Source organism: Helianthus annuus, chromosome 8, assembly GCF_002127325.2.
Source record: "Helianthus annuus cultivar XRQ/B chromosome 8, HanXRQr2.0-SUNRISE, whole genome shotgun sequence".
Taxonomy (NCBI): Eukaryota; Viridiplantae; Streptophyta; class Magnoliopsida; order Asterales; family Asteraceae; genus Helianthus; species Helianthus annuus.
Window position 1 is genome coordinate 100,334,273 of NC_035440.2, and position 72,089 is coordinate 100,406,361.

At 38.8% G+C, this 72,089-nt stretch overlaps 4 protein-coding genes across 6 annotated transcripts; 3 read left to right on the forward strand and 1 right to left on the reverse strand.

Moving 5' to 3' along the window:
* The first annotated feature begins 18,116 nt into the window (after positions 1-18,116).
* On the forward strand, positions 18,117-25,327 carry LOC110873525 (zinc finger CCCH domain-containing protein 55). Of its 2 annotated transcripts, XM_035975824.1 has the most exons (5): positions 18,122-18,273; positions 20,544-20,880; positions 22,807-23,118; positions 23,896-24,943; positions 25,060-25,327. In XM_035975824.1, exons 3-5 carry the CDS (start codon positions 22,862-22,864, stop codon positions 25,087-25,089), a joined length of 1,335 nt encoding a protein of 444 aa, XP_035831717.1. In that variant the 5' UTR covers positions 18,122-18,273; positions 20,544-20,880; positions 22,807-22,861; the 3' UTR covers positions 25,090-25,327. The 2 variants fall into 2 exon arrangements, with proteins under 2 accessions (XP_021978156.1, XP_035831717.1); XM_022122464.2 differs by lacking the exon at positions 20,544-20,880 and having other exon boundaries at positions 18,117-18,273.
* Positions 25,328-26,250: 923 nt separating this feature from the next.
* On the reverse strand, positions 26,251-32,754 carry LOC110873524 (probable phosphoribosylformylglycinamidine synthase, chloroplastic/mitochondrial). 2 transcript variants are annotated; one of them, XM_022122463.2, is made up of 5 exons: positions 32,611-32,754; positions 32,288-32,350; positions 29,412-32,192; positions 26,498-27,915; positions 26,251-26,463 (listed from the first exon to the last, which is right to left on the reverse strand). In XM_022122463.2, the coding sequence occupies exons 2-4, from the start codon at positions 32,327-32,329 to the stop codon at positions 26,536-26,538; spliced, it is 4,203 nt and encodes a 1,400-aa protein (XP_021978155.1). In that variant the 5' UTR covers positions 32,330-32,350; positions 32,611-32,754; the 3' UTR covers positions 26,251-26,463; positions 26,498-26,535. The 2 variants fall into 2 exon arrangements, with proteins under 2 accessions (XP_021978155.1, XP_021978154.1); XM_022122462.2 differs by having other exon boundaries at positions 26,251-27,915.
* Positions 32,755-57,951: 25,197 nt separating this feature from the next.
* Positions 57,952-64,419, forward strand: LOC110873523. Its single transcript, XM_022122461.2, has 5 exons — positions 57,952-58,308; positions 61,744-61,808; positions 61,923-62,098; positions 62,997-63,105; positions 63,966-64,419. The coding sequence occupies exons 1-5, from the start codon at positions 58,050-58,052 to the stop codon at positions 64,272-64,274; spliced, it is 918 nt and encodes a 305-aa protein (XP_021978153.1). The 5' UTR covers positions 57,952-58,049; the 3' UTR covers positions 64,275-64,419.
* Positions 64,420-65,522: 1,103 nt separating this feature from the next.
* On the forward strand, positions 65,523-71,213 carry LOC110871389 (serine carboxypeptidase-like 42). Its single transcript, XM_022120177.2, has 10 exons — positions 65,523-65,924; positions 66,891-66,998; positions 67,136-67,228; positions 67,399-67,491; positions 67,706-67,791; positions 68,941-69,219; positions 69,321-69,457; positions 69,603-69,695; positions 70,257-70,374; positions 70,983-71,213. The coding sequence occupies exons 1-10, from the start codon at positions 65,681-65,683 to the stop codon at positions 71,163-71,165; spliced, it is 1,434 nt and encodes a 477-aa protein (XP_021975869.1). The 5' UTR covers positions 65,523-65,680; the 3' UTR covers positions 71,166-71,213.
* Positions 71,214-72,089: the final 876 nt, after the last annotated feature.

The following is a 72,089-nucleotide window of genomic DNA, read 5'->3' on the forward strand; positions in this document are numbered from 1 at the left end:
ACAAGCACTGAGGATCTTGGTATGATATCGGATTCAGGAATATTCATCTTCTTAAGGACATGAAGCTGGATGATGTTCACAGAGCTTCCTCCATCTATAAGGATCCTGCGAACAAAATGGTAAGAAATAAAAAAAGTAATAACAAGACCTTCATGATGAGGATCCTGAATGTCAACACGATCATCCTCATCAAAAGTTATGACTTTATCTTTGGTAACACTGGATGTTCGAATGGGTCTGTCCCCATTATCCATCTTGGTTTCCTTGGCATGTCTTTTGGCTGCTGAAAAGGAAGTACCACAAATGTCTGATCCTCCGGATATGAAGTTTATAACTTGTGCATCTGCTGGAGGAGCTGGAGCTTTTTCTGGGATCCTTTCAGGATCCTGGGTTCTTGATTTCTTTCGTCCCAAAAGTTCCTTTAAGTGCCCCTTGCTTAACAAGTAACCAATTTCTTTTCTAAGGGCAATACACTCTTCAGTGAGATGCCCAAAATCCTCGTGATAAGCACACCATTTTGATTTGTCTTTTGTAGCAGCTGGTTTATCACTTTTTCTTGTCCATCTAGCTTTCTCACCTAAATTCTGCATTGCAAGAATCAGTTCATTGTTATCAACAGAAAAACAGTATTCAGAGAGTGGAGGATAATCCTCATCATCCTCTTCCTGTTCCACTGCATGCACATTCTGGTTATCAGACTTGTTGTAGGATTTGAACTTGCTGTTCTTGAAAGAGGATCCTTGCTATTCCTGTTTTGAGGATCCTGCTAGTCTTTCCCGGATCCTTTTGTCATCCTCTAACCCGATGAACCTAAGGGCCCTGGTTCTTACTTCATCGAGATTCCTGCATGGGGTCATAACAAGATCATCATAGAATAATGAATCCCTAAGCAAACCCATTTTAAAGGCTTCTACAGCCGTAGCTATATCCAAGTTAGGGATATCTAAGGATTCCTTACTAAACTTAGTGATATAATCTCTAAGTGATTCATTTTGACCTTGTGTTATCCTATACAAATCACTAGTTAATCGTTCAAACTTTCTACTACAAGAAAATTGGTTATTAAACAAGTTAACTAGATTAGCAAATGAAGTAATAGAGTAGGGAGGAAGACTTAGCAGCCATTTAAGAGTTGATCCTGTGAGGGTGGATCCAAATCCCTTGCATAGACATGCTTCCTTTAACCTTTCTGGGATGGGGTTAATCTCCATCCTTTCTCTGTATTGAGCTATGTGTTCTTCAGGATCCGTGGAGCCATCATATAATTTCATGGTTGGTATCTGGAACCACTTGGGTATCTCAGCATCACAAATAGGTGGTGCAAAACCAGATATCTTATGGCTCCCATCTGCAATTTCAGGAATAGGCTTAACTACCCCTGGAACGCTGGATATCATATCCTTAAGCTTTTGTAACTCTCTAGCCATAGCTTGATTGATACATGTATCCTGCATAAGGCCATGGTTAGTGGTATAAGAATTATTGAAAGTGTTACCTCCCAGTGGATTCAAGCTTGGAATCCCGGATGTGAATCCATATTGTCGAGGTTCTGGTATGATTGAAGGACCAGAAGAAGCAATGGTTTGCATTGGGATGAAGTCTCCTTGATGGACATCAGAACTTCCCGGTTGCAAACTTCTTAAGTATCCTAGATCCTGGCGAGCATTGGATCCTTGATGCACTGTAAATGGGGGTCTTGGAGGATAAACCATGGATCCAAAAACCTGAGAGGATCCTTGAGGCTGAAAGGAGGATCCTTGAACCTAAGAGGATCCTTGAACTTGAGAGGATCCTTGAACCTGAGAGGATCCTTGAACCTGAGAGGATCCTTGAACCTGAGAGGATCCTTGAACCTGATAGGATCCTTGAACCTGTTGCGTCCCCATGTATCCTCCTGAGCTGACGAAGGATCCTTGGTGCTGAGAGAAGGATCCTGCTGGTTGAAAATAGGATCCCAAGGCCTGAGACGTTGCTGAGGATCCGTAGTGCATTCCTCTTGTTCCACCCAAGTATTGGACATCTGAAGCTACAGAATGCTGAGAGGTTTTGACCGGAGTGTCGAAACTCAAAGATCTGGGCATCAATGGGGAATGATCCTCTGCCGATCTCTTCTGTTTCTTGATATCCCCAATTTCTCTGAGAATCCTTTCGTTGGTCTTATCCTGCTGCTGTATGTGATCCTTCATCTGCAAAATTAAAGTAAAAAGATCACTAGTAGTAGGAGTATAAGATGCAGAAGAAGTTGGAGGTTTTGAAAAAATAGAAGTCGGTTTCTTTTCATCATTTTTATGGGATCCAGAAGGTGGTGGAGGCAAAGGTGGAACGCCCTGGGATGAATTGACCGCAGACATTGCACTTAAAGTGTTCTTTGCTGAAGAAGCCATCTTCTTGGTTGTAACCGACCGAAATGATCACAAAAACAAGAATTCCTTAGGAATGAAGCACCAATTGCCCCACGGTGGGCGCCAAACTGTTTTGGTCAAAAATCAAGTAATGATAATGCAACCAAACTTTCTGTTGTGAGGTGTGATGCTTGAATCAATGAACAATATTAAGGATCACTCTGAAATGTAATGAACAAGTGACACAGAGATTTATACGAGGAAAAAGCCCTTGATCAACGAATGATCTCCGGCATAAAAAACCTCGGGTGATGGAAACTACCGATCACCAACTCAGATTAAACAAGAAATGTATTACAACTTTGGATGATAACGAGCTAATTACAAGGATCACTATAGTGTAATGTGCACAAAAAATGTGTAATCGCCAAGTGAATTGTAAAGAGCTAGTGAGAGCAGTTACGAGTGTGTGTGTTAAGCAAAAAATAGCCAAGTGTTTCTATTTAGCTCGCTATCCCCTTTAAAAATAGAAAATATCTAAGCTAACAAACATTCCGCATTTGGTGCAAGTCCTCCACGAACTCCATAACGTCCACTTCAGTCATGCACGTGCGGAATAAACATGGAATATGCTCCAGGAATATTGCCAAGACCAAGTCCAAGCTCGTACTCCTGCAAAACAACATCATATTCAAAGCAGACAATCGTTAGTATAAGGATCCTTATGATGATCCATGATCCTGATCCTACAATATTTCTGAGGATCACTAACTCAGACAGAAGTGAGGATCACTAAACCCAACAGCAATTGAGGATCACTGATCATTGGAAAATCCTCCCCTAACCGTAACTTTTAAACGATGAACTCAGTTACATTATGTTGTACTATTTTTAAACTGTAAAAGTTTTAGTAAACCCATATTTTATATGTATGTGTATTTCTAAGTACACATTTAATTATCGTTATTAGTACAAAAACCCTTTTATAACAGTAAGGGTATTACACTTGGACTGCTGTAGCAATGTCAAGATTTGGGATCTCCATAGATTCTCGACCAAATTTACTAACGTAATCTCTTAAAGACTCGTCTTGACCCTGCGTAACCCTCTAAAGGTCGCTTGTTAGTCTTTCAAAAGTTCTACTATGAGAAAACTGACAATTAAATAAATTAACCAAATGAGCAAAGGAAGTTATAGAATAAGGAGGAATGTTAAGCAACCATTTCAGGGCGGAAAGCCTTTACACAAACAAGCCCCTTTAAGATCTGTAGGAATAGGGTTAATTTCCATTCGTTCCCTATACTACGCCACATGTTCCTCAGGGTATGTAGTTCTGTCATATAGCTTCATATTGGGAGTCTGAAATCTTTTCGGGATCTCCGTGGTACAAATCGGGGGAGTGAACCTAGAGATCCTATGACTCTCAGGAGATACTTCCGGTATTGGTTGTATTACTCCTGGTACACTTGAGATCATGTCCCTTAATCTCTTTAATTCTCTCGTCATCCTACAATTAACTCATGTGACCTGCATGATATCATTAGTAGAATTATTTATGACTATCAGGGTTACCGACATTAAGATTCTGAGACAAGGATCCTGAGGTAACTCCTGAATCCCTGTTCATTGTCGTCCTTGTAGGAGTAGGTTCAATTGTAATTTAACCTAACTACATCGGCAAAAAGTCTCTTTGGTGAACTCCTAAGGATCCTGGTGTATTGAAATTCAAGATCCTGACCTACAGAGGTGTTGTTACTTCCACTGGCTTCCTGGAGTTCTTCAATTCTCTGAGTTCCTTAAATAGCAGTTGTTTAGTTTCATGTTGTTGTTTCATTTGGCTCTGTACCGAAGCAAACATTGACAAGATCTCATCATTTGAGTCCAAAACTAGCCCCGCAGCGGATTTTCCAAATCCTGAATAAGCACTTGCTGCGGCAGTAGTATTCTTCCTTTGGTTTCCAGCAGGTGGAGGTGGAAGAGGGTTAATAGTTCCCATACCTGCAGTAGAGACAGCATAAGTGGTTGAGGTTAACTTAGTTTGAGAAGCCATTTTCGAGAACAATTTGGAAAGAAGTTGATTTAGAAGGAATTTCAAAAGAGACCTTATAATGAAAAGCACCGATAGCCCCACGGTGGGCGCCAAACTGTTTTGGTCAAAAATTATTTGAGTGAGATTAACAACCAAATTTAGTGGTGAGGTGAGATGAGGTGCTAGTGAAAACGATAAGTATAATGCTCAAGATCCTGAATTTACAATCAGGATCCTAATGTGAAAATGTGATATACGAAGTAAATATTGTAGATATAAATGAATGCAATTAACACAAAGGATTTGTTATGGGGAAAAAGCCCTTGATCCTCTTCGTAAAGCTGATCTCCGGCACAACTAAAACCCTGGGAGTTGGAAACTACACAGCTCCGATAGTATTAATATAGAAAGAATTACAAAGGTGGGGCTTGATGGATCAAAACTAAGTGTTACAACTTGATATCATGTCCAGTGTAAAATGTTGCAGTGAGTGTTTTTTTTTTTTTTGTCCCAAACTTGATCCAATCGAGCCTATTTATAACACAAGTACAAAAAAGTTCCTAACTAGAGCTTTGAGATATCCGGGATTCTGAAAGAATGGGTCATCGACTGTTGCAAGTCTTCAACCTCGTTTTCACACGTTTTATTGAACCACTTTAGCTATAATTTAGGCCCAAGCTATCTCCTAGCCGTTTGTAACTGGAATATTCCTGCAAAATATTCTCTCAAGACAGAAAAAATTTGTTAGTAACAAATATATTCATGATCCCTGGTCTTATCAGGATCCTGACATGTTTTAAGCATACCAAGATATCATCGCTGTCTCACAAATAGTCAGGATCCTGGCTATTAGAAATTCTATCCCAAACAGTAACAATAATAGAGGATAAAGTTGAGGTTAATTTGTGTTGAGAAGCCATATTTTTAAAATAACCTCGAAAGAAACTGGCTTAACAGAAATTTGAATAGAAATTTTGCGATGAATAGCACCACTTGCCTCACGGTGGGTGCCAAATTGTTTTTGTTAAAAACTGACAAGAACAATATAGTAACCAAATTTAGAAGGTGAGGTAATGTCACACCCCCAAAATACCACATGCGGAAACCCCGCTAGGCGTGTGACGTACCAGGATCCAGCCACCAATCACATTAAACTATCAACAAGATATTATAATAAATTCCCATTTATTAAATTAAAACATTCTCAAACATAACTCATAGTTTAACGTGTTCAGCGGAAGCATAAAGTAAACCATTGTTTAATGTTGCAAAACCAAATGTATGAAAATCAATAAACTTGTCTCATGTTTCCAAAAGGCTCGACCCATGACCACTCCAGTAGTTCCAGACAGCAAGTTCCTTGTCCAAAGAATCTAACGACCTGCGAGCATGCAACAAGTGTATCAGCACAACGCTGGCGAGTTCACAGTTTTTACAAAACGTTTAGTTACCTAGTGATTAATCCAGTTCAATAATAATGTTGATAATAACTCGATACCGTACAAGATGGCGTCAGTTTGTTTGCCCGTCCCCAATGCCCCAATCAAAGCATTGGTCGTGATTAAGGTTATTAGTTCACGCCCGTCCTCTCAGGTACGGTGTGAGGTTGCCAAGCCTAATAGTGCTATCAACTAATACCCTGTTACCTCTCAGGTAACTATTCGGTAGAAGATGGGACTTAAGGTGATAGGAATGAGTGTATTATCCAACATCCCAATTTTTACCCAGAAAAGACTTATTCCCCTCAGGAATACCCATTTGATTGCCCCACCCACCGGGACGCATGCTCAAGAGAAGTGAACTCACCTTGGGTTTGCTCGATAAGACTAGCTACTTGTTTACCAGTTGATCAATTACATCCTAACATAGTTTACCTATAACAATCAGTTTCTTAATCTCGTCATACACATCATTCCATATAAGACTCATGTAACGCACACATATCATCATACTATTGTAACAGTCAATCATACCAAGCAATCAGTAGTATACATCAAAATATCACAAGTCTTAACAGTGTGCGAGTCTATGGCCCAATACAAGTAGAGCCCAATCAGTGGAATGTTCACATAAGGTGTGCGATTGTGTTGGACTTGTGCGACTCATATGTGGGCCGGTGTGCGACTACCTCTTTTTTGGCCTGTCATAGGGCGGCCCGATAGATTACCCAACCCAACCAGTTATTGTGTGTCTGGACCACGAAATGTGCGATCACTGTGCGACATGCTTATTTTGTGCGATTGGTGTGCGGCCCCACATGTAATAATAACCCACATACACGCAAAGCCCAATGTACTTGTGCGCTTGCATAAGAGGTGTGTGTTCATCAATTGTTCGTCCCATGTGCTCGGTGTGTGCGACCCAGCCCAAACACCCGTCCTAAGTGCATGCCAGCCCTAAGGACTGTGCGACTGGCCCAAGGGTGTGCGATTACTTGTTTACATGGTGTCAGTTACATGGTAACGTGATTTATGGCAATTTCCATAACCACCATCCCATTTACTCGATCAGTCAACCTTCCATAGATCAAGTTAATCATCAATTGCCATAATCATTCTAATCATCATTCAGTTTAACCTAAACACATAATCATCATCAAGTAATCTTGCAATCATGAACTAATTCTTGTTGCAAATCATTGCTTAATCGCACACAGTCAAGGATCATCATGATAAACCATATATCCTACAATCATATGACCATCTCCATGTATGAACACATTACACTATGTAAGACCCAATTTATAATACTAGATTAATGACATAAAAACTTTGCATTTAATGCCAAATATTGAGAGTTTACAAAGAAACTTCAAGATTTGAAAACCATAACTAGTCATAACATTCACGTATTAATCCTACTAACAATATTCAAGACAAAAACTACAAGTATTTTACATAGTCTTAAAACAAAAGATTCTAGTGCGGAAACGTTGATTGGTGTGTTCGGTTCGATTGCTTGATCTTCATCCTACTACTTGAATTACCTGAGACTGAAAATTTTTAAATAAACATTAGTATTATGATCCTTGAAACTTACGTGTTCGAAACCAGGTCCGAAAACATATTCAAGAAATCAAAATTTAAAAATTAATAAAAATCACATCAAACTGGGCTCCACCGTAACTTACGGTAGCACCGTAAGTTACGGTGGCTTCTGGACAATTGAGGCCTACCGTAACTCAGTAGAAACCCATCGTAGCAATTTACTGGCCACCGTAAATTACGATACCACTGTAATTTACGGTGTCCGCTGTACTAGTTTTCTTGTTTTATTTGCAGTTTTGCCGATTCTTTTCCTGCGTCGAAACAGCTTATTTTCACATAAAGTTGTTAAGTGACTAAGCTAATTACCCATACCCATATTTTACTTATGATAACACTTGACTATTCTCACGAGGGAATGTCTACGGAATAGTCTACAAGCTTGTTTCCAGGGCTTCATGTTTACCCGTTTATGCTACTTGTCATGCATTCAACTTCTAAACTTTAACTCCTATATTAGGAGTAAAGTTTCTCAACTTGTTTAGCGTGACCGCCACGCGACTTACGCATTATTTATAACCATGTATTAAGAAATGGTGTCTAGCTTCATGTTTACTACAAGACTTGTTTTGACCCGTTTAGGTGCTGAATTAAGCACCATTCAGGGCATGCAAGAAACCATGTTTATCACTTGTTTTGACCCGTTAAACTTGTTTAAGATACTAGTCATATTCGTGACATATTGGTAATCTTGATTATCATGTTCAAAATGTCTACATAAAACTAACAATTAGGCATAATGTAACGAAATGATAAATTCCGTACCTTTAGAGCACGCCTTTCCCCCGTGAATTCCCTCCGGCTTGTCCGCTTGACGATCCGGACTCTTTGCCTAGAAATTTCAGTTTACAACTTGTTTAGAACTCTTTTCATGACCATAATCACATCATTATGAACCATGATCAAATCTGCGTTTTCATCCAAATTTTAACATTTAAATCCTCACTTAGGCATTTCAACAAACACCTAATAGGTCAGATTTTTATACAAACTAAACCAAGTTCATATCTTGTAATTATCATCGAATTTTACCTCAATTAATCAACTTTGCACATATCTTAACATCAACATTTTAGAAATCACTTCCAAATTTCAGATTGTGCTAGAATAAGAGTTATAATTTTAGCATTTATCAAGTTTCTTGGAGTTCACTAATCACCTACAATGGTGATTATGAAACCCTACAAGTATTATACAAGGTTATGTCAAGAAATCATCTAGAGTTTGTTCCTAAACCTCATAACCCTTCTAATTTCACCCATGCATCAATAATCAAGTTGAATTTTTCGTTTTTCACATTTAACCTAGAATTCAAGATGTAGCAAAATACCAAATTTTTACATACCTGTTGATCCCTATGACGAGGTGATCACTAATTTGTGTTTGGAATTCGATTTAGGACTGAATTGAACCTCCAATTGCTCAATTTCTAGTGAACTAGGGTTCTTGAAGAGGGCTCCTAGTTTCTCCTGTGTTCTGGTCGACCCCAATCATAGGTGTATGTTTGGTGTTTACTACTATTCTAGTAAATCAAGTTTCAGTTTTGCCTAGTTTGGTCCCTCAACTTTAATTTATCCTTAAGTTTAAGTGTTTTAACCCTTTTGTGAGTTATCTCAAGACTTGTAATTAACTAGGTTAAAATTCCTAGTTGGTTAATTCTTGTTTATTTATACTTTATAATTTTAATATAAAGGTTTATATTTCCGGGGTGTTACAAGTCCACCCCCCTTAAAAGGGTTTCGTCCCCGAAACCAAATTACGTACCAAATAAAGTAGGGTAAAGCCGCTGCATCTCCTCTTCGGATTCCCATGTGGTATCTGCACCCTTCTTGTGTTCCCATTTGACCTTTACTTGATTGACCTTTTTATTCCTTAAAGTTTTTACCTTACGATCCAAAATCGCAATGGGCCTTACCACGTAGTTTAATTTGTCATCCACCTCGATATCATCATAGTGGATATAAGTTGTCTCATCCGCTAGACATTTTCGAAGATGTGACACGTGAAATGTGCTGTGAATTCCGCTTAGTTCTTCCGGTAGTTCAAAGCGATAAGCTACCTTTCCTACCCGTTCGATAACCGTAAACGGTCCGATAAATCTTGGGCTCAATTTCCATTTCTTTCTAAACCGGATAACCCCTTTCCATGGGGACACTTTGAGCATGACTTTGTCGCCAACCTGGAATTCGATTGGTCTTCTCCTTTTGTCGGCATACGATTTTTGTCTATCTTGAGCTGCTTTCAGGTGAGCCCGAACCGCATCAATCTTTTCATTGGTGGCTCATACTATATCTTGATGGGCAAGTTCACGTGGGCCCACTTCTCCCCAACATACTGGGGTTCGGCATTTTCTTCCATATAACATTTCGTACGGGGCCATTCTAATACTCGCGTGATAGCTGTTGTTATATGAAAATTCAACTAAGGGTAGATGGACATCCCAACTGCCTCCAAAGTCGATTATACATGCCCGCAGCATGTCTTCCAACGGTTGTATTGTTCTTTCACTCTGCCCATCCGTCTGGGGATGGTACGCAGTGCTGATGAACAATTTGGTCCCCATTTGTTCTTGGAAATCTCGCCAAAAATTTGAAGTGAATCGAGTATCCCTATCGGACACGATGGATACCGGTACCCCATGGCGTGCTATTATCTCATTAGTGTAAACTTCTGACATCTTTTCTGACGTATAAGTCTCACGAATTGGAATAAAATGAGGACTCTTGGTTAGTCTGTCAACAACTACCCATATAGCATCAAAACTGCGGTTCGTCCTTGGTAGTTTGGTTAATAGGTCCATCGTAACATGTTCCCATTTCCAAACCGGGATTTCTAACGGTTGGAGTTTACCGTATGGCTTTTGGTGCTCCGCCTTGACTTGTAGACACGTCAAACACTTTTCCACGTATTTCACGGCGTCTCTTTTCATTCCGGGCCACCAGTAGTTTTGTTTTAAGTCGTTATACATCTTGGTCGCTCCCGGATGAATGGAATAACGGGACTTGTGAGCTTCATCAAGTAGGAGCTTTTTAACTCCACATGTGTTAGGGACCCAAATTCTATTGAAACGTGTCTTCAAGCCGTGAATGCCTACCTTGAGATCTTTAACTTGGCCGACAATCCTTTCCTTTCTCCAGTTTTCCGTCTTTACTGCTTCATCTTGTGCTTCTCGGATTCGTTCTAGTAAGCCCGAGGTCACAATGAGCTGCAATGATCGTACCCGTATCGAGGTATAATCTGCTTTTCGGCTCAACGCATCAGCCACTACATTGGCCTTCCCGGGGTGGTAATGTATTTCACAGTCGAAATCCTTGACCGTTTCCAGCCACCGCCTTTGTCTCATGTTTAATTCCTTCTGATCGAAGAAATACTTTAAACTTTTATGGTCAGTAAAAATCGTAAATTTTACCCCATACAAGTAATGCCTCCATATCTTTAAGGCAAACACCACCGCTGCCAATTCCAAGTCGTGAACCGGGTATTTCTTTTCATGGATCTTCAATTGCCTCGAGGCGTAGGTGATGACCTTTCCTCGTTGCATTAAAACACACCCGAGTCCCGAATGCGACGCATCTGTGTAAACTACCATGTCGTCGACTCCTTCCGGTATTGTTAACACCGGAGCGTGAGTTAACTTTTCCTTGAGCGTTTGGAAGGCTTCGTCCTGTTCGATGCCCCACACGAACTTTTCCTCCTTGCGAGTCAATTTGGTCAATGGCAAGGCAATTTTGGAGAAATCCTGTATGAATCTCTGATAATATCCCGCAAGCCCTATAAAGCTTTGGATTTCTGAGGGATTTCTTGGAGGGTTCCATTTTGACACAGCTTCTACCTTTGACGGATCCACTAGTACTCCATCAGCACTAATGATGTGCCCAAGAAACTGCACCTCTCGTAGCCAGAAGGCGCACTTTGAGAATTTTGCATACAACTTTTCTCGTCTGAGTGTCTCTAATACTTCTCGCAAATGACACACGTGCTCAGCTTCATTCTTCGAGTATACTAAAATGTCATCGATAAATACAATTACCGACTTATCTAGCATAGGTTTGCAAACCCGGTTCATGAGGTCCATGAAAGCCGCGGGTGCATTGGTCAACCCAAAGGGCATTACAAGGAACTCATAATGCCCGTATCGTGTACGAAAGGCCGTCTTCAGTACGTCCTCCTCCTTGACTTTCAATTGGTGATATCCAGATCTGAGGTCAATCTTAGAGAACCAACTTGCTCCTTGTGTTGATCGAACAAATCATCGATTCTTGGAAGTGGGTATCGATTCTTCACCGTGAGTTTGTTTAACTCTCGGTAATCGATACACATGCGCATACTGTCGTCCTTCTTTTTCACGAATAGAACTGGTGCGCCCCACGGGGACACACTCGGTCGGATAAACCCCTTATCGAGCAATTCCTGGAGTTGAGACATCAATTCTTGTAACTCTGATGGCGCAAGTCGATACGGCGCCCTGGCCACGGGTTTTGCGCCCGGAATCAATTCGATTCCGAACTCTACCTCCCGTTCTGGTGGTATCCCCGGTAGTTCTTCCGGGAACACATCTTCATAATCACGTACCACCGGCACATCTCCAATCTTGAGAGGTTCTTTTTCCGATTCGCTTGCGTATACCATATAAGCCTTGCATCCATGTTTCATAAGTTTATGGGCTTCTAGCATTGAACATAACACCAGGTTACCTCCTTTTTCACCGTATACCGTAATTTGCTTTCCGCTAGGAGACGTCAGTTTTATTTCCTTTCGGGAACAAACCACCTTCGCGTGGTATCGGGATAACCAATCCATCCTTACTATGACTTGGAATTCTCCCATTGACATCGGAATCAAGTCTATAGTGTATTCTTCGTCATCAATGCTCATTTTACAGTTTTCACATACATCACAAACAATAAAGCTCTTGTTATTACCTATCTCTACTTCCAAAGGCATAGGTAATTTTGTTAGAACAAATGAAGGATGCCGAATAAATCCATATGAAATAAAGGATTTATTCTCACCCGTATCAAATAACACACGTGCGGGAATCGAATTTATAGTAAATATACCTGAGACCACATCAGGTTCAACTTTTGCTTCAGCGGCAGTCAATTGGAAAGATCTGGCTTTTGCTTTCGGGGCTTCACCTTTCGAGTCTTGCCCATCTTTCTTTCCCTCCAGTTCCGGGCATTCCGATCTTTTGTGACCCGTTCGGTAACAGTTGTAACAAACAGTCACTTTCTCCGGACATGATATAGCCATGTGTCCCGTTTTTCGACATATGGGACAAGGCTTATCTTTGAAATGACATTCGCCTTTATGACTCTTCCCACATATTTTGCAACTTGGTGTACTACCCTTTGTATCCGATTTCTTCGTTGTTTCATTCGTTCGTGCTTTCTTGGTAGGGCTTGGATTTACATCTTGTGCCCTCCGTTCACCCCGTTCGATGCTCTTTTTCAGTCCGATCTCCCTTTCCCGAGCAGCATTAATGATCTCGGTAAGGGTCTCGTATTTTGAAGGGGTTATGAACTCTCTATACTCCGCACTCAACATGTTGTGGTAGTAGTAAACCTTTTGTTCTTCATTTGTTACCAAATCATCACAGAACTTCATCTTGTCCATAAACATCCCTGTGATCTTGTCTATGGATTCACCCTTGTGTCTGAGTTGCATGAACTCTTCCTTGATTCTATTAATGACTGTTTTGGGACTATGGTGTTTAAGAAACGGCGTCTTAAACTCCTCCCATGTCATGGCCTTAGCCGTTTCACTTCCGATCTCCTTCTTTTTGTTATCCTACCAGTCTTTCGCTTGACCTCTTAATTGACCCGTACCATAGGCTACGTAGTCATTTTCATCACAATGAGTTCTCTCAAATACCCCTTTGATATCACTTAGCCATCGTTGGCACACTATTGGATCAACCTCTCCATTATATATGGGTGGTTTACATGCCATGAATTCCTTGTACGAACAAGGCTTTCGTCCTCCGGGTTTTTCCTTTGCTAGATTTGAGTTATCTTCTAGTTTCTTGATTCTTACGTCTACTATTGATAAAACTGTGTTTTGAATTTTATCAATAAAGCCCGACAAACTGTTTTCGATTGCCTTTCCAACCTCTTCGGCAATCGCTTCCCTCATTTGTTCGGTGACTCTTGGCACCGTATCATCATTATCTCCATCCGCCATCTTTGTTACTGAAATGTTTACATAGATTGTTAAACATTCCATTTATAACACATGTTTTACTTGTTTTGATTTAATCAAGTTCATGACTTGATTCAATCGTTCTTGTTTCATGCTTTTCTTGTGTTTGAGTGTGTTTACACACTCTTTTCCATGCATATTTGTTCATGATTTATTTCTATTTTCTCAAAATTTACTTAAACAATTAACTCTTACCGGATGCTTGATCAAGCTTGAACCGAACACTATTGACAACCTGGAGCTCTGATTACCAACTTGTAAGACCCAGTTTATAATACTAGATTAATGACATAAAAACTTTGCATTTAAAGCCAAATATTGAGAGTTTACAAAGAAAATTCAAGATTTGAAAACCATAACTAGTAATAACATTCACGTATTAATCCTACTAACAATATTCAAGACAAAAACTACAAGTATTTACATAGTCTTAAAACAAAAGATTCTAGTGCGGAAGCGTTGATTGGTGTGTTCGGTTCGATTTCTTGATCTTCATCCTACTACTTGAATTACCTGAGACTGAAAATTTTTAAATAAACATTAGTATTATGATCCTTGAAACATACGTGTTCGAAACCAGGTCCGAAAACGTATTCAAGAAATCAAAATTTAAAAATTAATTAAAATCACATCAAACTGGGCTCCACCGTAACTTACGGTAGCACCGTAAGTTACGGTGGCTTCTGGACAATTGAGGCCTACCGTAACTCAGTAGAAACCCATCGTAGCAATTTACTGGCCACCGTAAATTACGATACCACTGTAATTTACGGTGTCCGCTACTAGTTTTCTTGTTTTATTTGCAGTTTTGCCGATTCTTTTCCTGCGTCGAAACAGCTTATTTTCACATAAAGTTGTTAAGTGACTAAGCTAATTACCCATACCCATATTTTACTTATGATAACACTTGACTATTCTCACGAGGGAATGTCTACGGAATAGTCTACAAGCTTGTTTCCAGGGCTTCATGTTTACCCGTTTATGCTACTTGTCATGCATTCAACTTCTAAACTTTAACTCCTATATTAGGAGTAAAGTTTCTCAACTTGTTTAGCGTGACCACCACGCGGCTTACGCATTATTTATAACCATGTATTAAGAAATGGTGTCTAGCTTCATGTTTACTACAAGACTTGTTTTGACCCGTTTGGGTGCTGAATTAAGCACCATTCAGGGCATGCAAGAAACCATGTTTATCACTTGTTTTGACCCGTTACACTTGTTTAAGATACTAGTCATATTCGTGACATATTGGTAATCTTGATTATCATGTTCAAAATGTCTACATAAAACTAACAATTAGGCATAATGTAACGAAACGATAAATTCCGTACCTTTGGAGCACGCCTTTCCCCCGTGAATTCCCTCCGGCTTGTCCGCTTGACGATCCGGACTCTTTGCCTAGAAATTTCAGTTTACAACTTGTTTAGAACTCTTTTCATGACCATAATCACATCATTATGAACCATGATCAAATCTGCGTTTTCATCCAAATTTTAACATTTAAATCCTCACTTAGGCATTTCAACAAACACCTAATAGGTCAGATTTTTATACAAACTAAACCAAGTTCATATCTTGTAATTATCATCGAATTTCACCTCAGTTAATCAACTTTGCACATATCTTAACATCAACATTTCAGAAATCACTTCCTAATTTCAGATTGTGCTAGAACAAGAGTTATAATTTTAGCATTTATCAAGTTTCTTGGAGTTCACTAATCACCTACAATGGTGATTATGAAACCCTACAAGTATTATACAAGGTTATGTCAAGAAATCATCTAGAGTTTGTTCCTAAACCTCATAACCCTTCTAATTTCACCCATGCATCAATAATCAAGTTGAATTTTTCGTTTTTCACATTTAACCTAGAATTCAAGATGTAGCAAAATACCAAATTTTTACATACCTGTTGATCCCTATGACGAGGTGATCACTAATTTGTATTTGGAATTCGATTTAGGACTGAATTGAACCTCCAATTGCTCAATTTCTAGTGAACTAGGGTTCTTGAAGAGGGCTCCTAGTTTCTCCTGTGTTCTGGTCGACCCCAAGCATAGGTGTATGTTTGGTGTTTACTACTATTCTAGTAAATCAAGTTTCAGTTTTGCCTAGTTTGGTCCCTCAACTTTAATTTATCCTTAAGTTTAAGTGTTTTAACCCTTTTGTGAGTTATCTCAAGACTTGTAATTAACTAGGTTAAAATTCCTAGTTGGTTAATTCTTGTTTATTTATACTTTATAATTTTAATATAAATTTCCGGGGTGTTACACACTATCATCGTGAATCATTACTTCATGCAAATCCTAAATCTATACAAATCAGTGTTAGAATCACAATGATCATCATGGTATTAATCATGTAGCATTCATCATGCATTTATTATCAAACAATCAAACACACTAATACTATAAGGAGACTAACTGAATCAAGCTGTGAACCAAGGATTGTGTGTGATGATAAAGCTTCGAAGGAGGAAGAGGAGACAACCGTCGGCCTTCACTTCGAAGAGAGGGGGAGGGCTGTCGTCGGTTCAAGTGAGGGAGAAGAGAGGATTAGAGTTTGATGGTATTTTGTGTTTTGCTAAATTATGAGGGTTACACATCTACCTTGATGTGTTATGCGAAAACAAGAGGAGTTGGGCTCAATTCAATTGGGCTTCGTTTTGGGCTACGGACCTAATCATGGGGTTTGGGCCGAGAACCAGTCCACTCGATCAAAGGGTATGTGTCGTAGGTGGAGTGTGCGGCCAAGGGTTTGTGCGGTCGGGTTACAAAACTAAATAACTTTCTATCATAACACTTACACATAGTCAATCACACAATTAAATACGTCCATTCAATCATAAACAACCACAATAATTATTCACATAGTGTACACATAAGTTACATCAAAGCACGACGAAAGGTTCTAAAATACGAGTTGTCACATCATCCCTAACTTGAAAGAAATTTTGTCCCGAAATTTGATAAGCAAACTCAGAGGAGTGAAGTGATAAATCAAGATGACTGTGGATTTTCCTCAGGTGCCACAGGTAAGGTGCTCTTGAAAATGGTAAGTTTAGTATTCAGAATCTTGGGCTGAATGTCAGGATCCTTGGTTTAGAAAACGGGTTTGGAGGTAATTAAGCTTGATAAAACAGTTGAAATGTAATGAGTAAAGTGTGAATGCAGTAGGTAAATACGAGCATAGGCGATATGTTATAGAGAAAAAGCCCTTGATCTCTTTGAAAGATGATCTCCAGCACAACAAAACCCCAGGAGCTGAAAACTACGTACCTCCGATATATTAAACACTTGAAACTTTACAATTGTGAGCTTTCATCGATCGAGAACTATATTTTACAAAGATGATTATAAGTATTGCGAGTGTGTATTGTGCGTAAAATTTCATCCTAACTCGACCGGATCAAGTTATTTGTAGTACAAAGGTAAAAACAAATCCTTACTAGAAGTCCAAGATTTCCGGGATCCTGTGAAGACTGAGCAAGTGAACGTTGTAGCCCTTCCACCCTTATTCAACACATTTTGTCCAACTTCTCATACGACATATCCGGAGCCCTTCAGCTTGTAACCGTTGTGAGGGAATATTCATGCGAATAATTACTGAGGGGGACAAGTAACTCGTTAATAATACCGAGACTCAGGATCCTTTGTCATGTCAGGATACGGTCGTATGCTAAAGACAACAGGATCCTGAGTATGAAAAATCCACCCCTAACAAGTTCTTTCGTTAAGGGTATTTTGTATGTTAGAACTCATATGTATAATAACTTAACCCTGCAAGTATATGTATTCATCCTTAATTATGTAGATGGTAAGTACGATATTTTAAGACAGTGATCGAAATAAATCAGTTCTAAGTTAAACGAATAAAGCTGAGACTTACTTAAACTTGAAGTCGACTCCATTCATTAACATCAAAAAAAATGCAAAAATGTTAATTCCAGTAATTATAACATTTTAGCTTAATGTCTTTAAACTTGATCAACCAAATCCATATGTAATAAAAGGTAACTTGTTCGTGTTCGAATTTCGTGAGACCAAAATTCCTTTCTCGCTTTTCTTACTTCTCTCATACGTATTTTATTTCTTAATTTAAAAAATAAGTAAAAAGACGACAATAAAACATATATCTTATAGCAAAATATTTAGTGTCATCCATTTATATTACGACTTTATTAGTTAAAATATATACTTATATTTATAATTTCAATCATATCATATTTTAAAATATCACTTTATGATTTATAAATTCTCATTACAAACTATTTAATATTTCCTATATGATTTCTAAACTACCATAAGATTTCTAAACTAGTTGGAATTGGAAATGACATAAAAATACATACTTGTTTCCATTTCTAAACTAGTTGCAAATGTACAAACTTACTTCCAAGAAATGCAACATTTCACAATCACAAGGACTAATTTGCAAACTATCATTTCACACCAGGGGTCTCAATAATTGCAATGTTTCCATTTCCAACCCCAAATTCCATATTATCTCCAAATCACCAGTTGACTCGTACAATTGAATAACCTAAAATCTGAAGATCCACTCATTCTCCTTCGAATTGCAGCTACCTGCTCTACAATGGCGTAATAAACCGACAATCACATCGAATTCTACTGTTTTTTCTTCGGTTACAGGTATTGTTTATCCTCTCGCACTGTTCAATTAGGGTTTATAGATTCAGTTGTGAGATATGCGACTTGTTAGGTTTGAGTTAGCGGAATTGTTCTGCTGTTGCGTTTATTGTTGAGGAGATCTTGTGATTTTGTGTTCGTAAACTGAAGTGACTAGTGGTTGTTTTGTGTGTGTGTGTGTGTGTTGATTCAAATTAGGGAATGATTGATGCTAATTCAGTTTGCAGTGTAGTGAAAGAGTGTTAGGTTCGTAAGGAATACAGTTTACAGTTTAGTGTGTGTATATATACATGTGTGTGTGTAATTACGCATATACATATGTGTGTATGTATATATATGTAGGGCTATAAACGAATCGAATGAACACGAATGAGGCCTTGTTCGTGTTTGTTTATTAAGGAATGAGTTTGTTCATGAACTGTTCACGAACGCTTACCGAACGAGATTTCTTGTTTGTGTTGGTTCGTTAAGGAAATGAACGTGAACGTGTTCATGAACACTTACCAAAAATGCAAATGAACGCAAACAAATGTTCATTAACATAAATGGACACAAACAACATTTATCAACACAAATGAATACACATGAAATATTCATTTTAGAATAAAATCATAAAGATTACGAAGAATCTAAAAAAATAAGCACTTAACGTAATTATCCAAACACAGTTGACATAATTATCAAAAACATGATTAACACAAAATTAAGAAACTAATTTGTCGAGTTTTAACACAAACTGAAATTGTAATGGTCAAATGAGTGATGCCAGGGGACACATATAGTATAACTAGGGTTTCAAAATTTTAAAACGAAAAACAATAAAACAAAAATACAATATATAAAACCTTTAAATGAAGGGGGGGGGGGGGGGGGGGGTAATGCACGGTACCCCTGACCGCGGAGGGGATAACCCCTCCCAGGCCGCCACCCGACAAGCCTGAGCCTGGCAGTAAATACCCTTGCCGAGCCGACCCTTTGAGGGTACTTTGTTCGCCCCAAGGTTCGAACCCGGTACCTCTTGGTAAGAGGTGGGTGTCGGTGGCCAACTGGGCTACCCCAGCTGGTTAAAACCTTTAAATGAATGAACACAAATGAATATAAATGAACACATTACCGAACGTTCACGAACATAAACGAACGACTTTAACTTAACGAACGAAATTTCTTGTTCATGTTCGTTAATTTATCAAACGAACGAACATAAACGAACTTTCCGCCAAACGGTTCACGAACTGTTCGCTGAACATTCGGTCCGTTTACAACCCTATATATACGCGTGTGTAATTGTGCATATACATATGTGTGTATGTATATATATATGTGCGTGTGTAATTGTGCATATACATATGTGTGTATTTATATATATATATATATGTGTGTGTGTGTGTGTGTGTGTGTGTGTGTAAATGTGTGTGTAAATGTGTGTATGCATATGTGTGTATGTATATATATGTCTATGTGTGTGTTATCTTTTGTCTATTCAGTTCTTTTTTTTAGCTTGCTTTATGTCACATTAGGCAAATATCAGGGTAAACATGGTAGTATTGTGAAAAGCTATATGGCTTAAGAGACTTGCAATAGAAGGATTAGAAGCCACTGAAGTTGTTCTGTTATAAACAAGTAGGCTGTGTAGACACCTCAAGAAACTTTTGGAAAACTGATTGATAGATTTTGGTGTGTTCCCCTGAGGTAGCTGATTTAAGATTTTTTAGGTATATGGATCTTACATAATTCATTTCAGATTTCTTAGGTATATGACTATTAACAAAGAATTTTGCTTAACCGTTAAGGTCAATGGACATCCACATGCCAGTAATGTGCAAACTAATAGTTTGCTTAAGTAGTGAAGACTGCAACTTGGAGTATTAGACCAAATATGTAATTGGTTAGTTTTGTAATATGTCTCTTTATCTCCTGTATAAAGAGACTACCTATTTGACACTAGGCGGGGTGTCAAATATTCTTTATAGACGCCATAGTTTGTGGTTCTAACCTGATTTGTAACTTTAAATTTTGGTACAAGTGATTTCTTTTTGGTGTTAATTTATCATATCTTGTTGTGCGCTCGATCAGAACATATAATATATGCTCGAGATTGATAGTGATTAACTCTAGAATAATGCAACAAAGAGTATATCCAAACAATTACTCTTACTTGAATCCTTACATATTGTTCATTTTAGCTTTATGTGCAAATCTAGACACCTTGTATATCACTACCATGTGATATGTTGTTGATTCTTTTGTTTTTTTGGTGATCTTTACATGTGTAGATGGCTGTGTTTTTTCTCGCCCACGTGATATTATCTTCAAAAGTCATATCTTCGTCTTGTGGTCCCACATATTCAAATTGTGGAAATCCACATCGGTCTTATTATAGCCAACCTTTCTTGATCATGCGCAACACATAGGCAATGCCTTTCCCTCGCTACCATTCATGGCACTTTTGTCCAACTATATAATAAAGAAAACCACACTTCAACATTTTCGAGCTATTGATTTTAGGCACATGAGAGTTTTGGAAGGATCTTCTACATGACATTGGTTCAATTGTTGATTGTGTTGGAACTGTCTTCAAATTGTTTGCAACAATCTTTTACAACATACATGGTTGTAACCCTTCCCCATGTCATGTCTTATATTGTGAAAAAAAAATTGAAGCTAATGATGAGCTATTGTGAATAATACGAGTTTAATGGTGAGCACATTGTGAAAAGGCATGAGGCTAATGATGTACACATTGTGAAAAAATATGACGACAATGATGAGTTTCATATAAGCTATGAAGTGTCATATTTTGAAATCACCGTATCCAAAACTCAAAGCTTTGCAATTTGAAGGAGTATTTTCTCACATTACATTACGTAAAACACACGACATAAGTTTGCTTCAATTGATCGACATTAGGTTGATATACCTTGTTAATTGTTGAGAAGTAACAACTCCCACCACATCACCGACATGTGAATGTTGCTTTATTGAAGAGAAGAATGTATATGCCTTGGAATTGTTTTGGTTTTATGGGTAGGGCTCATTCATGGCAGTGTGCATTGATATAGAGATTAGAGAACATTAGTTGGCATCAACACCGTGTTATCAATGTGAAAGTTGTCAAAATAGTTCATTAGAAAGAAAGACTTGCATTGAACATTCAATGGTTGGAGATATGAAGAACCCTCATAAGGTCTCAAATTGGAAAATCTAGTCATTGAAGTCAAAGGTTGAGGTTGATAGATGCAACAAGTCTAGAAGGACGTTATTCTGTTAAGTCGTTAACTTCAAAATCTCAAGGCATAGTCACCTTTCCTAGGTCAAAATCTTGAGTGATTACATAATGTCCTTGCTCTCTGCTTGAATGTAGAATACCAATCCGTTAGCTTTAGATAAGGAATGGTTTGAACTATTCCATTGCATAAAGAGGGCTTAAGTCCACAAAGAATGAGGGTATGAGCAGAGCTATGCAGTTAATGCCGTAAAAATCTTTTGCAACTTGCAATTCAGTATACACTCCTACCATTAACCTTTTGCAACTTGCAAAACACTAACAATTGTAGCAAGTAGGAACTGGTTAAGACTTAAAACACTAACAATTAACAATTAAGACTTAAAACACTAATAGCAACAATAAGAAGAAAGACTAATGGTAGAACTAAGAAGAGAGGTACTAATATCAGGAAAATTTGTGATATATCGGTCAATATCGCCGATAATATCAGTATAGATATTTGACACCAATATTCTACATGGGGCCGATAACCGATATATCACCAATATTAACTGCAGAGGGTATGAGACCATACATAGATCTAGTATATTGAAGTATCAAGTTGTTGGATCTGGAGCTTATATTCACTTGAAACCAATACTTAACCATATCGTTCCCACCTCCAAAATTGGCGACTTGCTTTATGCTCTATTCCGTTAAGACTGGACAAAGCACGCAATGCGAGTTGTGCGCATGTTCATGTCCACCTTGGATATACACTAGGAAGTTATTAAATGGTTATGATACTGTTGAAGGCACTTTGGTTTTAACGTTTTGGTTTCGCAAAATAAATAACACCAAAATGGGTTATTTGATGCTAATTTTAGCGGAGGGGAATGTAGAAAGCGTACATTGTGTTATGTCTTCATTGTTGGCTATGCAACTCTAATTTAAATGTCAAAACTAAAAGTAAACGACATGTTTCCATGTAAAGCTACCACAATGTAATACATTGCTATCATGCCATGTTTAATGGAAAAAAAAATGATCTTATTCATTTTTTTGGAAAGAACACAACACACAAGTAGCAACAAAATAATATACATTCGAGTGACAAAGAACTTGCAAAGAACATAGTATCCCCGCTAGTCCCAGTTTTACATTGTATGGTTTGACGATGTTATTAGAAAGATTTTTTGATGTTGTTTATTTGTTTGTCCATCCTATTTATTCGTCAAAATTTACTCCTAATGACGTGTCTGTAAAAGTATATGTTTGTGAGCATTTCGTTTGTGTGATGAAGTATTAATATTTTCTTTTTGCATATGCAGATTATACTGTATTATAGTTACCGAAGGTATAAAGCTGCAGAATCTTGCTGGGATTATGAGTGGTAGACGTAGAAGATCAGAATCCTTATGGGATAGAAAAGAAGCTGAAAACGAGACCAAAGAGTTTGATTCCGGCGGTGATTCACCTAAACGGTCAAATTCGGAAATTAACGATGTTCTGATGTCTGATGATTTTTCTATGCAAGGAAATGAAAGCATGTTAATAGATAATGATAACATCGGTGACAAACATGGAATGAAGATGGACCCTGCTTTTGACGAGTGGGAAGGTCAATACGGTCAATCCTATAGGTTTGCAATTCTTTGTATCATTTTTAATCATACAAAAGTTATAAAAAAATGCAATACAATATATAACCCAAACCGGTTGCTAGAAGTGGGTTTTTTCTATTTGTATTTTTTTTTTAATCTTGTCTTCTGTTGATGCTACATGTGGGTTTTTAGTTAACTATCTACATTTTACCCATTTGACCCGTTATCAATTAACCGTAGCCCAAATTGATCACTTCCTTTTAAATGGGTTGCTTTTTTGGAGAAAGTGGTAATTTTTGTTTTTTGAGTAAAATACCATTTTCGTCCCTAATGTTTGGCACTTTGGCCAGTTTTGCGACTTTTGTCCAAAGGTTTGTTTTTTCGCATCATCCAAAGTTTGTTTTTTCGCACCTGGATCCAAAAGGTTTGAAATCTTGCCATTTTCATCTGACTTGTTAACTCTGTCCATTTTTCTCTATTAAGTCAGGGGTATTACCGTCTTTTTAGACATTTTTTATTAAACTAAAAACACTATAAGAAATAATGTCAACAGAGGTGGATCTTTATTTCTTATAGTATTTTTAGTTTAATAAAGAAATGTCTAAAGACCGACTTAACGGAGAAAAATGGATGGAGTTTACGACTCGGATGAAAATGGCAAGATTTCAAGCTTTTTGGATCCAAATGCGGAAAAACAAACCTTTAGACGAAAGTCACAAAACTGACCAAACCTCAGGGACGAAAATGGCATTTTACTCTTGTTGCTTTTTATTATATTTTTTTTATGTTTTGGCTGCTGTTTGATGCTACATGTAGGGGCGACGGTCGAGTAGCAGGCGGCAAGGATAGAGCTCGTAGTAGGAGCAGGAGTTGGAGTCCACACCGGGACCGAGGTCGGGACCGGGGTAGGACTCATGGGTTAGCCAGAAGCAGGAGCCGGAGTAGGAGTAGAGGCAGGGAACAGGACAGGGCTATGAGCCCATCTAGAGATGGTGGTTCGAACCGACTTGATAATGATTCAGCCAAAAAGTGGAGTAACAATAGACCAGAATACTCGGGTGGGTCCCAGTACCATAGAACCCACAAGAGTGGTTATAATAATGATCAAGATCACAGGCGTCAGTCAAATCAAAATATCAAACCGTGCAAGTTTTTTATTATGGGTAGATGCAACCGCGATAACTGCCGGTTTTCACATGATGTTCCAAAATCAGACTTCTATGAAGGAAGGTCACAGGATCATAATGATTATCCTAATCCAAACCCTAATTTTCCCGACAATAACTACTCTGATAGTGGCAATATTAATTTAAACGGGAATGGACATAATCGTCAGTTGAATCGTTCGGTTAAAGAAGATGGAAAACCTCTAGAAGCTTCTAGAAACGATATCCCACAAGCAAGTAGTCTCCCTCAGATATCTCAAGACCTAAATTTCGCGAATGCGCTTGGGTTGCTTTACTCTACAGTGGTCAACGAGCCGGTCAAAGCTGGTGCATCAATGGAGAATCAAAAGTCAACAGAACCAGTTGGGAACATGGAAGTAAATGTGAACAAAAAAGCTGAAAAATCCAATACGAATGTTGGAAAAACTGAAGTGGAAGGAAAAGTAGACGAGGGTAATATGGGAAATGATGAAAAGGCGATGCGGGGTTTTAAGATCGCGCTTGTGGAATTTGTTAAAGAGATTTTAAAGCCGACGTGGAAAGAAGGTAAAATGAGTAGAGAGGTCTATAAAACGATTGTGAAGAAAGTGGTTGAGAAAGTTACGAGTACCATGCAAGGAGTTCAGATCCCACGAACGCAAGAGAAAACGGATCAATATTTGACGTTTTCTAAATCGAAAATTACTAAACTTGTTGAGGTCAGTTTGTTTGTTACAATTCATCATCTCATCTGCTTAAGTGTGCATCACGGTCTTAATTTTTTTAGAAAAAAATTGGTTATTTTTAACGGATTATAATACGAAAACGTGTGCAGGCATATGTGGGAAGGCATGTGAAGGCTTAACAAGCGGTTGTAGTGATTACTTAAGGTGAGTTAATAGTTTTATTATAGTTGGTGCAAGAGATTGTTTGTTTGTTGTTATTGTTAATTGTATTGCCTTGTATTAATTTAAGAGACTATTGCTTGTATTAGAAGATAATAAAATGATATGAGTCTAGAGGTTAAAAGGGTTGGGATTGGCCTGCTCTTAATTAGTTGTTTTTGTGTCTTTTATGGTAATGGTTAATTGAACTTATAGACATAAATCGGGTTTGAAATCCCCTTTCAACGGGTTAAGATATAGAATATGTCTAGATAATGTATCGTAATATGCGTATATAAGATACATGTATATAGTCTTGGTTTTCAAAAAGCGCGCCTCAGGTGCTCTTAAGCACGAGGCACAACAAGGCGCACACCCTGGGGCTTTTTCACTCAGTGCCTAGATTAAGTATGAGAAGCGCCAAAAAGGCGCGATTTTTTGAAATTTTTTCTGGGCCTTTTTGGCCTGAGGCGCGCGCCTCTCGAACCTGAGGCGTTTTTTGCATCTAACTATTGTACGTTGGGATTTTTTTTGGCTTTTACATGCAGCTAAAATCATTAAAAAAAACCCTTATAGCTATATTTTGGATAGAGAAAGCTAAAAACCGATGAGATATATAAAAATATATATATAATTAGCTTGCCCCTCGGGTACAGAAAGGCCGCCGCTTTTGCGCTCCACGCCTCGGTTTTAGACCTCGTCGCTTTTGTGCGCCTCTTGCTTTTTTAAAACCAAGTGTATAGTACAATGTAGTTCTTATTATGCTAGGCGAAACCTGTGTCTTACGTTTCATTTTGGTTGTTTCTGCTTCATCCAATGTAATTAAGTGGTCTTGTGGTTTTTCATTAATGTTGAAAACAACAATCATAGTGGTGCTATACGATGCTAGTCCCCTAGTTCTACGTTGCAATTTTATGGTATTAAATTTGGTCGGTTAGGTGACTAACGACAACAATGTCAACTCAAATTTCGATGTTTTGTACAATTATCATCGGACTCATCATTTCTACTGGAAGGAGCTCGTTAACAACGTGCGAAGATTGAGTTATCGTATCTTGTGAGACGATTCAAGTGCAAAGTTGCCAATTATCATTACTATAAAACCCGAAAATATAATCGACACTACAGTGAGTGAAATCGCATGAAGGATAAAGCGAACTCGCCTGCCAGAAGCGAAAATATCATTAAAAACCGAAACAAAAAACCACCAAGAAAACCCTTGTGGCAAGCCTCAGTTTCTTACATCAGAAAATTAAGATCATAAAGATATGTGTTCTATGAAACATCTCCTTCATAGCATTTGACAAGTTTTATGTAAATACTTCAAAGACATAACAGTTCCAAAAACACCAAGGTTTCTGCATCATTCTCAGCAAAAAAAAAAAAAACACATAATTCTTAAATCACCGAAATCGCAAGTTAGCTTATTAAGAACACCATTCTCGGGCATTCTGAAACATCTTCAACCACGGGCTCGGGCCTTTCTTTTCAACGTCCCAATTCTTTGGATACCACGGGAACTGCCACATCATAAAACACCGCTCAGGGTGCGGCATCATAGCAAGATGCCGCCCATCTGGCGAGCAAATTGCTGCCACACCTAGCGGCGACCCGTTCAAATTAAACGGGTACTTTTCCGTCACTTTCCCATCATCGTCACAATATCTCAACGGAGCCAAGTCGGATGATAAAACGTTGTCGAAAATCACTTTATCGGGAAAATACGCTTTTCCTTCACCATGTGCGGCCCAAACACCTAACGTACTACCTTCCATCCCTTTAAACATTATCGCTGGCGATTCCTTTAACGTCACGTTAGTGAACCGACACTCGAACCCACCTGACTCGTTGTGTATGAATCTGGGCTGGGCCGGGTCGCCACCGGTTCCTAAAGTTCCACCGACTTTCGGGCCCGGAATCCAGCCCAATAGAGCCATGAGCTGGCACCCGTTGCAGACCCCAAGACTAAAAGTGTCGGTACGGTTATAAAACTCTTGAAACTGGTTTAATAGTGACGAGTTGAACCGTATAGAAGCGGCCCAGCCTTTTGCGGAATCGAGCACGTCACCGTAACTAAACCCGCCCACAAACACGATACCCCGAAACCCGTTTAACGAAACCGACCCGTTTAACAGATCCGACATTGTAACATCCCACGGCTCAAACCCTGAAGCGAAAAACGCAGCTGACATTTCACGGTCACCGTTACTACCCTCTTCGCGAATCACCGCCACTTTCGGTTTATTAACGACATTCATGTACTTCTCATCGGTAAATTTTGGCATAAACGTTAACCGCCATTCGGGTTCATGTCGGTTTTTTAATCCTTCTTTTTCCGATGTCACACAAGCGGCTAACTTATGTTTTTTCTCGATATGAAACCCGGTTTCTTCCCAAATGTCTCGAAGATCGACGGTTTTCTCGTATAAGTGTGTCATTCCATCAATCTTTAAACCGATCATTGGTTCAGCGGTTACTTGCCCTATGGTTTCGGAACTAACGCCACGGCTTTTAAGGATTGTTGTCACTTTGACCAAGTTTGACTTGCTGACCTCGAGAACAAGACCGAGTTCTTCTGAGAATAACGTTTCGAATATGCTTTTTCCGTGTGAATTTAAACCGATTTGAACACCGCAGTTTCCGGCAAAAGCCATCTCGAGAACCGTAACGATAAGCCCACCGTCACTGATATCGTGACCGGCTGAGATTAGTTCGTCTGTTAGTAGTTCTTGAACAACCTCAAAAACTGTTTTGAGGTAAGAAACATCGTCAACATCCGGACATTCGTCGCCGATTTGGTCAAACACCTGTGAAATAATAAAAAGAAACTCAAGAAAATTAAATTAAAAACTCGAATCTAATTTAATGCCAACTACATTTGACTCCTATAGGCGCGGCAGGTAGAGCTACAAACGAACCGAACGTTCAGTGAACCGTTTGGCGGGAAGTTCGTTCGTTTAATAATTGAACGAACACGAACAAGAAATTTCGTTCGTTGTTTAGTTAAATGAACAAACATGTACAGAGGCCGAGTTCGTTCATTTATGTCCGTGAACGTTCGGTAACGTGTTCGTTTATGTTTGTTTTGTGTTCGATGGTATTTTTAATTTTTATATTTTACTTAGATAGTTCAAAACTCCAACAAATAAAATATTTAATAAGTATCAGTGTATTATATATTATGTTCATGAACGCTTGTTTGTGGTCGTTCGTTTCCATTTGTGTTCATTGACATTAGTTTATCCTCATTAACGTTCGTTGCCTACAATTAACAAACGAACACGAACAACAAACAAACAAAAACATAAAATCTCGTTTGGCAAGCGTTCATGAACAGTTCGTGAGCATTTCCTTAACAAACGAGCATGAACAAGGTCTTGTTCGTGTTCATTCGGTTCATTTGCAGCCCTAGCAGCAGGCAATGGGTCAAAAGTATTTTCAACTCAAAAGCTAGATCATTATCAAAATAAATAGTATTTTGTAATAACATTCAACACACTAACAGCCTATAATAATTTAGAGGAAAAAAAAGTCTTCGGTCAACCCGACCCGGTCCACAAATAGCTATTTTGACCCGTTACACAGCCGATTTGCTCCATGTTCCCAACTTGGAGCAAACCCGAATTGTTCATAGCTAATACTAAATAATAGGCCTATAAACGAACCGAACTTTCATGAACTTGTTCTGTGGGAAGTTCATTTATGTTCGTTTATTTAATTAACGAACATACATGAACACAATTTTTTTGTTTATTTAATTAAACGAACGAACATGAACACGCGTTTTGTTCGTTCATTTATGTTCGTTTATTTACATTTGTTTATGTTTGTTCGTTTCAATTTAAATACATAAGTAGTTATTTTTATATAAATACTAAATAAAAAATGAACTTTCCAACTACTTTTTTATATATAACAAATTAGCAATTTGGCTTTCTAGTAATAAAAAATTGGTTTTCCAATGGTATTTATCGTAATTAATCACTAATTCATATAAAAAAATACTTTATGTTCGTTTATGTTAAGTCAGTTATGTTCATTTATGTTTGTTCATTTGTGTTGTTTACTGTTTGTTAAATTATGTTCGTCTACGTGTGTTTGTTTGTTTATGTTCGTGAACTATTCGTTTAGGTTTTAGACGAACGAACATAAACGAAAACAAACACGTCCATTTTCTTAATAAACGAATATGAACAAAAAAAAGTGTTCGATTATATGTCCGTGTTCGTTCGGTTCATTTACAGGCCTACTAGTTAAACGATACACAAATAGTAAAATGTAATAAACGAAAAAGAAAACGTACCTGCGAAAGAGCCGAGCCACCTAACCGTCGTTTTCCTTTACCCAAATCAATATGAACCAAAACACCATCATCTTTAAGCTTCAAATCCGGTGTGACGGTTTTCGTTATATCAGAACACGTGACGTAAGCACTAATTACAAGATTACCAGGAGCTTTAACCACTTCACCAGAAACCTGAGCCGCCATCGAAAGACTATCTTTACCGCCATCAATCGCGATACCAAGCTCAATCATCGCTTCCGAAAGCGCAACCGCAGCGTCGTACATTAACGCACCTTCACCGTCAAGTTTCGCAGCGTACATCCAGTTTCCGCTCGCTTTCACGTCACTTAAACTAGTTACTTTAGCCCAAACAAGATTCGTTAACGCTTCTCCAACTGCCAAACGCGCCATCGCTTTTGGGTCGAGTAAACCTTTAATCGGTTGCTCCCCAATCGCACACGCGCCACCAGTGTAATCGGTAAACGTTTGCGCGATAACCGCCACGTCAGCGAGAGTGATCTGTAACGGACCCACGGTTTGTTGCTGGGCGACGAGCCCGGTAACGCAACGATCGACTTTAGTCGTTAAGAAACGTTTAGAACAGATTGACGGTAATCTTAACACCCGTTCAAGTGAATCCAGTAACGTAACCCCAGGAGCTATTTCGAGCGGTTCGTGTTTATCGTTTACACGGTGAAATTCGAACGTTTTTTGAGGCATGTCGCCGAGAACTTTTTCGAGTTCGAGATCGACAGCGGGTGGTTTTTCGGTTGCGTAGCTGTCGATTAACCGTACACACCCTTCGCCGCTTATAGTTCCGATAACCGCCATTGACACCCGTTCTCGTTTACAGATACTGTCCAGAAGATTACGGCTTTTAGCATTGACCAAAATCGCATCTTGTTCTTGGTATTCCGCACCCCAGATTTCCAAAACCGACATCGTATGATCACCGACAACGATAGACCGAATATCGATGGTAGCACCTTCCGGATATATAATTTCTTTAACAACGTTACAGTTACCACCCGCACCCTGATCGTGTATGCTAACAATCGGGTTATTCTCGCCCATTTCGATACACGCACGAACAACGCGGTACAACTTCTGTGCCATCTCAGCATCGCCACGCTGGACAGCGTTAAAATCCAGCTCAGCGTCGTTCTGTCCACTAACCATACTCGACGCGGCCCCACCTCCCATTCCTATTCGATAAGCGGGCCCACCGATTTTAACAACCAACATCCCGATTTCGGGCTCGCCTTTCGTTATATGGGTATGATCGATTTGCCCGATACCTGCGCTAAACATAATTGGTTTCAACCATTCGCGTCTCTCGCCGCTTGGAAGCCGCATTCCGAACGTTCTTGTGTACCCTTGAATCAATGGTTCACCGAATTTGTTACCGTAATCTGACGCACCGTTGCTTGCGTCAATGAGTATTTGTAACGGTGAAGCTAGATGCGATGGATAGTCGAAAGATTCATCTTCCCACGGAGCGTACGCGCCCTCGATATTAAGATTCCCGACACAATATCCAGCTGTCGACGCCACAACGAAAGACCCCCGACCCGTTGCGTGCGTATCCCTAATTCGCCCTCCCGCACCCGTTTCCGCACCGGGGAACGGTGCAACCGCACACGGGAAATTATGCGTCTCGGCTGTAAACAGAATGTCGAGATCACGCGTAACCGGGGTTAATGAAGATGTAGTACCGGGCTGAGTAGGTCGTAACGGGTTCGCTAAAAACCCTTTGATCGCACTTGAGTTGTCTTTAAACCCAATCACCGAATTATTAGGGTTTGCTTTTAACGTGCTCTTTACGATCTGCATTAACGTCTTGTTCATCGGTTGACCGTCTACGACAATCTTTCCGGTAAAAAACCAGTGCCGGCTGTGCTCGCTGTTCGACTGTGCGATATCGAAAAGCTCAACGTTCGTTGGGTCTCGTTTAATATCGTCTTTAAACAGTTTAGTGTAGTATTGTAAATCTTGTTCGTCAAACGCTAACCCCATTCGTTGGTTAATTTCCTCCAACGCTTTCCGCCCGTTTTCCATTACGGGTACGTAATAAACCTCCTCTGGAACTACACTCGTTTTGAACGAAACGAGTTTGTTTGGATAGACGCATTCGGTCATTCGATCATGCACCATTGCAGCAAACTCGACGATCTGACTATCTAGAAGCGTTGCGCTTTCGGCTTTAACGTATAAAAGATACCGCCTTGACCGTTCTAACCGGTTGACTTCCGACAGCCCACACGCGTGACATATGGACACAGCGTTTGCAGACCAAGCTGTCGTAAACGATAACCTCGGACCAACTTCAACAACCACTGTCTTAAACCCGCCGTTAGTCTCTTTACCGATAAAACTTTCATCCCCTAAATTCTCCGGCTCGTACGTCTCTTGCAGAAGCCATTTCAGCACCGAAAGCTTCTCGTTTGACAGATCTTCATCAACCCCGACGTTAAAACACTGTTCGGTTTTCAACCCGACAATCTTATCCGATATCTTTGTTTGAACCGACTTGAGCAACTCATCGGCCGCGCTATCTTGAATCAACGGAGTTCTGAAAAAATGAATCACTTTTTCAGTTTCGAAATCATCCACACTACCTAACCGTTGCGAGTCCACCGACACCACAGCCCGGATTTTCTCAGACGCATTTCGTCGAACACCTTGACTGCATACTCTCACAGAACTGTTTCTTTTACGGCGAGTCGAACCGAACAGCAAATGGGAATTTCTACCCTTTGGTAAGGGTTTAGGCAAGTAAAGTTTACAACTTTTTGAACCCTAAAATCAGATATTAAATTGTTAACTCTCCAATTAATAATAAATTTAAATAGTTTAACTGTTTGAAAAGAATTAATGAATAAAAAGATATATACTTGTAAGAACTCTGCTGCTGTGATCTCTAACGATGCAGGCATTATGGCATGAACAAATAGCAACTGAAAATAAAGAAAGATTGAATTTTTATTAATTTATGTGATAAAAACACACATGGGTATTGATCAAATGCATGAAAATAAAGAAAGATTGAATTTTTATTAATTTATGTGATAAAAACACACATGGGTATTGATCAAATGCATGAAAATAAAGAAAGATTGGGTTTTTATTAAGTTATGTGATAAAAACACACATGGGTATTGATCAAATGCATGATATATGTAAAGATGAAAAGAATCAAGAAAGTTGGAACATTTACCGGTGAAAGATTGATTGCCGGAAGTTGATCGGAGTGGTGGCGTTAAGGGGAAGCAGCAGGAGTGAGTGAAAGTATGAAATGATGTGTAGAAGACAAGGGTTTAGGGTTATCGGTAAATGCAAAATAGTCCCTTAACTACCTTGTTGTTTATTTTTAGACTTGGGCTTTTCATGTTTTTCTTTTTAGAGTATACTGTTGTTTTCGTTTACGTGGTTGGTTTCGTCATTTTTACTAGTTTTGTTCAAAAGGTTTTTTTTTGTATGTCTGGGTTCTTATGGTTTTCAAATTTTGTCATTGTCGTCCACTTGATATCAAGGCGCTTGGTTATATGCGCAATAGTCCCTTAACTACCTTGTAGTTTATTTCAGTCCAGGACTATTCATGTTTTTCTTTTTAGAGTAAATTGTTATTTTCGTCTATCTGGTTGGTTTGGTCACTTCTGCTAGTGTCATCCCAAAGGTTTTTTTTTCTTGTATCTATGTCCTTGTGGTTTTCAAATCTTAGCATTAGACCACTCGTAGTGGAGGGGGTTTTGGGCGTTTTTTACCTAAAAAACGCTCCTCCACGCCATGATCACCGCCCCCTGGACGTTTTTTCGAAAATTTTTTGTTGGGTGTGGCCACAAAAAGGCCATATTATTGAAATTTTGACTAATAACAAATTTCCAACTCATTAATTTGTTTTATTTTTCTAAAAAAATATAATAATTGGGTAATCATTATTGGGGTATTATGAGTCATTATACCACTACGCCCTTTTTAACAAATGCTCCTTTGTTGACTAGACGGCCACGTGTCGATTCATGCCCAAAGGTGGGGCATTTGTTTCACTCATCACTACACATGGTCTTATCATCTACTTGATGTCAAGGTGCTTGGCTATTTTTGGATTAAGAATAGGTCTAGCTTTAAAATTTTGTTTTGAAAAGATTGAAGTAAAATTTCCTTCTAATTTCCGTTGTTGTTGTTTGCTTGTCTCTAACGTCTTGCTAGTTTGCTTTTGTTGGTCATATATTTTCGTACGAACAAAGTAAAAATTTATGTTTTTAGACAATTTTAATTTTAATTATGTGTACTAAAACGATCAACTCTCAAACTATTAGATCAATGTCTAGGATCATTTTGAGACTTATAAATTAGAGGTGAAAACAAGCATCAATAAAAGATGAAGGACTTAAATGTATATATTCTCCAATATAAACAAGCATCCTAAATTTTTCTATATCTTGGACCACAACACACGTATGCTAATGTTTCAAAGTATAGGGGACACTTGCTTAGATATGCACCACAAAAGAACAAAGACCAAAAACAAAGGGAGAGAGGAAAATAGAATAACGAGTCAAGACTGAAACGAGTAGTCTAAAACTTGAAAGTGATATTTTGTTTCACGTCCGAATAAATATAATTTTATGTACTAACTAATAAAAATGTTACATCTTTAAAAACATGTATATTGCACGGATTGAATAAATACATGTATTACACGGCTTGAATACATATAATGTAATCGATTAACACACACAGTCGTCAATATATGTTTTTGAAAAAAATAACTTTGATGTACTATATACTTTTTATAACATTTTACTTAGTTTGTTTTTAATTTATTAATAGGTTAGAAACTTGTGTGTTACACATGATTGAATCAATGAAATATTGAATAGTTATTAATAAGTAAAAAAACCAAAGAAACTATTAAATAAACAAATGTTGAATAAATAAGAGATAAACGCAAAAGAAAATAAAATAATTATATAGCAATAATCATTGGAATTAATATTAATAAATTACCCGTTATACTAAACAAAATATATTAATTCCACTATACGACAAAACAATCTGTTTGTAATTATAATGTGAATATATTATATACCAACTTCTAATCTAATTTAATACGCATAAAAAAAAGATGCATGATTATTTAGATGTTTCTTAGCTAAAAGAACCTACAAAAATATGCAGGAATAATATATGACAGATAAATAAGTAAGGATGAAGGGAATTAAAAAGAAACAGTGGAAAATAGTGAAAATCGAATATATTAATATTTTTATTTATATAATTTGAAGATAATTTAATGTTAAGTTAATAGATTGATTTTTGTGACAACCCTCAAAATCCCATGTATTCCGTACAAATTATTAATGATAATTAAAGTGTCTGACGACTGTGTGGGATTACTTAACTGCTTTCTGATATCTGTGTTATGCTTACACGTATTTGTTAATATCCTAAGGAATATGCTAAGGAATATGCTAAGGAATATGCTAAGGAATATGCTAAGGAATATGCTAAGGAATATGCTAAGGAATATCCTAAGGAATATGCTAGGAATATGCTAGGAATATGCTAGGAATATGCTTGGAATATGCTAGGAATATGCTATATGGAAGATCTTATAAATACCACCATTCCACCAAAACTCTCTTTCTCTCCTCTCCTCCCTAGCTCACGGCCGAACACCCCCTTGCCACTACATCCATTTTCGGCTCTTGATCTCCTCATTCCAAAGTTATACAAGTGTTACGGGTCACGCATAAGGAGTCTTGGAGCTAACGGAAGGCGAAGGACCTCTCTATCTTGCTTTTATCCACCTCTTTTTCGCATAGTTTCTTCCCTAGCCTTGAGCTAGTTGTAAGTGCTTCTAATCAACTTCTTGTTCATGTTTGATATGGTTAATAAGAGATTTGTCGGTTAAAAATTTATGAACATACAAGATCCAAATCTAAAAGTCTACTAAAATGATGAACAAGGTGGTTAATGAATGAATATTAGTGTAAAGCATGTAGATCTTGTGTGGTTATGATTATTGGTTGATGATCTGAAGTATTGCTGGATAATATTAATGTTTGATGTTGTTGTGAATACTAAACTTGTTAACGGTATCAATCGAACACGATTTAGAAGGTTAAACACTAAAAATCAGAATCTGTCCAAGTTTTACAGCCAACTTCAGTTGGCTGTAAACGGGTCATAAACCTAACGAAAAACTGATATTTTGACTCTAAAATGTGATATTAGGAAATACGGTTCTAATGGCACCGGAATCGTAATTTTTGGACTCCGTTTACTATTTTTAAAGTATTAATTTGTAACAGCAACTTAAGCTGGATTTTGACAGCAATAAATGGGTGTCGTACTTTCAGTCATAACCTGAGTTTTGTGATGAATCAGACCATGAAATTTGTACAGTAGATGACAACCGATACATGTGTAATTACCCCACTGGAATTTCGTAAATCGGACACTCGATGAATTTTTAATAAATTGTTCCGTGGACTGTGGTCAGAAATTCATAAATCTGAGTTCAGTCCGGAATATGATTTTTTATAAAATATTGGTTGTGAACCGGACCCCGATATTTTTACACAATAAAATATGGAACGTTTAAGACATCTTGTAAAAATTTGGGAATTTTTGGAATAATTTAACTATTTTATTAAGACGACCGAAAACTGCCGGTTTTGAATATTAATGCCGAATTGATATAAGTTGTGACCTTGCGTGTCTAAATGTCGAGTATGCTATCCGTAAATGATCTAACATGTTATATATGTTATGTGCATTATCGTATGTTTTATTTTGAGTGGGAAATGGATGGGAAACTTAGATGGGCATAAACCGTTAAAACGATGCATGTTATGTGATAGATACGTGTAGGAACTTTGTGTTCCATTTGAAAGCCACTAAATGACTAACTGGTAAATTATATTAGGACGTGATTGACCAACCTTGACTGTTAGCTATATTGAGAATCTAACCGAGCAAACCAAGGTGAGTTCACACACTTTCTAAGGCATGGGATTCCCGGTGGTTTGGGAATGGGTTAAAGAATTTAAAACTGAATCTACATATCCTCCTTGGGTAGGATATGTACGGCCATCCTCTTTGGGTAGGATGCCAATATTATTCCTGCGTATTCTCCTTGGGTAGAACTACGTACGTTCGTCCTCCTTGGGTAGGACAACAACCTTACAACTTACTAGACAAAACTCTATCATAAGTCCCTCATTTTTATATCGACTTAATCGCCGAGGCCAATGGCGAGCGGGTCATTAGTTAATAGCGCTATTAGGTTTAACAAACCTCACACCGTGCCAGTCGGACGGGCGTGTACTAATGGACTATGGCAAACCGTCAGTGCTGATAGACACTGATGTAGGGCACAACTTACTTGCGTAGTAGTCGATATGGTACAGTCTAGTAGTTCACATGGGGAAGCCCCCACTAATCATGAACAGGGTATGGGTAATAAAGAATGAACTAGTTAAACTTTCTTTCAACTACGGGGTAACCCCCACGGCAATTACGCCAACGAAAGACAAACCACGTTTTCGGAAAACAACTTAAAACTAAACAACCAAACGTGAACTCACTCAACTTTGTTGTTGACTCGTTGTTACATGCCTTACAGGTCGCTAAATGCATGGAGCTTGCATATGGAGGTGGTCGTTGTGGGATGCGAACTGATATGTCCCGTATTTAATAAATAAACTTTATGAACTTACTAAACCTACGTTTTGGACTTTAAACTTATGAACCATGGACTATGAACTTATATTTTGGTATCACTTATTATGCTTCCGCTGTTTAAATTTAAAACTTGGTTAACTGGCTTTTGGTCACCAATTGTATTGTGGTTGGTTTTATTTACTTAAATACATTGTTCAATATGATTGGTGGCTCGATCCTGGTCACGTCACGCCTCCAAGCGGTGGTACTCCGCATGGTGGATTTTGGGGGTGTGACAATTTTATATTTCTTTAAAAATCTATGGGAATAAAAAGAATTTAAATTTGGTGTTTATTCTAGTCTTATCTATATATAATGGATATCTTTAATTATAAAAATAAGTATTTATAATTAAGTAGGGAAGAAATGCGAGAAAAAAATAGATAGCTTTAATGATGACACGTGTCCCCCATAAGCCATAGGTTTCTTTTGTTATATAGTATAAACTAGGTTAGAACCCCGTGTAATACACGGGTTGAATAAATGTATTTTTATATACCAAATAATAAAAAAATATATCTTTAAAAACCTCTTTTATTACACGGGTTGAATAAATGTAGTTTTATATACCAAATAATAAAAAAAATATTTTTAAAAATCTCGTTTATTACATGGGCTGAATAAATGTAATTTTATATATTAAATAATAAAAAAGTTATATCCTTAAGAGCTCCGTATATTGTACGGGTTGAGTAAATTTAATTTTATATATTAAAATGAAAAAAATTACATTTTTAAGAAACTCATGTATTGTATGGGTTGAGAACATGTAATTTTATATACCAATCAATAAAAAGTTATATCTTATTATATCTTTATAAACCCTGTGTATTATACGGATTGAATAAATCTAATTTTATATACCACATAACAAAAAAAAAGTTATATTTTTAAAAACCCGGTGTATTACATGAGTTGCATAAATGTAATTTTGTATAGTAAATAATAAAAATATTATATCTTTAAAAAACCTCGTATGTAATTTTGTATAGTACATAATAAAAATATTATATCTTTAAAAAACCTCGTTTATTACACGCGTTGAATTAATCTAATAAAAAATTATATCTTTAAAAAATCTAACGGATATACTCGATATATGATGGATGGGGTGATGGTTCTTATAAATCATTTACATTATATTAATTTATATTTAGTGTACGTCTTTGTTAATTTCAGGATAAATAATTTTAAAATCTAATAAATATTTCAAAATATTATATATTTATATTACATCCTATACGAATTGTTTAAATTTATATTAAATTTAATTTTATAATTATTTTTAATTAATATTATCTATAATATTAACCATTACAAATACAAATCTATACAACATTTGAACTCAAAATCTTTGTATTATTGTTCTATTAAAAATACGTTTTGGTTTGTGGAAATGATAAGCCTAAGGTGGTGGTACATAATTAGGTGCATCAAACTACAATATTATGTACTTTGAAGTACCAATATTTTAGTATGATTCGATTTCAAGTAGATCTTTTATTAATAAAAATTTACATATTTAGTAGGAGGATTAAAACTAATAATATTTAGTAGGAGGATTATCTATAATATAATATATTAAATTAAATAAGATTTAGTAGGAGTGTGGATTATGGTTGGGTCATGATTTGCCACATAGAAACATGAATGAAAGGTTACACCACCTCCTTGTCTGATCCACCATTGTTTGCATGGACTAAAGCATGACAATCATGGTCCTTTTTTCAATTTTCCAAGATTTCATTTTCTTTTTCTTTAGACAAAAATAAATTAAAATAAATAAGGAGATAGTGGTTTGGGTGATAACCATACCTTTAAGGTAGTGGTTTTGAATGGTGGATTAGAGGTGGGTGACATGGCGCTGACGTGGAAGATCATGGTGATCATGGGGGTCATGACCACACCCTATAGCCTAAGTAGTTGCAACCTTTTAAGTCTTTTATGTATATTATAATATTTTCCTATTTTCTTTTGTATAGCTTCCATTTCGTATTATTGTTTTGTATGGCTAACTGTGTATTTTGTATTATTGCTTTGTATAAATTGATTAATATGGAGCGGGAGTTCTATTAGTATTAGTTCAGTTCATTCATAAATGCATAAAAGAATATGAACACATATATTACAATGATAAAAAAACATAACAAAGACTTAGACGGGTGTTTGAATTTGGCAGTGTTTTAATTATGATTGTACCATATCAAATAATAAGCTACGTAAATCAAAAGGATGAAGGGAATTAAAAAGAAACAGTGGAAAATAGTGAAAATCGAATATATTAATATTTTTATTTATATAATTTAAAGATAATTTAATGTTAAGTTAATAGATTGATTTTATATTTCTTTAAAAATCTATAGGAATAAAAAGAATTTAAATTTGGTGTTTATTCTATTCTTATCTATATATAATGGATATCTTTAATTATAAAAATAAGTATTTATAATTAAGTAGGGAAGAAATGCGAGAAAAAAATAGATAGCTTTAATGATGACACGTGTCCCCCATAAGCCATAGGTTTCTTTTGTTATATAGTATAAATATAGATAGGTGTGAACGTATTAGTTTGTTGGTGCACTTGTGTCTGTACTTTGTCTGTATTCGGTCACGATGTAAACGATGTCCTTGTAAGTCATGTAAGTTGACCAAGTCAACCGTCCTCCTGGTTTGACTCAGTCAACAGTAAGTAAACTTGTTGAAAGTTGTCTGGCTCGAAGGATGAGTGATCGAAGGATAATGTAGATCCTTCGATCACCTCGAAAGATATGCTCCGACTGATGGTCCTCGAAGGATGATCCTTCGAGGTCCCTGCTTATCCTTCGAAAGCATTGTATCCGAAAGATGATCCTTCGGACCATCTATCGGATCCTTCGAGCAGACCTGCTGTGTATGGGTATATATACCCATGCAGTGTGTTGTGTGAGTTAGTTCTGCCATTTGCACATTCGAGAGATAGAGAGCTTTGAGAGCATTCTGTCCAGGACTCACACACACACACTTAGAGAGTTTATAGAATATTTCTGTAAACATTGAGCTTGTAACCGAACCCTCATTGCATTAATACAAGTTGTGTTAATCGGTGAACTTGTGTGTTTGTTTCTCTACTTGCTACTAACTCGGTTTGCTTGCTAGCTTGGATTCCGCACTCGCTAGTAGGTTTGTATAACAAGGTTTAGGTTCGTAATCCTCCGCGAAAAGGGACCTACAAGTGGTATCAGAGCCTCGCTCTTTACCTTGTTTAAAACCGGGTTTTTACAAGTTTTGGTGTGTTGAAACACTTGGTTTTGCACCTGTTTTTACTTGGTTTCTTGCTTTTTCTTTGAGTAAAAACGTGTCTAAACTAACCGGGAGTGTTTAAAGTTTGGTTGGGTAACTTGGAAATTGGTTTTTAAGAAATTTTGAATTTTCCGGTCAAATTCCGATCAAGGTTTCCGGTGACTGGTTTTAGGATAAGGTTATCCTTTTTGGGCAATCTTTTCAAAAGTTGGTGGGAAAGTTGATCTGACATCCCCTTTGCCGAAAGGTTGACCTTACCAACCTGTCACCTTTTCACCAACCTTTCACATCAGATCAGATTGTGTCAGAGCTCTCGAAAGATATCTTTCGACATCGAAAGATTATCCTTCGACATCTGTCGATCAAGGAAGGCTCGAAAGATTACCATCCTTCGACCCATCCTTCGAAGTCTGAATCATATCCTTCGAGAAAGGAATCTATTCGAAAGACAGTGTCCGAAAGATAAGGATTTAGCTCGAAAGATAAGGATCTTTCAAAGGGGAATCCTTCGAGTTCTTGAATCTTTCGAAATCATTGTTCGAGACTCAACAGTAATCTTTCGAGTACAGTTGATCCTTCGAACAATAGTTGATCTTTCGATTGTGGTCATTTTGTTGTTAACAAGTTTCTGTGATTTCAGATCCTTCGACCAGGGTCCTTCGACTGGGAGTGATCTTTCGGGTGCTCATCATCCTTCGAGACTTGGACATAGAATTTATTTTTCTTGTTAAAGATGAATCCGAGTTGGTGGGGAAATCCGGCTCCAGACAGTGGTAAATACATGAATACCAGTCAATCTCCATCATGGGCCGAATCTCCGGTATCTACATCCTCACAAACAAATGCCACTCCAGCTGGTCAATGGGCGTTTGTTTCAAATCAAACTCCGAGTATTCAAAGTCTTCTACTAAGCGAAAGTGAAACCGGAAGTTTGAACAGGCCTCCAAAGTTGATGCATCTTAATGAATATCCGGGATGGGTTGATCGTTTCCATACATACATTCTTGGTCAAAATACAGAGTTGTGGTTGCGGTTCACTACGGAATTCGATCAAACTATCGAGGTTGCTGCTTCTTCGACAGCTACATTTGCCGATCTTCCTGATGATCAAAAGAAGACGTATGACTTAGAAAAGAAAGCATACGCTATTCTCACTCAAGCACTGAGCAAGGATATTTATCATCAGTTCGTCAGTTTCAAGACTACGAAGAAGCTGTGGGATGCATTGAAGACAAGAGGAGTAGGTAATGAAGCCACACGTCAACTACGACGAGATCTACTGAAGAAAGAATTCGATGGCTTCACATGTATGGATAAGGAGTCCTTGGGAGATATGACAAGCCGTTTCTATCACCTGCTTACTGAGCTGACCAACTTTGAAGTCACAACGACTCCAACAGAGGTGGTAAAGAAGTTTGCCGATGCATTGCCTCCTCAATGGAATAACTTCCTAGAAATCTTGAAGTACAACGGAACGTTGAGAACTACAAATATCAACGATTTCGTGCAGCTTCTGGAGAACAAGGATCAGGAAGAAACGTTGAAGGCAAAGAGAGTTGCAGTGCCACAGAATCCAGAGATGTATTATGGCACCTCCACTACTTCATCTGCAAAAGCCGGTTCACATGCTCCACTTCAAACGGCGTTTGTCACAAGCACGGATATGTATGGCAATCCAGTGCAAGTTCCTGTAAAGCCGCCTCCAACCACAGATCTGTATGGAAATCCAATACAACCACCTCCTCCTCCTCCTGCTCAACAACCACAATATGCGTGTTATGGAGGAACATCATCTGCTGCAGGTCAACAATCAAAGTCAAGTACAGTACAGCTCGACACGTCAAGCTTCTCTAAAATCAGTGTAGAAGTAGCGAAGGAACACATGGAGCTGCTTAACACTGTAGTGAGCGCGTACTGTGGGTTGATAGAAGGTCAGATTGGAAACATTAATCTGACACAAGAAGATTACAGGCAGATTGATAAGGAAGAGATGGACTTGATGGATATCAAGTGGGCCTTTGCGAGTGCAGTGAGAAGAGCAAAGGATTGGATGGAAAGTACTGGCAGAACCAGCTTGGAAAGTAAGCGAGACACCAAGTATGGATTCGATAAGCAGGCTGTTAAGTGCTTCAACTGTGGTGAACGGGGCCACTTTAAAAGGGAATGTACAAAGCCAGCACAGCACGGGAATCAAAATCCCTTCAGAAACCGAGGCAACCAGCAGAATCAGAACAGAAACACTGAGCGTTCATTGGTGCCTGCAAATAACCAAACCAACCGAGCACTTGCAGTTCAGGTGGATGAAGGTTGTGACTGGTCAATCCAGTTGGGTGGTGATGCTCCTGATGAAACAGCATGTTTTGCTCAAATTGTGAAAGAGTTGGTTCACACCAGTGGTAGAGAATCTTCTGCCAGTGGTGGTGAATCGTCTGAAGATGAAGACTCTTCTGGTTATAGCAGGAGTGCTGATGAAGAATCATCCAATTCTGGTGATGATTATGTGGGTGAGACATCGAATGCAGCAATCGATGCAGATATTGATGAACTTTTGGAGGAAGCTGCAGCAGAAACTCAAAGAAGATCTATTTTGGTGGATCAAGCTGCTTATACTTCGTCTTCTCTCCATTCAGCCTTTATGGCTAATGTCGACGGTTCATCAAGTCAGGTATGTGTCGATGAACCCACTGCTATTAACTGTGATGAATGTGATAGATTGCATGCTAGATGTGCTGAAATGGAGAAAAGTATGTCTGAGTTGCAAGGCAAACATGATGCTTTACAAGCTAGTTTGTTTGACTTGCAAGACAAACATACTACTGTGAATGAGAATTTGAGTGACTTGCAAAGTAAGCATGACGCTTTGCAAGAAAAATATGATGTGACCTTTCTCCACAATCAGAAATTGACTGTGGACCTCTCTAAATGCACAGAAGCCAACATGTTTCATGAAAACCATGAAAAAGAATTTAAGTCAATGATTGAAACATTAAAGAAAGATAAAACTGAATTGACAAAAATGGTTTCAAGAAAACAGACGGACATTAATTTGTATATCTCTCGTCTTGAAACAATGCAAAAAGAGATGGCTTGTGTGAAAACCGAAAGTGATGCGATCCAACTCAAGCTAGACAGTTATTTGAGTTCTAGCTATGTGTTAGATCACATCATTGACGTTCAGAAGGAAAAGAGAGATGTCACATGCATAGGCTACAAGAAGTGTCCACCACCAGTGAGACATAATTATGACGCCATGCCTGATGAAGAGGACAGAGTTTTCTTTGAACCTTCTGTGCCTCTAGATGTTAAGGAGTTTGCTGCAGGACTCGGATACCAAAAGGAAGTATCCTCAGATTCAGATGTGTCAGCAGATACATTTGTGAGTGCTGAACAGAATCAAGATCCTCCAGTTGTGATTGAGGATGCTGATTCGTCTGATGATGAATCTGATGATACTGTCCCAGCAAAGTCTGATGCGGTAGTCAAAAATGAGGACATACCTCTTGAGAATCACATTCTATGTGATCCCCCTGTTCAACCCGCTAAGACTGTTGCAACTGAGTCCTCATCTGCAGGAGAGCCGGAGAGTGTGAATTTGCTGTACACTCTAGTTGGTGATGATAAAATTTACTCAGACAAAGATTTTCCCATTAAGAATGTTAATCAATCCTTAATCTGCAAAGTCTTTAAAAATTCGACGAGTAAGTTCTTGGGAAAGGCAGGACCTAAAGTTACAGTTACACAGTGTCCTCCTATTCCAAAAGCTGAAATCCGAAAGCAATTTGGCAACAAGAAATTGCCAACAGTGCCAACACAGCAAAATCACACCAAACCCAAAGGTAAAACACCGGCTCAAGCTAACAAGAAGCCGAATCAAAAGAAGAAGAAAAATGTTAACTTTGTGAAATCGACGGGAACAGACAAAATTGAAAAGTTTGAAAATCAATCTAACTTAGATTTTGTCAAGAAAACTATTGTCGAGAAAAGAAATGAACCAAGCAGTTCAAAGCCTAGTACCTCGGGTTCACAAAGTTCAACATCATCGGCTAGACGATCACATGATTCTTCGAGGTTTGTAGAACGAAGATCATGTTTTGAGTGTGGAACCATTGGACATATTATTCGTAATTGTCCATATCTTCATAAACAAAAAGGAAAGGTTGATGATCCCCGTGGCAAAGCTGACCATAAGCCAACTGTTTCCACAAAACAAGATCCCCGCCTTGTAAAAGAAAGGGAAAAGAAACAGAAACGCCAACAGGTCAAAAAGGTAGAAGAAGCGGTTAAAACCGATGCGGTTCACAAACAATCTGTTGTTGTAAAACCAGGCAATTCTAAAACTTCAAATCATCAAGAAGTTAAACTTTTAAAGAAAAACACTGGTGAAACCAAACAGACTTGGAAACCAAAAACGGTTACTGAATCAGGGGGACCATCACAATTCACCAACCATCAAAGACAAGAAGTTATTGTCATTGATGAAAATGGAAGACCCAAGACCACAATGGCTTGGGTCCCCATCTCCAACTAATTCATTTGAGTTCATGTGCAGGGTGCTTCAGGAGGAACTATCAGTAGTCATTGGATTGTTGATAGTGGGGCATCCAGGCACATGACGGGCGACATGAAGCTTCTCTACGACGTTAAATCTATTAGAGGAGGTTATGTTGCTTTTGCTGGAGATAAAGGTGGATACATTACGGGTGAAGGAATGATATCTAACGGGATTGTCAGCTTTGACAAGATCAATTTTGTGCAACAACTTGATCACAATCTTCTTAGTGTTTCTCAAATCTGTGACAAGAAATTTTCAGTACACTTTGATGCTAATGGATGTTACGTGCTGAAACCCGGCTTCAAAATTCCAAAAGAATGGATTCTCTTGTCGGCTCCAAGGATAAATGATTTGTACGTCCTCGACATGAGCCAAGCTATTACTACGTCTGCACAAGCAACTTGTTTCGTTTCTAAAGCCACAGAAAAAGACACTATCTCTTGGCACAGACGAATGGGTCACATTCACTTACGAAAAATGAATCATTTGGTTTCAAATGAATTGGTGAATGGTGTTCCCCTCAAAAATTTCCATCTTCAAGACGTCTGTGTTTCGTGCCAGAAAGGAAAACAAACAAAGAAGAAGCACCCTACAAAGAAGATCAATACAGTGGCAGTTCCTCTTGAACGTTTGCACATGGATTTGTTCGGTCCTGTCAAGCACAAGAGTATTCGGGGTGATCAATACTGCCTCGTGGTTACTGATGATTATTCAAGATTTTCTTGGGTTGCGTTCATGGCACACAAGAGTGAAACCTTTGGCATCATCAAAAACTTGATCATTCAGATTGAGAATTTGTATAAGTTGAAGGTTAGGCGGATACGTAGCGACAATGGTACTGAATTTAAAAATCATTCCATGGCGGAGTTCTGCACTTCAAAGGGTATTCTTCATGAGTTTAGTGCAGCTTATACTCCTCAACAGAATGGTGTCGCTGAACGTAAGAACCGCACATTGATCGAGACTGCTAGGACAATGTTGGTAGAGTCACAGTTGCCCATTCCATTCTGGACTGAAGCTGTGGCCTCTGCATGTTACACATTGAACAGAGTCCTTACAGTCAAAAGACACAACAAGACCTGCTTTGAGCTTCTTCAAAAACGGAAACCAGATTTGTCTTATCTAGAACCGTTTGGAGCTCCATGCACAATCATCGATCCTAATGGAAAGTTTGGGGCAAGAGCAATTGATGGATACTTTCTTGGGTATGCCACCCCTAACTTACGAGTCTGGAATCTAGAGACTAAAAGGGTCGAGGAATGGTCTGAGGTCAGAGTACAAAGGCACACTTTGCCAGTCAAAAATCCGGGTCAACCTTGGATGTTTGAGTATGATGACTTCTTCAATTCGATCAATGTTGAAGCCGCTGAAGAAAATGCTGCGGCTAGGATGTTTTTCGAGAGTGACAATGCAACAGTTTCACCGGTGGTTCGTCCAATTCTTGTTAATCAAGAACCATCTTCTTCGGTGAATAATAATACTCTCAACAATGAGGATTTTCATGATGCAAACGAATTGAACGAATCTTCAGAGGATGATGAATTTCTAGATGCAGATCAAGAAGCTCCTACAACAGCAGTTCATGGTACTTCAGAGGGTACTCCTCCAGTGGATACACATAGAGCAGCTGAGACTACTGCATCATCCTCTTCGTCAATTCCGGGTCTTGAATTGGTTGTTGATCTTAATCTTAACAACCTGGGTATAAATGTTCCAGTTCCAGATAATCCAGAAACAAGGATTCATAATACCCATCCTCAACAAAACATCATTGGAAATGTGCAAAGTGGGGTTCAAACAAGAAACATGTTGCGAAACAATAACAATGCAGGCTTGTACGCAGCCATTCGAGAATCCGGGCAGCAAAACGACTGGTCCTTCGCGTGCTATGTCTCACAAGAAGAACCAAGAACGTGGAAAGAAGCCTTGAAAGATAACGCTTGGGTTGAAGCAATGCAGGAAGAACTGCAACAATTCCAGAAGCTGGGTGTCTGGAAACTAGTAGAGAAACCTGCTGGATACAAGAAGATTGGTACCCGTTGGGTTTTCAAATGCAAAAAGGATGACCGCGGAGTTGTTATCCGAAACAAAGCACGTTTAGTTGTTCAAGGTTTTCGTCAGATTGAAGGAATCGACTACAACGAAGTCTATGCACCAGTGGCACGTCTCGAAGCAATTCGAATCTTTCTAGCCTATGCGTCCTTCAAAGGATTCAAGGTCTATCAGATGGACGTGAAAAGTGCATTTTTACATGGTGTGGTTGAAGAAGAGGTATACGTCGAACAGCCTCCAGGTTTTGAAGATCCTATCCATCCCGATCGGGTTTGGTTGCTCAACAAAGCTCTTTATGGTCTTCATCAAGCACCACGAGCTTGGTATGCAACCTTATCACACTATCTGCTGGAGAACGGTTTTCGTAGAGGTCTTATCGACTGTACTCTTTTCATCAAGGAACAAGATGGAGATCTTCTTCTGGTACAGGTATACGTTGATGACATTATTTTTGGTTCTACTAATGATGTCTTGTGTAGGGAATTCGAGCGCATTATGCAGGATAAATTCGAGATGAGTGCTATGGGGGAAATGACCTTCTTCTTGGGCCTACAAGTACAACAAACGGAGTCTGGGATATTCATCCATCAGACTAAATATGTTGGTGACATCTTGAGCCGATTCCAGATGTCTGATGCAACGCCCATTGGTACCCCATTGCCAACTAATCACGGAATTACTCCAGACTTGAAGGGAGAAGCTGTTAGCCCTTCTATCTATCGCGCCATGATCGGATCTCTCATGTACCTCACGGCATCAAGGCCAGACATAATGTACCCAACGTGCCTGCTTGCTAGATATCAAGTTAACCCGAAGGCCTCACATCTTGCTGCTGTTAAAAGGATTTTTCGTTATTTGAAGGCGTACCCTGACACCGGTCTGTGGTACCCTAGGGATAATAACTTTGAATTGGTAGCTTTCAGTGATTCTGATTTTGGCGGATGCAAAATCGACGGTAAATCCACAACGGCTGGATGTCAGTTCTTAGGAAATCGCCTAGTTACATGGCAATGCAAGAAGCAGACGTGTGTCGCTACATCAACATGCGAAGCTGAATACATTGCTGCCTCAAGTTGTTGCTCCCAAGTTCTTTGGATCCAACAACAAATGCGGGACTACGGTTTTGAATTCCTAACTACTCCTATTTACGTTGATAATTCTGCTGCTTTAGATATCACTAGAAATCCTGTGCAGCATTCAAAGACCAAACACATCGAAATCAAATATCACTTCATACGTGATTGCTTTGAGAAAAGGCTAATCGATGTTGTTAAGGTCCACACTGATGACCAACGTGCCGACTTATTTACCAAAGCTTTTGACAAATCAAGATTTGACTTTTTATTATTGGTAAACGGCATTAAGGTCAAGCAAGAGTAAAACCAACATCGGAAAATCATTTTTGTAAATACCTTTGTGTTTTTCAATTTGTCTCAGTTTATTGATTTTAGGGGGAGTAAATCCAAAATCTGAAAATCCAAAAACATCGAAAAAAAATTTCAAAAACTCAAAAACAATAGAAAAACAAAAATGAGTTTCATGGCGAGCAAAAGAGAAAGTGATAGTACATCAGTGGTCTATCCAACCTCTTTAAACCTTAAATGCAAAACGATAAGCAGCTCTATATAAGATGTATCGGTAGGCTCACAATCATTTTAAAGTGTGCAGGGTGATATAAATCTTAATCGACTGAAGACCAGGTGGGAACCACTCATTGGCATATGGTCTTAGTACCGAAATTTCGTTTGATAGATTGCCGAGGTTCTGAGATATTCGGTCTTTATGCTGCTTATCATCTGGGTATCATGGTTGTATCTTTTACCGAAAAATAACGGGGACGCAAGTCTAGATCTTCCATGATACTATACATACGTGTACATATTACATACTGCATTCGACCTCAATAAGTGATAAACAATCACATGTCCATATCAAATAAGTGATAAAATATCACATTTATCCGGGTGTCAAGTTCGTCTCTCTGCTGTACGGAAGTACTGACCTGTTCACGGACTTGCACCTGTGCCCTCATGCATATGAAAATCAAGTTCCTCATCAATAAGTGATTTTATCACAAAGGGCTTGTTTTCAATTCAAAATAAGTGAGTATCTCACAATTTTATACGGTCAAACAGATGATAATCGGTATACTCACCGGTAAGATGAACTCTCGTGCATACCTTGATACGGGAATGTGTCGTGATGTGGATGAACACCGGTCGGTAAGTATAAATCATACATTAACGTATCCTCTAAACATGATTACATCTGATAAGTTGAGCTTAAGTGGACAACAATACCGATAATTGTTATAGGATGCTTATCTTAATATTAACTAACTGAACAACAAGAGTGTTTTGGCATGACCGTACACTGATATGATTCTCTTACCCTCGAAACTCACAAAAAGAATGTCTGTATATATTTATGTACTGCTTAACTTTTATTGTTTTCTCTTAAACAGTTTCGTCGTTTGGTGCATATCAGCACGACATTAGCGGTGATGTCGTTTGATAACACTCAAAGGATTTTAAATTGTTGTCTTTTAATTTCAAAAATACCAAAAAGATTTTAGGCTTGTTTTAATATAAACTTTATAAAAGCCAAAAAGATTTTATTTCTGCTTTATTTTCGATCGTACGATGTTGGAGCTCAAGTCTTCGTTACCTGAAACCTGACTGAAAACCGAACTGACTAAATCTTCATAAACGGTCGAAATTTGCATGTTTGAAAGTTAAAAGGCTAAAATTGGCAAATTTATTAAACTTTCAAACTGTCGGACGGTGTTTGATTATGACATGGTCATTCGTGTGTCATGTGTGTATGTTAACTATATTCCAAGCAGTTGTTCTCATTATGCGTTTAGATTTCTTGCATGTGCAGATTCTAAAGGCTGGGAGAACATAGTCGATGACAAGCTCTGGAATGAAGACACAACGTGAAGGCACTCAAGTGATGAAGATGAACGAGTTGCCGCTGGCCATCGTAAACACCACAAGGATCTCACTTCATAAAGATAAAGTCTTGTTCACGAGCATAACTCAGGGGGAGCTTATGTTAAGGGGGAGTTTGTCAACACACTTCCTACATGATACGGGTAGTTTGTTGATACACTCTCTGCTTTCAAGACGTGAAGACTTTGAAGATCCTCCGACATTGAAGACTTGAAAGGACATCAGAGTTTTGATAACTCGAAGACCAAAGACCGTCGAAGTTCAAGACGAGTTTACAACCATAGAAGATAAAGACAAAGCTACAGCCAAGGGGGAGTTTGTTGGTGCACTTGTGTCTGTACTTTGTCTGTATTCAGTCACGATGTAAACGATGTCCTTGTAAGTCATGTAAGTTGACCAAGTCAACCGTCCTCCTGGTTTGACTCAGTCAACAGTAAGTAAACTTGTTGAAAGTTGTCTGGCTCGAAGGATGAGTGATCGAAGGATAATGTAGATCCTTCGATCACCTCGAAAGATATGCTCCGACTGATGGTCCTCGAAGGATGATCCTTCGAGGTCCCTGCTTATCCTTCGAAAGCATTGTATCCGAAAGATGATCCTTCGGACCATCTATCGGATCCTTCGAGCAGACCTGCTGTGTATGGGTATATATACCCATGCAGTGTGTTGTGTGAGTTAGTTCTGCCATTTGCACATCCGAGAGATAGAGAGCTTTGAGAGCATTCTGTCCAGAACTCACACACACACTTTGAGAGTTTATAGAACATTTCTGTAAACATTGAGCTTGTAACCGAACCCTCATTGCATTAATACAAGTTGTGTTAATCGGTGAACTTGTGTGTTTGTTTCTCTACTTGCTACTAACTCAGTTTGCTTACTAGCTTGGATTCCGCACTCGCTAGTAGGTTTGTATAACAAGGTTTAGGTTCTTAATCCTCCGCGAAAAGGGACCTACATAGTTATATGTACAGACGCACATCAACATCGATGTTATTCGGTCAGGAGCTTGAAGTATAAGTCCATCTCTTTAGTTTTGTGATTTTACGGTTAAAAGTTTAAATCGACCCACTTGAACAATAGAGCTCGAACCTAAATTGAAACCTACTAGGTAAAGGGTTTCGAACAGAGGCGAAGGATAGTGGGTGCCCGGGGGTGCACCCGCCTACTCCAATATTTCGGTTAGAAGTGTACGAGTTTCAATTTTTCGTCCGAAAATTTTAAAATTACATAGGATCGCCCCCCGATTATTTTTCCTATATTGTATATCCTAAATATTTATAAACTTTGTATATAAATGATGGGTAGTTTGGTAAATATACACTTTGTTTTATTTGAAACTATTATTATTTGACCCGATTTGAATCGAATAGCCAACCCGACCCCACCCGAAACATAACAATAGGAAAAAAAATTTGGGTCCCATCACTTTACGCCCCCTCGAAACTTTTGGTCAAGCTCCGCCACTGGTTTCGAACTCAAACTTCGTATATCAAGCTTAACTAGGCTCCCAAACTTAAACAAGTTTATTATTTCTTAACAATATACAATTATAAAAAAAACAACTAAAAGATATATATTATTTATAAAATTATATATGTATATATCAGATAAAAATCAAAGTGATATTTCGTAAAAGTTGTAGAAAGTATATATGTCGATAAAATGGATAATTCGGGTATGCTACACAATATAAGGTCAAAAAATAAGTAAGATTGTGAATGATATACATATTGATGATATTATCCCTTTGTCTTCTATGAAAAAAAGTCGGCAATGTTAGTATGACTGATACGCAACTTTTATGTTTCGTTCGTTTATTTCGTTTTGTATGGGCCAGGGACCAATTTGGTATTTCGTTATTTGTTTGGGTTGTTTTGTATTTTTCATGTTTAAAACTCTGTGATTTGGTTTTGATGAATTATCCAGAAATTATTTGCCAACTTCTTCTCCTAGTTTCTCTCTAAACCTATCAAAGGTATCAGAGCTTGCCGATTCCTCATCGGATCTCTGTACCGCCGCCGCCATGACGAACACTCGCAACCAGGAAATCAAATCGACAACGCTCTCAAGTCCCACGACAAAGCTATCACCGACATCCAGGCTGCGTTGTCGGCGTTGATGAAGCAACAAGAACAAGCCTCGAAACAGCAGGAGGAGATCCTCAAACACGTGCGCGATAAACCAGATCAGATTTCAGGCAGCAGCTTCGGGTCGTTTTCCGGTAACGACGGGGATGGCCGAGGGTCCAAGCCGTTCAGAATCGGTAAGATTGAGTTTCCAAAATTCTCGGGTGAAGATGTTGAGGGTTGGGTATACCGTTGCGAACACTTTTTCGCAATGGACGAGACTTCGGATGAGACAAAACTGCGCTGTGCCGCCGTTCACTTGGAGGGCCATGCGCTCCAGTGGCATCGGGCTTTCATGAAGACCCGGAATGCGACCGTCGCAGAAATCCCTTGGGACGATTACGTTCGGTCCATCTCTGCTCGGTTCTCGAATACACTATTTGAAGATCCGTTGGAAGAAATGGCCTCTTTGACACAAACAGGTTCCCTGCACGAGTTGAATACGGCCTTCGACTCGTTACTGAACAAGGTTTCTCTCAGTGAAACCCAAGCAGTGAGTCTCTACATCAAGGCCCTACGACCCGATATCCGCGGCCCTGTGAAGATGTTTAAGCCTCGAACCTTACACGAGGCATACGGGTTGGCAAAAACGCAGGCCCTAAACAACGAGACGTGGGAAGAAAAGCTTGCTGGGGGAACAGGGAACATGGGTAGTCATTCGAAAAACAGTACCGCCAAAATCACACCACCTTCAAACGCCGCCAAACTACCGCTCCTACCCACCCCTAAGAGTACCGCAACGAATGCCGCTAAGCCCTTTCAAAATCAGAGACGTCTGACCAGCAAGGAATTGGAACAAAAACGGGCCAAGGGCGAATGTTTTTGGTGTACGGAGAAGTTCGTGCCCGGCCATAAATGTGCTAGCCCTCGTAAACAACTGTACATCATCGAGGCCGATGACGAGGAGGAACAAGGTATTGACGAACAGGAGTTGGGAGATGAGACTGAGACCGAGCATCATATTTCGATTCATGCACTCACCGGTATTCCTTCCTACTCCACCATGCGGGTCAGCGGGTCGATGGGTACGCGTCAGTTGCATATACTCATAGATTCCGGTTCAACGCACAACTTCCTTCGCGAACGGTTGGCTAAAAAATTGGAATGTGAATCGCTCGATGTAGCACCGGTAACCGTAGGGGTGGCGGACGGAAAAAAATTAACTAGTACCCAAGTCTGTAAGGCGTTTCAATGGAACATGCAAGGTAATTGGTTCACGACCGAGGTATTGTTGTTACCACTTGACAGCTACGACATGATCTTAGGGGTGCAATGGCTCCTACCGCTAAACGACATTTTATGGAATTTTAAAAAGATGACGATGCAGTTTGTGCTAGATGGGAAGCGATACGAGTTAAAGGGGTTGCAAAATAATATGTTTGCCGTATGTTCGTTGGAGAAAATGGAGAAACACACTCGAACCGGGGATTCACAGTTATTCAGTTTGCATCTCACCAACGGGAAGCAAGGAACCGATGGGTATTCGCGGGGTGTTAGTATACCGAAAGGGGAGGCAGGGACTAATCGGTGGAAGGCGTTAGTGTCTCGATTTCCACGGGTTTTTCAGGTGCCTAAGGGGCTGCCACCCCAGCGGCCGTTTGACCATCGAATTGTGTTGAAAGAGGGGACGTCTCCCATCAGTATTCGCCCGTACAGGTACCCCGCAGTGCAGAAAGATGTGATAGAGAAAACGACACGAGAGTTGTTAGACTCCGGAGTTATTCAGAATAGTCAAAGTTCGTTCGCAGCCCCGGTGGTCCTCGTTAAAAAGAAGGACGGACAGTGGCGTATGTGCATGGACTATAGGCGCCTCAATGAAGTTACGGTGAAGGATAAGTTTCCGATTCCGCTTATAGACGAGCTGTTAGACGAGTTGGCCGGCGCCACTTTTTTCTCGAAATTGGATTTACGATCCGGTTACCACCAGGTGCGTATGGCGACCGAGGATGTGCCAAAAACAGCATTCCGCACTCACGAGGGTCACTACGAATTTCTGGTCATGCCCTTCGGCTTGACAAACGCTCCCGCTACGTTCCAAGCGCTTATGAACCACGTGTTCAAGTCTATGCTTCGGAAGGGAGTGTTAGTTTTTTTTGACGACATCCTCGTATACAGCCGAAACGAGGACGATCATTGGAGGCATCTAGAAAAGGTTTTGGAGATCATGCAGGCCAATAACTTGTTTGCGAAAGAATCGAAATGTGTGTTTGGGGGTCGAGCGATCGAGTATTTAGGCCATATTATAACGGAAGCGGGGGTGAGTACGGACCCGAAAAAAATTGAAGCGGTACAACAGTGGCCACCTCCGAAAACGGTCAAGCAGCTTAGGGGGTTTTTGGGCCTAGCCGGATACTATCGGCGATTTATACGTTCGTTCGGAATGATCGCGCGACCACTTACGGAGCTGTTAAAAAAGGATGCGTTTAAATGGGGTATGGAAGCACAAGACGCCTTCGAAAGGCTCAAAAGCGCACTCACCTCAGCCCCGGTCCTCACGCTGCCTGACCCGAGCAAAACGTTCGTCGTGGAGACCGATGCGTCGGCAGGAGGGGTTGGGGCCGTCCTCATGCAAGACCGTCACCCTGTTTCTTTTTTGTCTAAAGCGCTCTCCCCGAGAGCGAATGCGTTATCGGTCTACGAGAAAGAGTTGTTGGCGATTATGTTAGCAGTAAAGCAATGGCACTACTACCTAATTACGGGACCCTTCGTCATTCGCACGGATCAAAAGAGCCTGAAGCATCTACTTTCTCAAAAGGTAACAACTCCTCTCCAACATAAATGGCTTGCGAAACTTATGGGGTACGATTATTCTATTGAGTATAAAAAGGGCCGAGAAAATGTGGTGGCCGACGCACTGTCCAGGGTGCAAGGGAGTGAACTTTTTGTTACCGCGGTGTCGCAACTAGAACCGCTATTGTTAGATCGGATCGTGGAAAGTCAAAAAAGGGATATCGATTTGCAACAGATAGTGGATAAGATCAAAAACGGGGAGGGTAATGCAAGGTTTCGGTGGAATGGTAAATGGTTGACGAGAGGGGATCGAATGGTGGTGGGTAACGACGGGGGCTTACGCGAGGAAATGGTTAAAATGTGTCACGAATCACCGGTTGGGGGTCACTCGGGGGTACGGGCTACGGTTCAAAGGGTGAAAGGATTGTTCTTTTGGAAAGGCATCAACAAGGTGGTGAGGAAGGTAGTTCGCAACTGTGACGTGTGCATGCGGGCAAAGAATGAAACGGTGGCGTCGCCGGGGTTGTTACAGCCTCTACCGATACCGAAGATGATTTTCGCGGACATCTCGATGGATTTTATCGGGGGATTACCAAGGGTTAAAGGTCGGGACACGGTTTTTGTAGTGGTGGATCGGCTTACGAAGTACGGGCATTTCATGTTGTTGGGTCACCCGTACTCGGCAAGGGATGTGGCGCAAGTATTTGTGGATAATGTATTCAAGTTGCACGGGTGCCCGAGTTCGATCGTATCAGACCGTGATCCGATATTTTTGAGTTCTTTTTGGAAGGAATTTTTAACTCTTCAAGGTATCGAATCCAAGTTATCTACCTCGTACCACCCCCAAACAGACGGTCAAACTGAAGTGGTAAACAGGTGTTTGGAGGGGTACTTGCGTTGCATGGTTATGGAGCGGCCGCATACGTGGGTTAAGTGGGTTTCGATGGCCGAGTGGTGGTACAACACCACCTTTCATTCGTCTTTGGGATGCACTCCGTTTGAAGCGTTGTATGGGTATCGTCCACCGTTACATGTACCGTATGTTCCGAAGGATGCTGGGGATAACGAGGTGGATGAGGTAATGAGAGACCGGGAAGCGGCTATTGGGGTACTACGTCAATCATTGTTGAAAGCTCAGAACAGGATGAAACAACAAGCGGATAAGAGAAGGTCAGAACGGGAATTTGAACCAGGACAGTGGGTATACCTCAAGCTCCAACCGTATATGCAGAACTCGTTGAGAGGTTACAAGCATTCGAAGCTCACTCCTAAGTATTTTGGGCCGTTTTTGATTGTGGAAAAAGTGGGGATGGTGGCGTATAAGTTGGATCTACCGGCGGAGGCTCATATCCATCCGGTCTTTCACGTGTCATTACTCAAAGGCCCGGTTGGTGCTCCAGATAAAGTCGTTCCATTGCCGGTCGAGGCTCGGTTCAACCTTAGGCCGGTGGCTGTGATCGATAGGAAGTGGGTAAAGAGGGGAAACCGGGCAGCAATGAAAGTGTTAGTGCAGTGGAGGGATCAAACGGTTCAAGATGCTACGTGGGAGTTCTTGGATGACATGCAGCTACGTTTTCCAGATTTCTCCGAGCTCACTCTTGAGGACAAAAGTGGCTAAGGAGGGAGCATTGATACGCAACTTTTATGTTTCGTTCGTTTATTTCGTTTTGTATGGGCCAGGGACCAATTTGGTATTTCGTTATTTGTTTGGGTTGTTTTGTATTTTTCATGTTTAAAACTCTGTGATTTGGTTTTGATGAATTATCCAGAAATTATTTGCCAACTTCTTCTCCTAGTTTCTCTCTAAACCTATCAATGACCTATCTCTAGGACGATGTTTGGATTGGTAATGCAAACTGAAGTTCTAGATTCCCTCGTTTGTTCTGTTGGAGTGGGAGAAAAAATGCGTGTCAATGATCACCTCTCAGTATTGAACGCCCTATTTGTAGATGGTCTTGGCAGAATAGAGGGGGTATCGAATATGTTCAATTCTTTAACTTGCTATCGACTTTCCAGGGATTTCTTGGAGGGAAGATTTATGGGAAGGGGATTGGGATTTAGAAAATCATTTCTATGTGAAAAATGTTAAAACTTACATAGATGGGTGTACCATGATGCTATTAACTAGGTGGTGCAAGTGTGTTCCTAGAAAAGTTAATATACATATGTGAAGATTAACCACCGGTCATCTTCCAACCTAGTAACGTGGTCTTGATACTACGACTATTTTGAGCTCGGTTTGTTTAAATTCGGTAGAAACTTCCGACCATGTTTTTGGTGATTGTGTCATGGGCTCTGTGTGGGATGGTGTAGGTCGTTGGCTTGACCTGCAAATGTTGTTTTCCAGAATCTCACAAAACTTGATTACTTGGCTAGATTCGATTATAGAGAAAAGAAAAAGGTGTTAGAAACTGTTTTGTTTACCTCCTGGTGGCTTATCTGGAGAGCTAAGAATAAAGTTGTGTTCCGCACGAACATCCAAAGAAGTATTATTTATTTGATTCAATTGTTTCATCGTCTTATTTATGGTTTTCAAGTCACTCAAACAAAAGCAAAATTGTATAGGTCAGGTGGATGAAAAAAAAATTCAATGTTGACCTTGTCAACTTTGGGTTTTTTCTTGCGGTGTCAGTTAGTTTTTTTTTTTTTTTTTTTTTTTTTTTTTCCAAATGTATGAGTTTGGCTATATAAGTTTCCTTTAAAAAAATTAACACGATAATAGTTTGGTAACCAACTCGAAGTTATCAAGGTTTGGAAGAGGTAAAAAAGAACCCTTCATGTAAAATTTTCATTAAAAACTAGTTTCACATTAAAAAAAACCTCAAATTACTTTTGTATAATTTATTATCATTGAAAAACTTATACTATAAAATCTAGAATTATGTTCTCTCTAATACGAGTATAACATTATTATAATTTTTTTTTTTGAAAAAAAAATATACCAAAGTTTTTATAGTTGTTTATTTCATTGTACTAGATTGTGTCTAATACTCTTCGCTCCCCTCGAACTCGGCTGGGTATTCACTGCCAGACAACATTGTCGGGTCGCTAGCTTGGGAAGACGGATCCCTTGCGTGGTAAAGGATACAACATTTACCCTTTTTTTATAGTGCCTAATAGAGTTGCACTGTGTAGATGGGATGTCTATGTCTATATATGTCTAAATTTACTTTCCAATTGAAGTCTTTAAAAACATGAACAAGTTGAAAAGAATCCTAATCCTAATAACAAAATGAATTCATTATCATCCTACTACCATCAAACAATCTTACTTGCTCCTCCTCATTCTTATTCTTATTATTCACCATCACAATCCAATCCCCAATTCATCACTTTCTCCAAAACCCCATTTTGCAATCCAACCCCATTAATCACAACCCGGGTTCCCGCCAAAAAGAAGAACCGCTCACCCGAACCCCTTCTCACTCCTTCAATTGTTGAAGAAGTTTCAGAGGTTGATGAATTTGACGACGAAGAATTCGATGATGATGGTACTAATTTCTTTACCATTTTCCCAATTTAAATGGAATTAACTTGAACAATTTGAATAGAAACTCAAATTATATACGATTCCAGTTGTGAATTGCTATTGATTTTGTACAAATTTGCTGTTAATTTGAGGTTTTTGGCTGTTTAATGAACCAATTTGGGTAATTAGGGTTTCGTCTCTGTGAGATAATAAGAATTTAGGGGCTGCAAACGAACCAATCGGCGGGAAGTTCGTTCGTGTTCGTTTGTTTAATAAATGAACGAACACGAACAAGAAATTTCGTTCGTTTAGTTAAACAAACAAACAGACATGAACAGAGGCTGCGTTCATTCATTGATGTTCGTGAACGTTCGGTAACGCGTTCGTTTATGTTTGATAGTTCCTTAGAGTTTTAACTTAAGTACTTTAAAATTCCCAGTAATAGATTATTTAAGGAACGCTCGTTTGCGTTCGTTTGTGTTCATGAACACGTTCATTTGTACTTGTTGACGTTCGCTTTTGTCTGGTACCTAAAATTAACAAACAAACACAAACGAACACGAACATGTTCATCTCCTTAACAAACTAACACGGACATAAAATCTCGTTTGGTAAGTGTTCATGAACATGTTCATTTGTATTTGTTGATGTTCGCTTTTGTCTAGTACCTAAAATTAACAAACAAACACAAACGAACACGAACATGTTCATTTCCTTAACAAACGAACACGGACATAAAATCTCGTTTGGTAACTGTTCATGAACAGTTTGTGAACACATTGTTCTCTTAACAAACGAATGCAAACAAGGCCTTTTTCGTGTTCGTTTGGTTCGTTTGCAGCCCTAAATAAGACAATCAATTGCCACTTCGTTTTTATTTTATAATAGATGATAACCTATTATAATAACTTGTTTGACTTTCAAAGTCAAAATAGGAAGGTGATACTCTTATTCTCATTGAACCAGAGTTGCAAAGTCTTGACATTAATCTGTATATAAATTTTGGATGTGAATATATAAGTAAGGGGTACAAACCCGCGAAACCTGACCCGTTAGAACCCGGATACAGTTTATCCGGTCCGGTTCTCGGTTCTGATAAACTAGATTATTTGGTTCTGATAAACTAGAATACTTGGTTCTGGTCCAAAACCCGACTAAAATTCCCTGTCCTTTTACCTGTTCATCATTGGTTGCAGAGTTGAAATCGGAATCCGAATCAGGTCCAAACCCCGAAACCTGAAAACCCGACGCGTCAGATACATGATATAGTTTATTCGGTCTGGTTCGGGCCCGATAATCACCCGTAATATAAGTTTCATATTAATTTCCACTTTAAATGTGAACTCTTTCGATATTAATCTGTATACAAATTTTGAGTGTAAATATACAAATTGGGGTCAAGTTATTCTACAAAGTCTTCTAATTGTAAGAAGTGTAAGAAGGATTTATAGAGTGACAAGTGTCTAATAACCTAAAACTAAACCCACTACATCACCACCAAAAACCTAAACACCCACCCCCACCCCCCCCCCCCCCACCACCACCACCCAAAAACCTAACCCCTCCCACCCCAACCAAAAAACCTAAACCCCCCACCCCCGGCAAAAAAAAAACAAAAAAAAAAAACTATACCTCACGAAAAAACCCCCAAAAACCTAAACCCCCCCCCACACCCCCCAAAAACCTAAAAAAAACCTAACCCCCCCACCCCCCAAAAATCTAAAAAACCTAACCCCCCCCCCCCCCCCCCCCCCCCCCCTCAAAAACCTAAAAAAACTAAACACCCACACCCACCCCCCACCCCCACCCAAAAACCTAAACCCCCACCCCCCACCCCCTCGGCAAAAAAAAAAAAAAAAAATTTTTAGGGTGGGTGATGTGTGTGTGTGTGGGGGGGGGGAGGGGGGGGTTTTGGTGGTGGTGGATGTTTAAGGTTTTTTTTTTTTTTGTAGTGGGTTTTTTTGTGTAGTGGGTTTTTTTAGGTTATTGGACACTTGTCACTCTATAAATCCTTCTTACACTTCTTACAATTAGGATCCTTTGTATTTGATCCTAATCCATACAAATTGTAGTATCAGTTTTGGGTGTAGATAAACTTCGGGGCTGTTTGGCAACATCTGAATGGTTAAGTGCTGAACCAGTAAGAGGTCTGAACCATTAAGGTGCTGTTTGTTTTTTCTGCAGGAAAAGGTCTGCAGTCTGCGGTCCACATCTGCAGGCATCTGCAGGAGAAGAGGTGGACCAAATGTCTGCAGTCTGCAAGGAGAAGAGGGTTTGTTTTTTTACATAAAACCTCTTCAACACACACACACAACACACAGACCTTCTCCTTCTTCTCTCTCTGCCTTCATCTACCACCACCACCACAACCATCCGCCACCACCACGTCAGCTACCACCAACGCCATCAAAACCCACCACCACCGCCATCAAAACCCACCACCACCGCCGATCTCTCTCTCTTCTTTCCCTCTCTCTCTCCTGCCGCCCCCCCTGTCTCTCTCTTCGTTCCACCACCACCACCATCAAACCCGCCACCACCGCCATCAAAACCACCACCACCGCCATCAAAACCCACCACCACCGCCGATCTCTCTCTCTTCTTTCCCTCTCTCTCTCTCCTGTCGCCCCCTCTCTCTCTCTACGGTCTCTCTCTCTTCGAGGAGCTGGGTTGGGTCGCGAGGGGCTGGGGTGGGTTATCGAGGGGCTGGGGTGGGTTGTCGAGGGGCTGGGGTAGGTCGTCGGAGCTGGGGTGGGTCGTCGGAGCTGGTTGCGGCGCCGGAGATGATGTGCGGTGGTGGAGATGGTGGAGAGGAGTTGATGTGCGGAGGTGGAGCTGGTGTTTCTTTTTTTAGGGTTTGGAGAAGTGATTTGAAGAGGCCAGAAGACTTGTGCTTATGTCTGCGCGAAAAAGAGGCCAAGCAGATGTTTTTTAATGAAAAGACTTCTGAAAATCAAACAAGCTGCAGACCCTTATGTCTGCGCGTGGTCTGCGCGGCGCAGACATAAGTGGTTCTGAAGTGCTTCTAGCAAAAAACAAACAGAACCTAAGAGCCTGTAGAATGCTTAACCATTCAGAGGCAAATGTCTGACCAATTTAGATTACAGGTCTTAACCATTCAGACTCTGTATAATGCTTAACCATTCAGACTCTGTATAATGCTTAACCATTCAGAGGCAAATGTCTGAACCATTCAGACATCTGCTCGTGAAACAAACAGTCTGAACCATTAAGTGCTGAACCAGTAAGATGTCTGAACCATTAAGAGCCTCATTAAGAGGTAAACAAACAGCCCCTTCATGTTAATTTCCACTGGATATATGAACTCTTTGGCATTGAGCTGCATTGTTTTATAAGACTAGCTAATTTAATCAAGATTCAAGCAACATAATGGACATATATTTGTGCTGTTTATGTATGTATTACTCATCTTATGGCGAATTGGATGTTTGCATAGAGGGATTTGATGACGACGACGACGACTTCGAAGATGATTATTTGGATGAAGATGCGGAACCTAGAGTAAGTTGTCCTACGATATTGAGCTGAATTTAGTTAATTCACAACGTATTAGCAAAATAATTTGTGTGTTTTAAGTGGTAATCGACTAATCGTAGGCTTGTTTTTTTTTTGAAGTTTGGGGATGGAGGTGGAGGTGGTGGCATTTGTCTTGCGGGGACCGTGTGGGACAAAGAAGTTTTAACGATTGCTGAAGAAGTTTCTTTATCTTTCGACGGAGAGTTGGGAATATATGCTTTTAAGACGTTACAAAATTCCGCAATTCGAGTGCGTATCGAGAGGCTTTCAAACAAGTAAGTGTTTATGTCTCATTTGGATGTGATGTGTGTTTTGAAAGTGATTAATTGGTTTTTGAATAATCAGATAATCATGTAATAAAACAGGCAAGGAGACGGTGTTTGTATGTGATAATCGATTTTATGTTATTTACTATGCAATTACTAACTATTATATCTTTAGGAGTAAATTATAAAAATCGTCCTTTATGTATGTCACCTATTGCAAACTATGTACTTTGTTTTCAATAATTACAGAAAACGTACTCGATGTTTGCAAACCCTTGCAAGTTATGTCCTTTAGCCCTAACTCAGTTAATTTTTGTGGTTAAATCTGACCAAATGGACCCCACATGAGAGTATTTTGTGGTTAAATCTGACTAAATGGACCCCACATGAGAGTATTTTGTGGTTAAATCTGACTAAATGGACCCCACATGAGGGTAAAATGACCAAAATACCCTCATGTGGGGTCCATTTGGTCAGATTTAACCACAAAAATTAACTGAGTTAGGGCTAAAGGACATAACTTGCAAGGGTTTGCAAACATCGAGTACGTTTTCTGTAATTATTGAAAACAAAGGACACAGTTTGCAATAAGAAAGGACGATTTTTGTAATTTACTCTATCTTTAGTGTTTGAATTGACAAATGTGATAGTATGAACTTTAGAAGGATATATATAAATATTTGGACTTTAAGAAAGATATATGTGAACTTGTTTACATAAATTGGCTGAAAGAACATTCTTGTGTATATGAGGTAAATTCTGTTTTTGCCCTTTGATATTCAGTTTTACTTTTATTCCAGCCAATTTGTAACTGGTTATCGAAAACTGATATTTAGCCCTAAATAACTAAATGATCACGAGATAAACAATAATAATAATAATCGATGTAGCATATTATGTTTTACAGGTCAGGTTCTCCCACGATGGAGGATATTGAAGCTTTTTCAAATGCGTATAGAGAGCGGTTAAATCAGGCTGAGGCTGCTGGATCTATTCCTGTTGATATATCACTTGAGGTAACGGGTCAAAACGGGTAAATTTTTACGTCACATAAAAATGGTTAAGTCGACCCACCAATGCTTTTTGTTTCATACTCTCTTGAATTTTAATAAATGTATACAAACACATGCACACACATACGCGCTATATGTATATATCATTACGATTGACAAAAACCATTTATTAATATAGCGTTTCAGGTTTCTTAAAATAAAGTAATTTAGGAGGTTATATACCATCAGTTGAACGGTTTTCATATAAACGAGTTAAAATAACCTCATTTAATGTTTTTTATTATTCTTCCTAAAGGTGATAGTGTCTGCCATTTATCTATAAACGGGTTGATTTGGGTGAGCAAAATGAAAAACCAGACCCGACCATTACCCGACCCGAGAACCGACCAAACATAAAATACAGAACCGATTCACTACCCTAAATATAGGGTCGGTTCCGGTCCATAGGTCCAAGTCAGGGTTCACCGTGAAAAGAACCGAGAACCGACCTGACCCTATTTTATATGAAAAATTGGAACTGATCTAAATACCTAGGTACTTGGGTTCGGGTCAGCTTGGGTATATTTTCGGTTTGGTTCTCGGTTATTTTCGGTCCGGACCTAAACTTGCTCACCCCTAATGGGTCAAATGAGTTGACCTAAAAGAGCTAACTAAAACGAATGTGGATCGAATACGTTAGAATTCATCCCAAGTGTATTCTAGGGCATAGCACCTCTAAAAATCATTTTACTGGAAGAAGTATGATTATTATGTTAGTAGTATCATAATAATATAGATTTTATAACGATTTTAATATTCTCTAAAATCATTTTACTGGAAAAAGTATGATAAATTCTTTTTACATTTGTTTGTTCTTTTGATAGGTATCTTCACCTGGACTTGAAAGGGTAGTTAGGGTCCCACAAGATCTTGGAAGGTTCAAAGATCGACCCATGTACGTAAAATACACAACAAGAGAAGACGATGCCTCGCCATCATGTGAGCATGACGGTGTTCTGAGACTCGAATCATTTGACTTGGAAACAAAATGTTGTACCTGGGGTATGGCTGATGTTAAGGTTAACCGAGAGAAGGCGGGGAAAGGAAGACCCCTTAACAAAAAACAAAGGGAGTGGCGGATAACCACTCCCTTTGACTCTTTGCTTTTGGTTAGAATCTATGCGGATTTTTGAATTTATACAATCCGAATCTTAAATTGTTTTGTTTTGTTTTGTTTTGTTTCTTATATTATAAAGGCGTTATACGTGTTTTGAAAACCGATATAACAATTAAGTTCTTATTGTTTTCTATTAGAATACCGTAAACATATCACTTATAGAGGGTTATTCTGTCATTTGATTTTTTCTTTACATTTCAAATCGTTTTGATAGATCGCTAAACCAAACGCTTCATAGATTCCAATTCATTCAGATTCCGTTTTGTTACATTCAAGATTCATTTGACAGATTTCACTTCATTCCAAAACGTTTTGTGAGCCAAACGCCCCTCGGTTTGATACAATTTTGGCCGAATGCAAGAGACTTTCGTCTAAGGTTGAAGCTCATGTATCCTTCAAGCATTGACCCTTAAGTTAAATGCCGCTACAAATGGGGACAAAATCCTTATTACGGAAATTTCTTAACGTTACGCGAGCTATAAAGTATATACAATAATATACTTAGACAAGATTCACCGAATTTCTAGACCATCATTGGATGTTTCTTAACAATATCGAGCTTTAAAGTATATACTTAGACCAGATTCACAGAATTTCTAGACCATCTTTAATGTATGTACTTAGACAAGATTCATAGGATTTCTAGACCATCCTTGCATGTTTCTTAACGATTTCGAGCTTTAAAGTATATGCTTAGACAAGATTCACGGAATTTCTAGACTATCCTCGGATATAAACAACTATACAAAGTTAATTTACGATCATTTTGGACCATGTATGTAATAGTACATTGTATGTAAAACTAGTTTGACACGAATATTAAAATCTAAAACATCAAGGAAATATAGCCTTTTTTCTCTTACGACTTTATACTATTTTCCATAATAATAATACACAGTATTTGTGTCACGTGATAAAGTAATTTTTTTATGCATTATACCATAATAATACGAGCACAGAACACCTTGACCAAACAAACTTATACAACAATACTCTAGAGTCTAGACGCGTTATACAACAATACTCTAGAGTCTAGACGCGTAATACACAATACTTGTGTCACGTGATAAAGTAATTTTTTTATGCATTATACAAAATTCGAGTTTTTTAATGTGTTATTTACGTATTTGACATTCTAACATCACCAAATATATTGTATATTTTCAAAAAATGACACTAGTATAAATGTATAAACATAAAATACCCTCATTCCCTATCCGATTTTTTAGTTGCTCAGTCTCCTGTGATTTCTCTCTCCATAACAAACAAACACTATTCTTGTATTAAAACCTGCCAAAAAACCTTATAATCATGAACATACACATTGTTAAATCTTGCCTCTATGTTGTTCAAGAATTCACATGATATGATTCTCCTTCAATGATCATGTCATTTGAATAGATTTTTTGTTAGTTTTGTCCAATGGCGGTTAGGCGGTTGTCCGCGGTGGTGATGGTGGTGGTAATGGTGGTGTTAGTAGGCGGTGGAAGCGGTTATCCGGCGGAGGATCTTGTGGTGAGATTGCCTGGACAACCATATGTTAGTTTTAAACAATATGCTGGGTATGTAGATTTGGATTTAAGGACTGGGAAGAGTTTTTTTTATTATTTTGTTGAGGCTGATAATGATGCTGATCATAAGCCTCTTACTCTTTGGCTCAATGGAGGTGAGTTTCTCTCTCTTTCTCCCTCTCACATGCGCATTTATTATAGGCGGCTGATGTCGGTACACAGTTGATGTGATAACTAGACACCTAGCTTTATATGGGATGTATAATAAAGTGATTATGTGTCATACGGGCTGTATGAGAGGGTGTGAAATGATTGATATGACTAGGAGTGTTCACTGTCCGGTTTTGATGGTTATTTGGCCAACTAGTGGTGAAACCTGCGACGCTGGTTCTTTGTTGGAAAAAAATCGTATTCCTAATTTGCTATCGACTAAACGCAAGCCCCTTGCGAAAAGGGAGCCTAAATATAGCCTCATCATACATGACATCGTCACAAAAATGGTCACACGTACCAACGTTCATTAGCAGCCTCACGGTCCTGGTCAAGTGGAGGTCGTTTGTAAGCGGACGTGAACTTTTGGCACGCTTTATTAAATTTTGGATAGTGATTTTAGCTACCTCCATGTAAAGCTCGTCTTCCTCGGATGAGTCCGGCGGTGATGAGAAATCCATTTTTATTTTAAAATGGAGATTGATTAGAGAATGTGCTCATTTGAGTTTGTTTGTTTACGTTAGTGAACTTTTCCTTTAGGTTTTAAATGAACGAACATAAACGAACACGACCATGCATATTTTCTTAATAAACGAACATGTACGAAAAAAATTTGTTTGACTATATGTCCGTGTTTAGTTAAAGTTAAATGAACGAATTAACACGAACATGCCTTTGTTTGTGTGCGTTCTGTTCAGTTCGTTTACAGACCTATTTGTGTGCTTCACGTTTTTTAAACCAAGCTCACATGCATGTCCTAGCCCCCTTGTGCCCCCCCCCCCCAAGTGGCGGTATTCAGCGTCCCGGTTGTTGAGTTGGCACGGGGTTAGCGTCCATTCTACTTACCACAACACATAGTCTTGAAACAACAATGTGCATACAAATTTGAATCTCATTGTGTGTATCTATAGGCCCAGGTTGCTCATCAATTGGTGGGGGAGCCTTCACAGAACTGGGCCCATTTTTCCCATTGGGCGATGGCCGGGGCCTACGCAAAAATACACAATCATGGAACAAAGGTAAGTTGAACATTTCAACTTTAAAATGTACAAAATATATATAAAGTCGTATCGTAATCATATCTGACATGCTAATTGTTTGTAAAAAAATATCGAGTTTTCACTAAGCAAAATGTGTTGTTTCTTGTTGGAATCAGCATCAAATCTTTTGTTCGTGGAGTCTCCGGCAGGGGTAGGATGGTCATATTCAAACACGACATCGGATTACACCACCAACGATGCCCAAACAGGTAAGAATGTAAGATCAAAGTTATCATTTCACCACTAACTGAATTGTCATTTTGGTTATTAAGTAGTTTGGAACGCGCAACTTGTGTGTTCAGAACAACTTATTTCACTCACAAATAGTAAGATAAAAGCGTTAATTAATTCGCTTACACGCGATCTTATTAACATGCAGCATGGGATATGTACACTTTCTTTATAGAATGGTACAAGAAGTTTCCATCTTTCGTATCGCGAGAATTATTTCTTACAGGAGAAAGTTACGCCGGTACGTACAAGATTTTCCCATTACATGTAACACGCTTTCTTTTTTTACCAATGTATGTACGCCTTGTAAAAGGTTACCAACGTACAATGGTAAAAGATGGAAGCGTGTTTACACGCTTTTTCTTGTATACGATGACAAAAAGGTAAAGTTAGTTACATATTAATGTAATGTAACTAACTTTACAAATAACTGTAAAATATGGTTTTACGCGTAGGGCATTACATACCACAGTTGGCTGTTGCACTTCTGAACCACAATGAACAATGCACTGATTTCAAGTTCAACATCAAAGGATTGGCTGTAAGATTTCTAACCAATTATAGTGCCATATGGTGTGTGTGTGTGTGTGTGTTTGGATGTACCTCTAAACTGATAATTCCAATTTAATATCACAAGGGGATGTTTGGATCATGCTCTTTTTGTTGTGATTATTTGATTTTAAATAATCATGATGGAAATGAAATGGACCGTTGGCAGACCCAAGAATTATTTGTTGGGGGTGCAGATGAGGCGTTCAACCATATTTTCAAAGGGTGCGGTCGGGTTATTTGCCTAAAATATACACTAATTTTTTTTTTCAAGGGGTGCGCCCGCCCACCCCAAGATTGTGGGTAGGTCCGCCCCTGCCGTAGGATATAGTGTTTGGATGTACTTTTGTGGTGTAAATCAGTTGATTGTTTGCAAAAATTTAGATATATATGAAAGTAATATATAATGACTAGAAAAAAAAGTTATTGGGAAAAGAAAGTTGTTATCGTAACATCCGGCCTCTCCAACCATCAATATTGTCTGTTTTGCCCACTAGGAGCTCACGGGTATGTTTTTGGTTGCCTTGCTGGCGCCTTCCCAAGAGGTCATGTCACGCATCCTGGTGGTATTCTGACTATTCTCACATGAACATAGTTATTGATAGTGAATAGCGGACGATAGCGACAAGCAGTGGCGGAACTAGCCCAAAAGGTTAGGGGTATCCTAATTTTTTTTTAGGAACAGGGGTATCCTTTATATAACAAAAACGAAGTTAGCCCAAAAGGTTAGGGGTATCCTAATTTTTTTTAGGATCAGGAGAAAATTTTAGAAATATTTTATGTGTATTATATCGAAATAAACTGTTTTATACGCTGTTTTATATGTATGCTTAACAAAAAACCAAAAATCCTACTATTTTATACCTATAAAATCTTGCTATATATATTAAAGCAAAAAAAAAAAAAAAAACAAAAAAAACCCTAAAATCCCGCTATTTGCTTGCTATGGAGGCGCCAAAATCAACAGCAACGCATGAATGCTACGCTACGCTATTCGCTATAGCGCTCGCTATGAGCGCTAGTAATAACTATGCACATGAGCATGCTAAACTGATTATGGTTCCAGTTTTCTAGTTATCTTGTTGTTCAATGTATCATTTTCTTGTTATGTGATGAATTACTTTTTTTGATATATAATCAGATCGGTAACCCGCTTCTTAATATTGATCGCGATGCGCCAGCAGTATACGAATACTACTGGTCCCATGGGATGTTATCAGATGAAATAGGCCTTACTCTCATGTCTGACTGCAACTTTGAAGACTACACAATTACTTCACCTCATAATGAATCTAAAGCATGTAATGATGCCCTTTTAAAAGCATCTCATATAATCACTCAATATATTAATGATTATGATGTCACTCTTGATGTATGCTACCCGTCGATTGTAGAACAAGAGCTTCGTATGAAGAAAACAGTAACTTTTTTATCTTCTTTTTTTTTTCTAGTTCAAATTTGTTTGAAACTTGTTTATGATGACATATCTTTTTTTTTTTTTTTTTAATTATTATTATTAAGGTTACTAAGATGAGCAATGGAGTTGATGTGTGCATGAGCTTTGAAAGATGCTTTTACTTTAATCTGCCTGAGGTTCAACACGCGCTACATGCTAACCGAACCATGTTGCCCTACTCATGGACCATGTGCAGTACTGGGTTAGTCCTTTAACATCCTTGCCTTACGTTAATAGCGTCAATAAGTTGCTCTGACCTTATTATTCAAGCAACCTCTTTTTTTTTTTTTTTTTTAAAGAGAACTAATATATAAATTAGTGTTGACATTTGTGTCTTTTTGTAACAGAGTTCTAAATTACACTGAGAGCGACGGAAACATCAATATGATCCCCTTGCTTAAAAGAATCTTAAAAAGCCGAATTCCAGTTTGGATTTATAGGTAAATTATCTGGCTTTTTATAAGAACACTAACTAATTTTTGATTGGTACAAACTTTGAAACCTCCCCCCATACCGGCGCCATGCATATCGCGCCACCCCCTTTTTTTGTCTCATAAAGCCCTTCGTAGTGGTGTTTGGGGCTTTATAAGGGCTTTATGTGGGTATATAACGCCCCACTACACACACTCTTAGTCTCTTATATACTTTTCATCTTTTATAAGTTCTCCGTTTAACGTGTCGTTCTAAATTTCCCAGTTAAACGCCGCAACGTGCGTGTGGGGTTCAACATTTTTTCATCTATTTTTTTCCTGTTTGACATGTCTATCGCAGCGCGTTTATTTTTCCCGTTTGATAGGTTTGTCGCAACGTGTGATTAATTATTTTTTTCTCGATTTTACACATAGGCCCGTGGTTATATGAGAAACATTTGCCTTTCATCTAACATGATATATAACTAATGAATCCCCCGCCGCATTGCGGCGGGTGGTAATTCTAGTAAACACATTAAACACACATCAAAATGTTACTTGTTTAAAATTTGCTATTTGCATAATGTTTAGTGGTGATCAAGATTCGGTCGTACCATTGCTTGGATCAAGATCACTTGTTCGTGAAATGGCGCAAGATTTGGAGTTCAATATTTCTGTTCCATATGGAGTTTGGTTTCATAAGGGACAGGTACTATATTTAGTTTGACTTTCATGGTCAAACATTTTGTTTTGTTTAAATATGAATTAGTTTTTGCTATCTTTAAGTTTAAAATTCACTATGAGTAGATAAGTTAATAACTTAACACAAATTAACAGGTTCATAATTTTTATATATTTATATAATGAATCATCTCTTTTTCGATCCTATTTTTCGTCAACTTTGACACGAAAAGTCAAATGTAAGCGTGAAGTACTTCGATAGTGTATTTTGGATCAGTTTGACTTTCATCGTCAAACAAGTGATTTTTTCAAATTAGAACATTTGTTTAATGCCAATCAAACGGAATTCATATCGGTTTTGCATTCTAACTTTCAACTAGTTTGACCTGCAAAAGTCAAAATGTAAGGGCCCGGTACTTGATTAGCCCATTCTGCTTTTGTTTGACTTTCATGGTCAAACTTGAGATTAATATCAGTACCTTCATGGTTACAACATTTGTTATTGGTAGTCCATTTGATATAATTTAACATAGTTTCATTGTTTTATTCCATTCTAACGAAATTCGTATGAATTTTGCATTCGAATTTCGACTAGTTTGACCTACAAAAGTCAAAATGTGCATTTCTTGGGTGCAGGTTGGAGGCTGGGTCACTGAATATGGGAATCTACTAACTTTTGCAACGGTGAGAGGTGCGTCTCATTTGGTGCCATACGCTCAACCATCGCGTGCTCTACGTATGTTTACTTCATTTATTCGTGGTGCAAGACTCCCTAACGATACCCACCCGTCTATCAGTCCCGGAGATAGCCCAATTTAGGGGTATCCCGATTTTTTTTACTGTGCAATCATACAATAATAAAAAAAACGGTAATAAATGCCTCAACAAATACCTAATAGATTTGTCCTCTTCTTTTTTTATAGCTTGAAATCGTTCCATCACATCGTCGTTTTTTACTTTATCAAAAGTTTTTTTTTTCAACCGCCCAAACCATAGCATTGTTCAAATTTTCCGGGTCCATTCGATTGCGTAAATCTGTCTTGACAAGCTTCAATTTAGAAAAAAACATCTTTCAACGGTTAAAACCAAAGCTAGTTTCACTACCCGATAAACCAAAGGACAAGAACTATGTGTTCCAGTTTCCACCATAAGACGAGCAAGAACACTTATTCCATTCAAGTTTGCAAATCGATCATCATCGCTTATAGTGTGACGAAATGCCTCAACAACACCAAAAGAGTCCCTATTTCTTGGGTAGTAAAATCACCTGGATACATCTCAGCAAACGTCACTATCTTCAATGGGTCGAACATAGAAAACCCGTTACAAGGATTTAAACCCGACATATATTTTATCAAACTAGTTGTTACCTCACTAAAGAGTGTTCCGATCGCTGGCTTCTGTTCTTGTATAATTGACGTTTGGTTTCCATTGCCGCCCATAATCACAAATCAAAATGGGCCTCTTTCAATTATAATATTTTTTTTGGGTTTTGGGCTAACTTTATCAATTATATTGAAGGTCTCGTTTCAATTCTATTATTTTTAATGTTGGCTTATTTTATCATTGGGGCTTAATTATTCTATAAGTTTTCAGGTTGTAAAATGTTTGAGCTTATAAAAAAATGAGATTTTAGTAATGTCAAGTATCCTATTTTTTGTTTAGGGTTATCCTCGTATTTTTAGGGGTATCCTTTATATAAAATCGAAAAAAAAACAGTACGAATACGGGGGTGAGCCGTAG

Bases quoted from the DNA above. Each gene is read 5' to 3' on its own strand.
- LOC110873525 (XM_022122464.2), top strand. From the start codon at position 22,862: ATGAGTGGTAGACGTAGAAGATCAGAATCCTTATGGGATAGAAAAGAA. The intron at 23,119-23,895 runs GTTTGCAATTCT...TGCTACATGTAG, and splicing joins CAATACGGTCAATCCTATAG to GGGCGACGGTCGAGTAGCAG. The intron at 24,944-25,059 runs GTCAGTTTGTTT...AAACGTGTGCAG, and splicing joins AAATTACTAAACTTGTTGAG to GCATATGTGGGAAGGCATGT.
- LOC110873524 (XM_022122463.2), bottom strand. From the start codon at position 32,329: ATGCCTGCATCGTTAGAGATCACAGCAGCAGAGTTCTTACAA. The intron at 32,193-32,287 runs GTATATATCTTT...ATCTGATTTTAG, and splicing joins CAGCAGCAGAGTTCTTACAA to GGTTCAAAAAGTTGTAAACT. The intron at 27,916-29,411 runs GTACGTTTTCTT...ATTATTTCACAG, and splicing joins GTGGCTCGGCTCTTTCGCAG to GTGTTTGACCAAATCGGCGA.
- LOC110873523 (XM_022122461.2), top strand. From the start codon at position 58,050: ATGAATTCATTATCATCCTACTACCATCAAACAATCTTACTTGCTCCT. The intron at 58,309-61,743 runs GTACTAATTTCT...ATGTTTGCATAG, and splicing joins CGAAGAATTCGATGATGATG to AGGGATTTGATGACGACGAC. The intron at 61,809-61,922 runs GTAAGTTGTCCT...TTTTTTTTGAAG, and splicing joins ATGAAGATGCGGAACCTAGA to TTTGGGGATGGAGGTGGAGG.
- LOC110871389 (XM_022120177.2), top strand. From the start codon at position 65,681: ATGGCGGTTAGGCGGTTGTCCGCGGTGGTGATGGTGGTGGTAATGGTG. The intron at 69,458-69,602 runs GTTAGTCCTTTA...TTTTTGTAACAG, and splicing joins TGGACCATGTGCAGTACTGG to AGTTCTAAATTACACTGAGA. The intron at 70,375-70,982 runs GTACTATATTTA...TCTTGGGTGCAG, and splicing joins TTTGGTTTCATAAGGGACAG to GTTGGAGGCTGGGTCACTGA.